Below are 72,089 nucleotides of genomic sequence, written 5' to 3' on the forward strand. Positions count from 1 at the left end.
CCAAGCATAGATCGTATCAAAAGGTACCTTCACATAAGGAGCATTGATAGCAAAGGTAGGTATAACATGTGGCTTTCAAGGTAATAACCTTATAAGGTAAGTCAGTGACAATAGTAGGTATAACATGTAACAAGAAAAGGTAATAATAGACAATAGATTCAGAGGTTACATTATAAAAGATATCGTCATTGTCAAAGATTTCCATTACCTTGTGCCATAAAGATAAGATCTAAGGCAGCGTGCACTAAGATGCTGGGGGGGTGTAGCAGCCGCAGGTGGAGCTTCCCTCCATTCACTACTGTTAGAAGCAGATGACAGCTGAATAACACAGCCGTCATCTGCCAGCTCAGTTCCCAAGTCCACATCAAAGAACAGGGATGTATGTTATTTTTTTTATAAACATTTTATTTTATTGTTTTACTTTTTTATTTTAGTCCCTATACAGAACGTGAACCTGGTTGCTTCATTGCGCGATGCTGCGAGGCATGATTTAACATTGCAGCTGTGGGGGCCATTGTGTAGGTTTATTGACTAAGAAAGCCCCCTAACTTTATTTAGCAACCTAGATGCCACTGTTACTATAGGTTGTGGCATCAAAGAGGTAAATTAAAGATAACAGCTAGGATCAAAGACATCGACTGCTCAGTTCCTGCAGGAGCCCCTCAGTGATCCAGCTGGAATGGCGCCACCACCAGAGGTGAGTATAGCTGCTATTACTTTACTTCGTGGAAACAGTAATTGAGAAGGGTTGGTCCTAGTAGTGGACAACCCTTATATAGACTAAGGGCTTGATTCATTAAGGGGTTTATGTTGGAATTGTGTAAAACTCCTTAACAGTGATGAGCGAGCGTGCTCACCACTGCTCAGTACTCGCCTGAGCATCACCCTGCTCGACATGCTCGGCGAGTATTTTCGGGGTTGCTCGGGCGGGAGCTCTGTTCCCCGCCCTGCATGTTTGGCTCTCTTTAGAGAGCCAATGACCATGCAGGGATTGTTTGCCACACACTGTAATGTCGTAGCCATGTTGGTTGTGGCATTACAGTGATTGGCTGGCCGAATAGCGTCATCGAGTCTATATAAGACCGGGCGCCGCTATGCTCATCAAAGCCTATCCCGGAAACAGGCAGAGTAAGGAGAGGTCCTGCTGTGTGAGGGAGAGAATTGGCGGTGTAATAGTTACATATAGGTAGTGGTACTCCAGGAGTATGTATATATATATATCCATCTGAACTAACAGTTCTTCTGAGGACTAATCCAGCTGCATATATTAATCCTGATAGCACGAGTTAGGCAGGCAGGCAGGGTTTGTGGCAGTGTACACAGCACAAGAGGGTCCACTGCACGTTCTGTCTGCTCCTGCTGTTACAGATATCCGTAGACATAGCCCCAGATATCAGGGGCCAGAGCTATTTTTTTTTATGTTAATCCTGATCATTTGCTTAAAAAAGCAATCCAGAGTACACCATTTTACTTCTCCATTTGCTTGTTAGCACTGCAGAATACAGCCAGATCTTTTCCATCATCAGACGTGATCCCATATTACAGCGATAAAAATTCAGAAATTTGTAGTGAACGTGGAAAATATTATCCTTCATTTACAGTTTGTAGCAGTTTGTCAGTGAAGCTATTCACACGTGGTCGCTGTGAATAATAGGAAACTACAAGCCCGCTATTTAAAACAGTAGGCGTCCATCATACATATCACATATAACTGCGGTACAAATCCAGCATTTGTAGCGAGCGTGTAAAATATTGTCTTCCATTTACAGTTTGTAGCAGTGTGTCAGTGAAGCTCTTCACAAGGGCGCATTGAGGAGCATTTTTGTTTTTGGTTATTTATTTTGCTTTATATACAAGTCATTACCTTGGAAAGGATGTTCCTTGACATTTTTCCCACGAAAATCCATTTTGGTTTAGTTTTTGTATGTTTCATTGTGAATCCGTAAAAGTGGGGTAATACTCTGACAATATTGTTCACAGCAGTGACCTGGGAGTCAGAGATGCTTCCAGGGGTCTTCCCCATGCTGTTCCCATGGCATTTGAGCACTGTTCCTATTGATTTGGACAGTTTTTGGCCCCCTGCAGACCTCCGGGGTGGGGGGGTGCCGCCGAAAAAATGCTCGAGTTTCCCATAGACTTAAATTAGGCTCGTTGCTGGGGTCGAGCACTCGAGCATTCCAATTTGCTTGATTCGAGCAACTAGTACCCGAGCATTTTAGTGCTCGCTCATCACTACTCCTTAATAAGTTGCAATGTTTAGCATAAACGCCAGCTCCACTATTATGAGATAGAATGTGCAGGATATGGACGGGGCGCGGCTACTCAAATCATGATACATTATGCCACTCTAGTGGTGTAACTTACTCCAGAAGTGTACTCCAGTCACTAATTGGAGGACACGTTTGGCTACAGCGCATGCTGGTTATCAGATACACCTAGTCCATGAAGAGTCATACTCTACTTAATGAATAAGGCACATTGTACTCCAGCAAGCCCCTTCATTAAAACTTATGTGCGTAACGCCAATCTAAATGAATGTGCTTCTAAATGTACACAGAGAAGCCTCAACTGAATAAAACTTAAGGCACCAACAAAAAAGTATAACCAAATTTTAGTTTACAAGCAACTTATTACTTATATACACTATTAAAGGGAATCTGACAGCAGGTTTTTGCTATGTAATCTGAAAGCAGCATAATATAGAGCAAGAAAGCCTGATTCAAGCAATGTATCACTGACTGGACTGCTTGGTACAGTTTTGATATAATCCATGCTTTATCTGCTGTTGATATAGCAGCGCTATAAATGCTGAGCTCGATGTAACCCCTCCCCCACCGCTGATTGGCAGCTTCCTATGTACACTGTACAGTTTCAGAAAACTGCCAATCAGTGGTAGGGGCGGGGTTACACAGATTAACCTGACTGGCCTGCACATGAGACCTAGTCAGGCTGTGATAATCTCCTGCTGATAAATTAATAAAATTCAGTGAAACACATGTGGTGTCAACATGTGCACTATACCTCTAAATTCATTGAAGGGTACAGTTTTTTTTAAAATGTGGTCACTTTGGGGGTTTCTGCTTTTCTGGTACATCAGGCGTTCTGCTGATGTGACATGGCACCCCAAAACATTCTGGCCACATACTGGAGATTTGCATTTTCAGGAGAAAATTGTATTATGATTTATAGGGTCCAATTTTTCTTGTCATCCTTGCAAAACGTTGGGGCTAAACCAACATTTTGGTTGAAAAAATGTCATCCTTCAATTTCACCTCCAAGTGTTTAGTGACTTGTCACCCGGTTTAAGATGCTCACTACGCCCAGAAATGAATTCCTTGAGGGATACTGTTAGAACCTTGCTGTTAGGTTTTTTTTCCTTTGCTGGTCACATGACCTTGTTGGCCTATTTAATCCTGCTCCGCCCTTCTGGCTTTGCTGGACTTCATTGTATATCTACTTTCTAGCTAGCCTGTGCTCTGTATCTATCTCTGTTAGTTTGCTTGGTCTACGGACCTCTAGGTTCTATCTATTTTGTTTGTTCGTCTGTCTGCTACTATTTCTGTTAGGAGGTGTCCCATATTCCTCCCAGTCCTTAGTACTTCTAGGGATTCCCTCCCCAAATCTATAGGTCTCCGTACAGACTAGATTAGGACTTTAGCAGGTCTGATCGCAGGATCAGGTTCCCTGTTACATCGTAGGGATTCAGCTGAGTCTTATAGTAGGGACAGATCTCCTCTCTTTCCTTAGCTTTGGTAGCAGAACATAACAGTAAGTCCAGCCTGTAAATTCTCTAAGGAAAGATTTTTTTTTTGTTCCATCATGGTGTCGGTTCAGGATTTGGCTAAACACCTGCAGGGACTCTCTCTGGAAGTGGCCGAGCTCCGTCAGCACGTGAGTAACTGTCCTGGAGCATATTTCTTGGAGCCTAAGGTATGTTTGCCGGATTTATTTTTTGGTGAACATCGAGAATTTTTTTCATTTAAAAATGCTTGCTTATTGTATTTTCGTTTGAGACCCAAGTCCTCTGGGGATGAATCCCAGCGCGTAGGGTTCATAATGTCACTTTTGCGCAAAGAGCCTCAGGAGTGGGCCTTTTCTTTGCAACCTAGTGATACATGCTTCAGATCAGTGGATAGTTTTTTTTCTGCTTTAGGACTATTATATGATGATCCTGACCGTGTGGCATCAGCTGAGACTGAGTTGAGACGTTTAAAACAAGGATCTGGTAATATGGAAAAATATTGTACACATTTTCGTCGTTGGTCCACTCAAACAGGGTGGAACGATTCTGCTCTGAAAAGTCTATTTCTTGCTGGGCTCAGTGAAAAGGTTAAAGACCTGCTAATTGCTTATCCTACACCTGAGGATTTGCAACAGGCTATGCAATTAGCTATACGGGTGGACAGAAGACTGCGTGCTAGGGTTAATGAGAGCAAATCCTCTGCTATGTCAGTTTCTGGTTATGATAATGTGTGTACTAACAGTGGTGAACCGATGGAGATTGGATCGGTGGCACCTCGCTCTCAAGAAAAACACCGTCGTTTTTCAGAAGGCTTGTGTTTCTATTGCGGGAAATCTGGTCATTTGATTAAAGGCTGTGAGCTTCGTATGAAGAAAGAAAAAAAAATGGTCAGTCACGCCCGTATTGCCTGTTTAAATTCCAAGGGTATATTTTTAGCTGCTTCCACGATTGCTCAGGAAAAATTAATGGAATTTCGGGTGTTTGTTGATTGCGGGTCTACACTGAATGTTATTGATGGGGGATTCGTGGAAAAACTCAATTTAAAACCTGAACCTTTATCATCCCCCATTGCTGTGGTTTCTGTGGATGGCTCCCCTTTGAAGAATATTACTCTCAAGGTCAGTGAATTTCCTCTCACTATTAATGGTGTTCACCATGAGAAATTGGATTTGGTAGTGTTGAATAACTTGCCTTCTCCAGTAATATTGGGTTTGCCCTGGTTAAAATTTCACAATCCTGTACTGGATTGGTCTACCAGTGAAATTAAATCCTGGAGCCATAAATGTTATGACAAGTGTTGTAACGGGCGTATTGCAGCTTTGGATAGGGGAGAATTGCCTGTTCCTATTCAGGATTTTTGGAGAGTTTTTTCTGAGAAAGAATCGCAGGTTTTGCCTCCCCATAGAGACTATGATTGTTCTATTGAATTTGTCCCTGGAGCGACTCTTCCTAAAAGTCGTTTATTTAACCTTACTATTCCTGAGAGGAAGGCTTTGGAGGAATACATACAGACAAGTTTGGCCGCCGGTCACATTAGGCCCTCTAAGTCTCCTGTGGCGGTTGGATTTTTTTTTGTAAAAAAAAAGGACGGCGGTTTACGTCCTTGTCTGGATTTTCGTGAGATTAACAAAATTACGGTACGCAATCCTTACCCACTGCCATTGATTCCTGATCTGTTTAACCAGTTATTGGGGGCCAAGTGGTTCTCTAAAATTGACCTTAAGGGGGCATACAATCTGTTGCGCATGAAGGAGGGTGATGAATGGAAGACTGCTTTTAACACTCCTGTGGGTCATTTTGAGAATCTGGTTATGCCTTTTGGTCTTACTAATGCTCCTGCATTTTTTCAGAATCTGATTAATGACATCCTTAGACCTTTGATCGGTAAAAATGTGGTTGTGTATTTGGATGACATTTTGATTTATTCGCCAGATCTGGAGTCTCATTGGCGGAGCGTGCGTGAGGTATTACAGTTATTAATGGACAATTCGCTTTTTGCTAAGCTGGAGAAATGTGAGTTCGCTGTACAGAGAATTAGTTTTTTGGGCTACATTATCTCCAGCAAAGGTTTTGAGATGGATCCGGTTAAGGTTCAGGCTGTGCAGGAATGGCCTAGGCCTATTGGTTTGAAATCAATACAGAGGTTTTTGGGTTTCGCCAATTACTATAGAAAATTCATAAAAAATTTTTCTAGTATTGTCAAACCTCTGACTGATCTCACCAGGAAAGGTGCTGATGCGGTTCAGTGGTCTTCTGAGGCCATTGAAGCTTTTGTGTATCTCAAGGAGAGGTTCACCTCTGCTCCCATCCTTATGCAGCCTGATGTTACTAGGCCGTTTTTGGTTGAGGTTGATGCTTCCTCTGTGGGGGTTGGCGCAGTATTGTCTCAGGATAACGGGGATGGATTACATCCCTGTGCATTTTTTTCAAAAAAATTTTCGGAGACTGAATTGAATTACGATATTGGTAATCGGGAATTATTGGCTATTAAACTCGCATTTGAACACTGGCGCCACTTCTTGGAAGGTGCGGAATTTCCCGTTCAGGTTCTTACGGATCATAAAAATCTGATATATCTTGACGCTGCCAAGCGCCTGAATGCCCGTCAGGCTAGGTGGGCACTGTTTTTCTCGCGGTTTAATTTCTCCGTTACTTACATCCCTGGTACTAAGAATGTTAAGGCGGATGCCTTGTCTCGCAGTTTTTCTCCCATAGTCGGTGCTGAGAAAGAGGAAAACATTTTACAAGAAGGTGTTGTGATAGCTGCTTTAGACTCCGTTTTGGAAGATGAGATTCTTAAAGCTCAGGAGAATGCCCCATCTAACACTCCTCATGGGAGGTTGTTTGTGCCTGGGACCTTTAGGAGAGATTTGTTTGTTGAGTGTCACGAATCTCGGTTGGCAGGTCATCCCGGAATCTCTGAGACCAAGAGACTGGTGGGTCGCAGTTTTTGGTGGCCTGGATGGCAGAAGGAAGTCATTAAGTGGGTGCGCCAATGTACTATATGTGCTAGATCTAAGTCCTCACATACTCCTGCTGCGGGGTTGCTTTGTCCTTTGGAGGTCCCCAGTGCTCCTTGGACACATTTGGCTATGGACTTTATAACTGACCTTCCCCCCTCTGAGGGTTTTACTGTCATCTGGGTGGTCGTGGACCGTTTTAGCAAGATGTGTCACTTGGTTCCCTTCGTCAAACTGCCCTGCGCTAAAACTCTCGCTAAGGCCTTTGTCAAGGAAATTGTCAGACTTCATGGCGTTCCTACTGACATTGTTTCTGATAGGGGTCCTCAGTTCGTGGCTCGTTTTTGGCGTGCCTTTTGTGACAGGTTGGGAATTCATTTGTCGTTTTCGTCCGGATATCATCCTGAATCTAATGGCCAGACAGAAAGGAAAAACCAGGATGTTGAGCAGTTCTTGCGTTGTTTTGTGGCAGACAATCAAGAGGGGTGGTCTGAGTTTCTGCCACTTGCCGAATTTGCTCTGAACAATCATACATCTTCTTCTGCTGGTTGTTCGCCTTTTTTTTGTTGTTCTGGGAGACATCCGTCGTTTGGGTCGTTCTCCAAGTTGGGATCTGCCGTGCCTGAGGAGGAGAATTTTTCCGGTGATTTGGAGAGAGTTTGGACGGATGTGCGTGGTAATCTTCAGGAGGCCAACAGAAAATCTAAAGACTACTTTGATAGGAAACGACAGGAGGTTTTGTTCGCTGTTGGTGACATGGTTTGTGTTAGAACCTTGCTGTTAGGTTTTTTTTCCTTTGCTGGTCACATGACCTTGTTGGCCTATTTAATCCTGCTCCGCCCTTCTGGCTTTGCTGGACTTCATTGTATATCTACTTTCTAGCTAGCCTGTGCTCTGTATCTAACTCTGTTAGTTTGCTTGGTCTACGGACCTCTAGGTTCTATCTATTTTGTTTGTTCGTCTGTCTGCTGCTATTTCTGTTAGGAGGTGTCCCATATTCCTCCCAGTCCTTAGTACTTGTAGGGACCCCCTCCCCAAATCTATAGGTCTCCGTACAGACTAGATTAGGACTTTAGCAGGTCTGATCGCAGGATCAGGTTCCCTGTTACATCGTAGGGATTCAGCTGAGTCTTATAGTAGGGACAGATCTCCTCTCTTTCCTTAGCTTTGGTAGCAGAACATAACAGTAAGTCCAGCCTGTAAATTCTCTAAGGAAAGATTTTTTTTTTTGTTCCATCATGGTGTCGGTTCAGGATTTGGCTAAACACCTGCAGGGACTCTCTCTGGAAGTGGCCGAGCTCCGTCAGCACGTGAGTAACTGTCCTGGAGCATATTTCTTGGAGCCTAAGGTATGTTTGCCGGATTTATTTTTTGGTGAACATCGAGAATTTTTTTCATTTAAAAATGCTTGCTTATTGTATTTTCGTTTGAGACCCAAGTCCTCTGGGGATGAATCCCAGCGCGTAGGGTTCATAATGTCACTTTTGCGCAAAGAGCCTCAGGAGTGGGCCTTTTCTTTGCAACCTAGTGATACATGCTTCAGATCAGTGGATAGTTTTTTTTCTGCTTTAGGACTATTATATGATGATCCTGACCGTGTGGCATCAGCTGAGACTGAGTTGAGACGTTTAAAACAAGGATCAGGTAATATGGAAAAATATTGTACACATTTTCGTCGTTGGTCCACTCAAACAGGGTGGAACGATTCTGCTCTGAAAAGTCTATTTCTTGCTGGGCTCAGTGAAAAGGTTAAAGACCTGCTAATTGCTTATCCTACACCTGAGGATTTGCAACAGGCTATGCAATTAGCTATACGGGTGGACAGAAGACTGCTTTTAACACTCCTGTGGGTCATTTTGAGAATCTGGTTATGCCTTTTGGTCTTACTAATGCTCCTGCATTTTTTCAGAATCTGATTAATGACATCCTTAGACCTTTGATCGGTAAAAATGTGGTTGTGTATTTGGATGACATTTTGATTTATTCGCCAGATCTGGAGTCTCATTGGCGGAGCGTGCGTGAGGTATTACAGTTATTAATGGACAATTCGCTTTTTGCTAAGCTGGAGAAATGTGAGTTCGCTGTACAGAGAATTAGTTTTTTGGGCTACATTATCTCCAGCAAAGGTTTTGAGATGGATCCGGTTAAGGTTCAGGCTGTGCAGGAATGGCCTAGGCCTATTGGTTTGAAATCAATACAGAGGTTTTTGGGTTTCGCCAATTACTATAGAAAATTCATAAAAAATTTTTCTAGTATTGTCAAACCTCTGACTGATCTCACCAGGAAAGGTGCTGATGCGGTTCAGTGGTCTTCTGAGGCCATTGAAGCTTTTGTGTATCTCAAGGAGAGGTTCACCTCTGCTCCCATCCTTATGCAGCCTGATGTTACTAGGCCGTTTTTGGTTGAGGTTGATGCTTCCTCTGTGGGGGTTGGCGCAGTATTGTCTCAGGATAACGGGGATGGATTACATCCCTGTGCATTTTTTTCAAAAAAATTTTCGGAGACTGAATTGAATTACGATATTGGTAATCGGGAATTATTGGCTATTAAACTCGCATTTGAACACTGGCGCCACTTCTTGGAAGGTGCGGAATTTCCCGTTCAGGTTCTTACGGATCATAAAAATCTGATATATCTTGACGCTGCCAAGCGCCTGAATGCCCGTCAGGCTAGGTGGGCACTGTTTTTCTCGCGGTTTAATTTCTCCGTTACTTACATCCCTGGTACTAAGAATGTTAAGGCGGATGCCTTGTCTCGCAGTTTTTCTCCCATAGTCGGTGCTGAGAAAGAGGAAAACATTTTACAAGAAGGTGTTGTGATAGCTGCTTTAGACTCCGTTTTGGAAGATGAGATTCTTAAAGCTCAGGAGAATGCCCCATCTAACACTCCTCATGGGAGGTTGTTTGTGCCTGGGACCTTTAGGAGAGATTTGTTTGTTGAGTGTCACGAATCTCGGTTGGCAGGTCATCCCGGAATCTCTGAGACCAAGAGACTGGTGGGTCGCAGTTTTTGGTGGCCTGGATGGCAGAAGGAAGTCATTAAGTGGGTGCGCCAATGTACTATATGTGCTAGATCTAAGTCCTCACATACTCCTGCTGCGGGGTTGCTTTGTCCTTTGGAGGTCCCCAGTGCTCCTTGGACACATTTGGCTATGGACTTTATAACTGACCTTCCCCCCTCTGAGGGTTTTACTGTCATCTGGGTGGTCGTGGACCGTTTTAGCAAGATGTGTCACTTGGTTCCCTTCGTCAAACTGCCCTGCGCTAAAACTCTCGCTAAGGCCTTTGTCAAGGAAATTGTCAGACTTCATGGCGTTCCTACTGACATTGTTTCTGATAGGGGTCCTCAGTTCGTGGCTCGTTTTTGGCGTGCCTTTTGTGACAGGTTGGGAATTCATTTGTCGTTTTCGTCCGGATATCATCCTGAATCTAATGGCCAGACAGAAAGGAAAAACCAGGATGTTGAGCAGTTCTTGCGTTGTTTTGTGGCAGACAATCAAGAGGGGTGGTCTGAGTTTCTGCCACTTGCCGAATTTGCTCTGAACAATCATACATCTTCTTCTGCTGGTTGTTCGCCTTTTTTTTGTTGTTCTGGGAGACATCCGTCGTTTGGGTCGTTCTCCAAGTTGGGATCTGCCGTGCCTGAGGAGGAGAATTTTTCCGGTGATTTGGAAAGAGTTTGGACGGATGTGCGTGGTAATCTTCAGGAGGCCAACAGAAAATCTAAAGACTACTTTGATAGGAAACGACAGGAGGTTTTGTTCGCTGTTGGTGACATGGTTTGGTTGTCCTCTAGGAATCTGCGGTTGAGGATTCCTTCTAAGAAATTGGGTCCCAAGTTTGTAGGGCCCTTTAAGGTGCTTCAGGTTGTCAACCAATCTGCTGTTAGGTTGGAGGTTCCTACCTCCTGGAGAATTAATCCGGTCTTTCATGTCTCTCTGTTAAAAAAAGCTGTTGTGTCGGATGGTGACGCCTCTGCCTCTGTTCCTCCGGTGGTGGAGGACGGGGAATATGAAATTTCTCGCATCCTTGACTCTAGACGGTATAGAGGTAGTTTGCAGTATCTTGTGGCCTGGAAAGGTTTCGGACCCGAGGATAACTCTTGGGTGAGGTCAGATGATGTTTCCGCGTCCAGACTTATCAGAGCGTTTCACAGGAGATTTCCTGATAAGCCTGGTCCTAGGGGATCCGGAGGATCCTCTTAGAAGGGGGGGTACTGTTAGAACCTTGCTGTTAGGTTTTTTTTCCTTTGCTGGTCACATGACCTTGTTGGCCTATTTAATCCTGCTCCGCCCTTCTGGCTTTGCTGGACTTCATTGTATATCTACTTTCTAGCTAGCCTGTGCTCTGTATCTAACTCTGTTAGTTTGCTTGGTCTACGGACCTCTAGGTTCTATCTATTTTGTTTGTTCGTCTGTCTGCTGCTATTTCTGTTAGGAGGTGTCCCATATTCCTCCCAGTCCTTAGTACTTGTAGGGACCCCCTCCCCAAATCTATAGGTCTCCGTACAGACTAGATTAGGACTTTAGCAGGTCTGATCGCAGGATCAGGTTCCCTGTTACATCGTAGGGATTCAGCTGAGTCTTATAGTAGGGACAGATCTCCTCTCTTTCCTTAGCTTTGGTAGCAGAACATAACAGTTTGGTTGTCCTCTAGGAATCTGCGGTTGAGGATTCCTTCTAAGAAATTGGGTCCCAAGTTTGTAGGGCCCTTTAAGGTGCTTCAGGTTGTCAACCAATCTGCTGTTAGGTTGGAGGTTCCTACCTCCTGGAGAATTAATCCGGTCTTTCATGTCTCTCTGTTAAAAAAAGCTGTTGTGTCGGATGGTGACGCCTCTGCCTCTGTTCCTCCGGTGGTGGAGGACGGGGAATATGAAATTTCTCGCATCCTTGACTCTAGACGGTATAGAGGTAGTTTGCAGTATCTTGTGGCCTGGAAAGGTTTCGGACCCGAGGATAACTCTTGGGTGAGGTCAGATGATGTTTCCGCGTCCAGACTTATCAGAGCGTTTCACAGGAGATTTCCTGATAAGCCTGGTCCTAGGGGATCCGGAGGATCCTCTTAGAAGGGGGGGTACTGTTAGAACCTTGCTGTTAGGTTTTTTTTCCTTTGCTGGTCACATGACCTTGTTGGCCTATTTAATCCTGCTCCGCCCTTCTGGCTTTGCTGGACTTCATTGTATATCTACTTTCTAGCTAGCCTGTGCTCTGTATCTATCTCTGTTAGTTTGCTTGGTCTACGGACCTCTAGGTTCTATCTATTTTGTTTGTTCGTCTGTCTGCTACTATTTCTGTTAGGAGGTGTCCCATATTCCTCCCAGTCCTTAGTACTTCTAGGGATTCCCTCCCCAAATCTATAGGTCTCCGTACAGACTAGATTAGGACTTTAGCAGGTCTGATCGCAGGATCAGGTTCCCTGTTACATCGTAGGGATTCAGCTGAGTCTTATAGTAGGGACAGATCTCCTCTCTTTCCTTAGCTTTGGTAGCAGAACATAACAGATACAGTTTCCAAAATGGGTTCAATTATGGGAGTTTTTGTGGGTTTCTCACCTTATGGGCTCTTGAAATGTGACATGTCATCTGCAATCTATTCCAGGTAAAATTGTGAGCCAAAAGTTTTATAGCGCTTCTTCCCTTCTGAGCCCAAAGAGTAGTCTCCGACCACATATGGAGTATTGATGTACTCAACGTTACCCTTGTAAAAATGAAAATTTATGGCTTCTTCAACATCTTAGTGGAAAAAAACTTTTTTTTTCTTTTTCACGGCCTAGTGTTATAAAATTCTCTGAAATGCCTGTGGGTTCAAGATGCTCACCCCACCCCTAAATGAATTCATAGTGGGTGTAGTTTTTATAATTTGGGTAATTGTGGGAGGTTTTGGATTTTAGCACTTCAGGAGCTCCGCAAATGTAACATGATGTTTATAGTCTATCTCTTCCAAAATAGCTTAACAAAGGCCAAATAGCGCTCCTTTCCTTCTGAACCCAGCTATGGGCCCCAAAAATAGGTTTCAGCCTCTTATGGGATTTCAGTGTACTGAGACATTTGGGGCTAAAGTAACATTTTCATAGAAAACATTTTTCTTGTTCCAATGTTATAAACTTTTGTGAAGCATCTTTGGATCTAAAATGGCCAGCATACCCTTAGTTGAATTCCTTGAGGAATGCAGTAACTAACATGGGGCCTTTTCTAGGGGCTTTCCGTTCTTTGGGCACCTCAGGAGCTCTGCAAATGTGACATGGCATATGGAATCTATTCCAGCCAAAATTGTGCTCCAATGTAAAATTTTGCTCCTTGCCTTTCAAGCCCTGCCGTTTATCCAAAAAGTATCTTCCAGCCACATGTGGGGTGTTGGCCCAAAATTAATTGTCTATTTTCTTCTGCTCCGTTACTGAAATGACAAAATTGGGAGCTAAAGTAACATTTTTGTGCATAAAAAGTAATTTTTCATTTAACAGCATGAAGCCCTGTGGGGTATACAAAATTTCTCAATACAGTTTTGAATATCTTGAGGGGTACACGTGACATAGGCCCCTCAAAATCACTTCAAATGTGTAAAGGGCCCCTAAAAAAAGAGAGTTTGGAAATCTCATTGAGAAAAAGAAAAATTACTGCTAAACTTTTAACCCTTATAAAAAATCCTAACAAAAAAATATCAATTAAAAATAGAGCGTATTTAATGTAGACATATGGTAAATGTTATTTATTTAAAAAAATTCTGCAGTATGGCACAAAAATAAAGTTTTTAGGGACATAAAAATTTCAAAGTTCAAAAATGGAGATTTTTTCAAAATATATGCATCAAATTTCTATTTCTTTAATATAAATGCCAATCATATTAACCTAAATCTACCACTAACATAAAATACAACGTGTCAAAAAAAAAATTATTACCACATAAAATAGCACATTGGTTTAAAAAATTTGGCCTGGTCAGGAAGGTGAAAACTACCTTAGACGGGAAAGGGTTATTCCCAATATATGTGATAACTCTGAAGTGGAGCAGACTCCACAATACAAGCTGTTCACATTATTACATAGATTTCTTAGACCCGATGAGGCTTGTTTAGTTACGTTGAAAATCCACTTGCTTTTGAGCTGAAGCATTTCCACCTGTTCACACGGGCCAATAAATACACCATTTTTGATGTAATTTTCTATAAAGTGCTACCCTCTTTTTCGCTGACTTATGTGCCATAGCTTGGTGGGTTGCAGTCTGTGTGCTGGAGCCTTTCTTTATGCTTTTCCAGCTCCTTTTTTTGTTAATCTATCTATCATCTACATTTTGCATTAGTAACCATCCTCCAAATCCCCTTGTCTGGCCACTTTCTGAATAGTTTGGATATTCTATTTGGACACATCACGGCTCATGGAAAAAATAAATCACACAATGACAGCACATCCATATAAAAACATTCTGTTTCATTATGAAGCTTACAACAGAGTGGCAGGTGACAAGACATAAATACCAGAGATATTATCAAAATCCAAGTTAAAAACAGCATCACTAAATATGCAGGGAATCGATTGTACGAGCCAAGAGACTGTATTTTTATTTGCTCAAAATAGGAGAAGGGGAGCAAAAAATGTAAAACATAATTCACACTTAGTTTTGGGTGATGAGTATAAATTCCAGTGAAGTGGTAACTTATAATAAGGAACATACACTGGTAACACAATGACGTTCCTGTAAGTATAACATGTTGTAATGATGGGACATTCATTCCATGCTATGACAAACTAGCGTAACTCTCTCAGCAGTAATGTCATCTTCCACCTCTTCACATCGTCTGCACTGACTTGTGGTATTTGCCAATTACGGAAACAGCGAGTGACGGCAAAAACCAGTGCGTCGTTATACCATGATATACAAAATGGGTTACATCTATATAAATGTCACCAATTCCTTATAACCCCATGCACTGCTCTCACTGAGATCACTTGGTTGCACATTAACTTTACATACAAATGATGAAATATATACATACAACAAAATCCCTTTAATCGGGCATCCGATAGTCCAGAAGTTCTGATTATCTGGCATCTGACCTGTACATTGGACTTTCTTCCTAGAGATTCTCTAGGTAGAGTTCATCCACAACATATACATGGCAGTCCAATAATCCAGTGTATTAGTTCATCTGTCACCTCTCAGGTCCCATCAAAGCTGAATTAAAGACATTTTATTGTATATATACATACAACACTCAAGCACCCAGATTTCTAGGGGTTTGTCCTGATTCTTAGACCCCATGTGGGGTGCAGCTTGAGAAAGGGCAACGTCACATATAAATATGGGAGGGACATGTCACATTAGATTTGTCTTCTATACTTTCCCATCTGCGTTCACTCGAGGATGACAGAAAATGAGACACATTCAGCATCTTCTTCATTCTTGCAACCTAAAGAGGCAAGTCTAATAATACAAGTGCAGCAACCGACCTCATGGCAACACCGATAATCCACACAATTGTCGCCTCCAACACAAGAAGCTATTTTGAGTAGAATCTTAACCAGTTTGTCTACGAATATGATTATTAATGCTTATTTTTGGGTTTTGTTATACATTTTTTCTATAACATGTTGGACATCAATACAGTATATACTTATATTGCTGTTTTTGATTTAAACATTTGCGCACTATGCAATTAAAAATATAGTCATTCGTATAACATGTCTTTTACAATTTGTACCACTAGAGGTCTCTGTTGTACTCTATCCAGTGGCTTCAAATACGCTGCACGCAGTACCAAACGTCACCACTAGAGTGAAATTCAGAAATCTCAGCTGCTTGTAAACAAGGGACGCCTTGGCTTTCACAATCATTGTCTTTCTTCATTGCTTCTTATTATTTCATTACTTGGAAAGATAATGTAAACTAATCCAAAGCCCTATCCTAAAATACATTTACGATCCCTTGTAATGCATACTTAACTATTGTAAAGTATTGTCCAATTAGAATTCCATTACTACTGAATCTAAAGAAATATTCAATGTGGTCACTTATTTCTCACCAACCATTTGCATCTTTATTTTACTTTCAGCATAAATCTATAATTCTTCCTCCATTACTAGAATGATAATCGTTTTTTTTTGTATTTTTAATTTGCATCCTGTCTCTTTAAAATAAATGTAACCGTACTTCCTAAATGATAAAGTTTATTTTTAAGTTATTTTATTGCATTTTCTATTATTATAATAGTCCTATTAACCTCCTGTCTCAGGTGACGTCCGGAGAAGGGCGTTCTTACCCTACAAGCTTCGTCTGGCCGGTCCGATCACCAATATAGTTAGGGCCAACTTGTAACTACTATGTTTCTGCAGGAATCAAGAATTAAAAAAGGCACAAATTATCTGTAAACGCCATACTTTTCTCTCTTAGGGAACACATTCGTAAAGTACAGTGAAAAGCAAAGCGTTTCATCAAATTGTATGAACAGTACTTTGCACATGAACGTTTCCAGTCAGAGATCCAAACCCATATAGTATGTCTCAGAAGGTAACAGAAAGGACAGGAAAGGGTTACTCAGCTGCACAGAGATTTCAGAAAATCCAAGATAAAAGACGTAATAAAAAAGGAAAGAAAAAACAACCATAAAATTATAAAGCTTGTAAACAGACAATTGGAAATACTCTTTATTCATGGAAAAATATCATAAAAAAGTACCACTCTGAAGTAAAACTGCCGGAGTTTCCTTCATGCGCAGTTTCGAGGAGGAACACTTGAGCACAACGTGGAGTCCACCGATATTCACGTGGGTGAGAGCTAGAAAAGTCACCAGGGCGTCCTTGGTAGGTGAACGGCTGTTGTGCTTGTCGCGTTTGAGGCAAATTTTAGATCGTTTGGCACCAAACGTATTTTGGCCTTGGAGGGAAGAAAAGTTCATGATTGTAGGACTTCTGATGTGGGCTGTGACATGTCCATTGTTCTCATTTGGATTGTAGAGATTTCTTAATTTCATTGACATCCATCTGGAATAAAAATGGATAGAGAATGTTTACAGCAACAACTGTTTCTTGTACAAAGAAAAGAAGAATCCCCTGGACCTTCAAGATAGTCCTGGACCCACCTCTGAGGCCCACCATCAAGATCCAATGGGACCACTACCTCCACCTGAGGTAAAAAGAAAGGAACTCACCGTGGGAAGCAAAAGCCCAGCGCTGACAGGAATCACTGAAGAGCAGCAGTGAGTAAACTCCCTCTACCCCGGAGCAGCACCGCACGCCTCACTAATGACACGGAGCGCCGTGCCAGCAACAGAGCGGGCAGCGCCAATGTCATTCAGAAGCCGGGCTACTTACCAGCTCAGGAGAAGTCCCTGCACTTGGAGAATCCCCTCTTGACAGACACTAGCAACGCGCCGCAATCACGCTGTTTAATAGCAGAGCTTCTGGATACTGAGCATACAGCGCAGCTCCAAGATAAATGATGACAGGCAAAGATGAGGAACTGTCTGATAATATTATTACATATACTTCCCGTACTGCCCCTATTAATATGGACACATCGTTCACATTAGGTGGATCTCATACAAGGAATAAAAGAAAGAAGCAGGCAAGTGGCATAAAGGGTAACAATGATAATAAAAAGGACTTACACTCATCTGAAACAGATGATGGTTCAGAGGACATATCTCCCAATTTGACCCCCTCTAAACATAGAGCTAAAAGGGACCATACAACTTCTCCTGATATGTCTCCTATTCTGATACCCATTAATAGATATAGTGACAACACAAACACAATTTTAATAAAAGAGAAACCTGTTAATCTTTCTCCATGAGAAAAATACTTGCTAGACCTCCATTCATCTTTCATTCAACAACTGAACATAATTATGGTCAATGGATTCCAAAGCCTAAATACAATACTGAAAAGATATTAATCAGAAAATCAACGACACAAATAAAAAAGTAAAATCCCCATATCTGGCACACAATACGCTTTGGAAAAGGATCATTGTTTACTTAAAAGCGAAGTTAAAACATTAAAATTAAAACTTACAGATTTAGAGGACCGCAACAGGCGGAACAATCTAAAATTTAGGGGAATACTTGAGAATGTTTCCCCGTCACAAATGGCTCCATATATTAAAGACTTAATATATAAAACACTACCATCGATTCCTAATGCAGAACTGACAACAGACAGAGCCCATAGGCTACCAAAACCTAGTTTTCTGTCAGGAGACACTTCAAGAGAAGCGATTGCGAGAATACATTTCTTCCAGACTAAGGACCGGTCGCCTTCTGGACTATCTAAAGAAAAATTAATATCTACCTCCTCCTTACCAGTCAATAAAAATATTTCTGGACTTCTCAAAAGAGATATGCTAGGAAAATCCTTTGCTGGCATAACTAGCATCTTAAGAGCGAATAACATTTCGTATAGTGGTGTTTTTCTGCTAGACTCATAGTCTTCTTCAATGGAAAAGCCAACCTTATTCAAGACCCAAAGGACGGACGGAATATGTCTGAGAATGGTCACAATCCAGAACAAGGAAGAAAAGTAGACCCTCAGAGTAAATTCATTTTAAAGGTCTAACCGTAAGTGGCTACATCATTATTTTATTGCGCAAATACTAGTATTTGAGATGTCCATAAGGCAGTACTTAGAGGGATCCTTATCCAACTCAATGCACAACACAAAAGGAAAACAAAAGAAAATATATAAAAAAAATCACCCAAAAGATTAGCAAGGCAGTGGCAAAACAACAACAAAATCCGACGGAAAAAAACTCACTTTGCCATAATAAGTCTTAGAGCTGAACTTAAATCCAAGATGGAATCAACTACATACACCCGCAAGCTATAGTGGAACAATTTGCTACATTTGATTCTTCCCTATACAATCTGAAAGACGATAAAGAAACTACCCAATTAAATATTAAATGAATAAATAATTTCCTTTCAGAAGAACTCCCGCAATTAAACTCAGAGCAAATTAAATGATTAAATTCCCCTTTCTCTACTAACAAAACTGTTATTGCCATCAAGAAATTGCAGGAAAATAAATCCTCCGGACTCCGGACTTGATGAATACCCACCGAATATTATAAATTATTTAGACATCATCTCTCTAACCCCCTAACTTCTGTTATATCAAGCGACCAACAATGGCCTATTCTCAAATGAATCCCTAATAGCCACCATTGTTGTTATACCTAAACAAAATAGTAATTCTGAGGAGATGTCGAACCAAAGGCCGATATCTCTTCTAAATACAGACACTGAAAATATACGCTAAGCTAATATCTGAAAGATTAATCAAAATTATGCCTATACTAATTCATTCTGATAAAGTAGGGTTTTATTAAGGGAAGACAAGCCTCAGATGACACAAGAAGACTTTTAAATTTACTTATATATGTGGAAAAACAAAAATTGTCTTCCATACTACTATCTTTAGAAGCCGAAAAGGCATTTGTTCGCATCAACTGGGATTTCACGGTCGCCACTTTAAACGAATTTGGATTTCAAGAACAAATTCTTAAAACTATTACTGCTCTTTATTCATGCCCTTCAGCAAAGATCCAAATTAACAATTTACTCTCTAAAACCTTTACTATTACTAATGGTAAACGTCAGGGAAGTCCATTATCTCCACCCTTATTTGATCTCATAATGGAACCCTTTGCTGAAATTACCAGAACCAACGACCTCATAAAGGGAATCCCACTTAATTTTAGACAACATAAAATTAGTTTATTTGCGGTTGACACGTTCATTTCCATTACTGACCCTATCAACTCTCTAAGAGTTATTACCCAAAATATCAAAGAAATTTCAGCGGCTTCCAATTATAAAATAAATGCCAAAAAAATCAAAAATGTTAATTTTTTTCTTAGATTATCAATTTACAAAATTAATGGAAAAATCCCATAATCGCTATTTTGGAATCAAATTCACTAACCTTTTACATAAAATCCTAGATGAGAACTTAAAAATATTGCAAAAGCAAATCCAAATAAGCATTGGCAACTATGATAAATCTAACACTTCGTGGATGAGTAGAATTACTATCTACAAAATGATTATACTACCAAAATTACAATATATTTTCAGAACAATTCCTATCCTAGTCCCAGAAATATGGATTAAATCTCTTCATAAACAACTGTCAAATTATAGATGGCAAAAAAAGTTTCAGAGAATTGCAAAAATGTTACTATTCAAAAATAAAAGGGGGAATTGCCCTACCAAATATCCAGGCTTCTTCTGAAGCGAATATTATTATTCAAAGCAGAAAATAGCAGAAAACGAATCAATGATAGACTTCCTCTCCCTAAAAACTTTTCATAATCTTCCAGAAGAGGAATTGTACAGCCAGACTAAAGAAAGCCTTTGTGGACTACTCTGATTCATGTTGGAGATACTGTGGACAAAAAGCCAACTTACCGTATTTTTCGGACTATAAGAAGCCCTTTTTTCCTCCAAACTTTTGGAGGAAAATGGGGGGGTGCGTCTTATAGTCCGAATGTTGGAGGAGGGGGGTTGTATATATATGTGGGGTGTGGGGGGAGCAGTAGCGGTGGATGAGCAGGGAACAGGAGGCAGCAGCCGCCCGCTGCAGCCTACATTGTCCCGGCTGCTAAAGAAAATGAATATTCAGTGCTCCCCACGCTCCTTAATAGCAGCACACAGTGTAGACGCAGCGCTGCTCCTGCTGTTGCCGGAATCGCCTGTGCCCGCTGTTAAAGGGCATGAATATTCAACCTCTCTCCACGCCCATGGGCATGGAGAGGGGGTGAATATTCATGCCCTTTAATAAGCAGGATCACGCGGTAGCCCGGCAGCAGCAGGAGCCGCAGCGCGGCAACGCTGTGTGTCGGCTATGAAGGAGTATGAAGTCACTGCTCCCCGTGCACACAGTACCGGCATTGGGAGCAGTGACTTCCGGCAGCTGATCTCTCCTTGCGCATGGTAGTGACGCCATGCGCGGCTCACATGGAGAGATCAGTGTGGGCAGGCAGGACGAAGCGCTGGAGGAGAGAAGAAAGGTGAGTAGGAGTGTTTTTTTTTTAATGTGCAGCATGATAGGGATTAGGGGTACCATGCATACTAGGATAAGGACGAGGGGGCCATACATACCAGGGTAAGGATGAGGGGGCCATACATACCAGGGTAAGGATGAGGGGGCCATACATACCAGGGTAAGGATGAGGGGGGCATACATAACAGGATAAATATGAGGGGGCCATACATAACAAGATAAATATGATGGGGCCATACATACCAGGATAACGCTGAGGGCGGCATACATAACAGGATAAAGATGAGGGGGCCATACATACCAGGATTAGAATGAGGGGCCATACATACCACAATAAGGATGAGGGGTGCCATGCATACCAGGATAGGGATTAGTGGTGCCATGCATATCAGGATGGGGATTGCTGTGCCATTCATACCAGGATAGGGATTAGGGGTGCCATGCATACCAGGATAGGGATTAGGGGTGCCATGCATACCAGGACAGGGATGAGGGGTGCCATGCATACCAGGACAGGGATGAGGGGTGCCATGCATACCAGGATAGGGATGAGGGGTGCCATGCATACCAGGATGGAGGGATGCCAGGCATACCAGGATGGGGATGGGGACCACGTATAAAAGGAAGGGGAGAGACATATATACCAGGATGGGGGATATTGTCAGAATTGGGGAACATTACCCCTATACCAGTGTCAGCAGAAGACCCCCTCCCCCTTAAAAGTGCATCATGAACACATTTTTTGCTTAATTTTTTTTTTTTCCTCCTCTAAAACCTAGGTGCATCTTATGGTCCGGTGCGTCTTATAGTCCGAAAAATACGGTATTTCATATCTTTTGGACATGTTCTAAAGCTGCATTAATATGGAAAGAGATCTTTAAATTGTTGAATAAAATCAACAACTCTACAGTTAATATTTCACCACAACTAGCCCTTCTATCTCTTGACTCAAATTTACTCCCACAGAAGATAAAACATATTTCCATTCATATATTGGCTATAACAAAGCTACTTATTGAATCTAAATGGAAGTCAGTTAATGTTCCTACTATCTCAGAAATTATAGATAAAATGTTAGTTCACAATTCTTTAGAACATTCCTATGCGTTAAGAAACAGCTCTCTTAAGAAATACTATTCTATATGGTCTTTCTGGATCTGGATACTGGATACTTTTCCCTGAATAAGAATACCTCTCCAAACAAATAACATCTTTTAGCCAGAAAGTATACAAATCATTTATTATTTTAACATAATTAAACTGAAATCCTGTGATGCCATAACAAGGATTTATACTATAGATGATCTATTTTCACCTCCCTTTCCCCTGTTTTCCTCATTCATCCTTCCCTTTTTTCCCCATCCCATTCCTCTCTCCCTTTCCTTCCTTTCTTTCCTTTCTTCCTCTCTGGCTATCCTTTTCCAGATTTTTCCTCCAAGTTAAAAGTTTTGTTAGGATGATGTAACTGTTGTAATACTACTATACTGTCTTTATCATATTTTATTTTCCCTTTCCCTTCTTTTGTAAAACATCCCTTAATAAAAAGTATATTATTGAAAAAAGACAACTGGATTTTCTTTACACCGTTTTAATGAGTAAGCCTATGATTGATGATGTACTAACAGGACTCTGAGAATTTCAGACTTTTATCATATCACTGGAACCTGTGGTCAGAGCACAACTACAGCATACATTTCCAAACTACTATTTCGGAAGGGCTTCAAGTCAAATATTGTGTACCTGTAATCGAAGACGAATCTTCTTTTCTTCATCCAGCTCGGACAGTAATTGTTTTATTTCTTTTCTAAAATAAAAATACAAGAACGATGGAATTAATTTTCTGGGGTAACCTCGAGTATACTAAACTATACTTTAAAAGGCAGCAAAGTGAAGAACAAGGACAATGAAACATGTGGAGAATCCGAATAACCAAATAGTTTGAGTAGGAATCTGACTCCTGAAATACTGCTTGGGGTAAGCTGTGCTGAGATCTGAGATGATATGTGCTCCACAGATTATCTATTTCACAGTCTTCTTTGCATATACTGAATAATACATAGGGAGAAGCATCTTATTTTCAGATAATTTTCATCTAATATATCACCCTGTGCTTATATTGGATACAGACAAATGTTCACCAGAAAAGCAACAAATGTTCAGATGACAAATGCTCATTTGCAAAAAAAAACAAATATATATAAAAAAAACCAGTCAGCTGATGTGGACACATCATCCAGGGTTCCACATCGAGCCTCTTAATAATCCTAGGCCTACATATGTTTAAGCATAGAGCCCATGAATTTACTGCTTACGCATGGACCAATGTTTCAAGCCTAGTCTGGACAGGATCTGAATAATTCTGATGCTGAAGCCTCAAATTCATAGTTGAGCTCTCACCCCATTGCAAGATACCAGTGGTACAACCTACACCTACCACCTAAAAAACCCTTCATCTTTGGGTTGGAGTTTGGTTTGTTTGGCTTGCGAGACCTCTGAGGCTGGAAATACCCAAGGGGGCAGGTTCTGAGGAGACATGGCAGTGACAGTCCACAAAAGGATTACCCACTATGATGATTGTACTGGATCCCTAGGAGGAGATGCGACACAGTATTCATCTCCAGGAGAGACTCAGGCAACCAAGTGAGAATCAACTGAACCAATCAGTTATGTATTTATGTGCGTCCACTATAATCACACCTAGGTCAATCCCTGCTGTGCCATAGTTACATGTGCTACCCTATCATCTCCTCTACTCTGCTGCCAGATACACCAGGCTCCTTATTGCTGCTCTGGTGATATGCTCAGTGACTATACGACCTGCTTCAGACACTACATCACATTAGCCAAGAGACTCCACTGTCTTATATTTCAATTTACTCCATCCTTCTCGCATTTTTAATATGGCACTAAATATAAAGACGTTTTTGTTCCACTGACCATCCATTTAAATTATTGAAATTAATTACTTTGGTGCTACCTATCGTTGGCAAATAGAACTCACAGATTGCATAGATTATAATATATCATGCATCCCAGAATTTCACTACCAAGAAAGAACTAGTCTGCCCCAAATGCTCCACCATAGGGACGTCTACAGTCACTACCATCAAGAAATCTACCCCCCCTTTGCACTCAGGCCTGAGTTATTCTAGATCAGTGATCCCCAACATTTCTTACCTTGGGAATCGCATTCAGCTCTGAGAGAGGGTCATGAGCAACATCCAGAGCCCCCCGACTAGTGACATCCAGATCCCGCTCCCTATCCCACAGTAGTTACACCCAGAGCCCCATTACTGGTATAATAACAGCCAGAACTTCCCCATAGAAATAAAACCAAGGCAGTGTGCTTACATACAGGGGTTCTCACCGCACTCATATTCGGTATTCTCGCAGCAGGCACTCCCACCACATTATTGCATCCAACTTCAAGCAACCCTTTAACTAGCAGTATCATCTTATCTCCAGTCTCATCTCCAGACTTCATTTATCTCTCCAACTCTTAAAGGGGTTGTCCACTACTAGGACTAGGACACCAGTATTGATATGGTGCAGGGCTCACGTGACATAACCGCACGAGAGCCCCAGAACGTGAGTGCCGACACCACTGGAACTGCGCCAGCACGGGAGGTGAGGACAGGGGTTTTTATTTTAACGAGGGCAAACATTCAGAGTGATAAAGGGTTGTCCTAGTAGTGGACAACCTCTTATATATGTGCATCTAGACCTGCTCTTCTGTATGGGGTTATTCACAAACGTCAGGAACTAGAGACCTGCTCTTCATATCTGTTTGTTAGACATGGTGCTAAGGCAACAAGCTGACACACAGCCGCGAGCCACACATTATAGGTCTGCGAGCCACAGGTTGGGGAGCCCTTTTCTACACCTTGTACTGTACAAGATGTAATTTTTCTTTTTCTCCTCTTAGAGCACTGTCCCAATGTTTTAGATTCCCAGTGGATTTCACTATATAGGAGCAGAAGAAAGATAGGTACATTCACGGAACTTGCAAACTGTGATGTACTAAATGTAAAAAAGTATGAAAAACTATAGCAAAAATATAGTCATATAGTCACACAGTCTGAGGCTTTATTCTGCCCTGTCATAAACAGCATCTCAACTCATTTCTTTTAATGCTGGAAGCTAATAGTAAATGGACCTAAGTATATGGCTGTACATTTGCTCACTGCACCTTTAGATCCATCTAGAGAAAAGGTCCATTTTCTGAACGTATAGCAAAATTGTCTGCTTCCAATGTGCTGAATGAAGTCTTATAACATCCATTACAGGCTGTTATTAGATGAGTGTGAATAGATTGTGTTAATTACTTCCTATTCTCTGCTAAATTGATATTTTGGACATAATTGCAGATTTGTTTTTCGTCTTTTGCACATTCTTCTTTTAGCCAGATGGAAATCACTGACTGTGACAATTATAGTGTCTCTTAGCACCGATCTGATGAAAATAAGCTCCGACTGAATTCACGCTGAGGGAAAAAATGGTATGGATTAATTATTAATAAACAAATACTCCATAAATAATACAATGTATCATGACATTTTAAGAGTTTCTTTCATCAGGAAAACCTGTTAGAGAGGACAACCTCCAGGGAACCTCTTTTTTGAGCCCTGACAAGCAGTGGCTCTCCATCTTGTGGACTCGGGCTATCTATGTATGACATGATAGCCATTCATTTGGTTTGCACATTATAAAAAAGTCATCCATGACATTTTTGAAACTTTACACAAAAATATTAAATCAGAACAAGTCCTTTAATTCCCGACTGCCGGCATCTGGTATAATAAAGCTTACTTTTGCTGGTCCTTCATTGTCTCAATGATGCTTCGAAGCTCCTTGACTTGTGCCTGCAGCTCTTCTAGTGATGACTGGCCATGCTCAACTGTGTGTCTTGCATCGGAGCTACCAAAGGACGGAGAGTTTGACCTGTGACTACTTGAGGTGACAATGTGAAATGCTGATGGGGCTCCAGGAGCGCCGTGTGAGAAACTGACACTTGAAATCAAGCCTCCTGGTTTGGGGGGCAATGCAGCTCTGTTCTCTGGTACCTACAAGACAGGAATAAACTGAATATGTACAGAACACTATTATTATTAAAAGAACACATGTAGCAATCATAAATGAATATTTCCCATATGCTGGTAAATCATTGCCTAAATACAGCGGTATTATATGTGCTATTAGGTGGTCTTCATTATTGAAAGATATTAAGAAAATGTAGGCACAACTGCAGCCACAATTACAGCTCAGTCATAGGCAATGCTCTGATTAAAGAGAAAAAAAACACAAAAAAAACACTTTCATTTAATATTCTAATGTATACAGTGACCCCCATAGATGGTACAGAGCTGACTTGGCTAATGCAGCATAAGCTATCTATTAGATAGGGGATAAATGTAAGATTACTGGGGGTCTGTTCGCTGGGACCTCCACCAGTCATGAGAACAGGGGTCTTATTTCTGCAATATGGAGCAGCAGTGCACCACAGTGTGTGACCACAGCTCCATTCACTTCTATGGTTTTGTGGAACAGCAGTATGTGTGACCACCTGTGCCATAGGCAGTCAACAGAGCGGCGGTCATGCATATGCCCTAATGCTCCATTCACATGTGAAATACAGTCCTCAGGATTGGTGGGACTCCCAGCAGTTGGACCCTGCATCATTGTAGCACCCTGAGGATTCGGCTGCTACAGGGGTATTGCACCTCAACCCAGAGGTGTGATATTCCACTCCCGGGTAAGGATGGAGTGTGGAACTGAGCTCGGTAGGCTGCATGTGTGGCACCCCAGGGGTCTGGTTTTCCACAGTAATGTAATGTTATGTCTGAGAGCAGGTGGGAGGTCCTTTGGTCAGGGATCCTGTGCATGCCACACCTCCTGCCCAGTCTTGGGAGGGGAAGAACTTCCCCTGTATAAACCCGGGGCTGAGGCAGGGTGAGTCAGACAAGGAGAGTGGAGACAAGAAGCAGCATAGGAAACAGCAGAGTTACAAGGAGTCAGGGGCTGGCAGCTGCAGAGCTCGCCCTGACTAAGAAGATTCTTTACCGGACCCGGAGTCCGAGGCTGTGGGGACTAACTCCTACCCAGCAGCAGAATCCGTCAGGCAGGGGATTTCAGGTCCTCTGGCCCAGAAGCCCGAAGGCACGGTCACACGCGTGGGACCAGCACCGCCATCGTGGAGCGGAAGCCATTAGAAGGCCCCGAGTCACCGGCCATACGGGTGAGCACCACACGGTACACTCAGGGACGTGGGCTACTTACATCAGCTTCTAGCAAGGTAGCCAGAAGAGTACAGTCAGTTTGGGAGGCCTACAACTACGCCTGGCCAGGGGAGATCCCATCTGCTCAAAGACTGACCAGGCCCCGTTTGCTAGCAAGTACTCCGGGAGGGTCTGTCGTTGTTACCAGTAAAGACCCTGAACTACACCGTACCGTCTCTGAGTGGTTCCTGCTACCCCCATCATCCACGTCGGCTGCCCTGAGGCCATACCCCTCCCGTTGGGGGTTATACTATCACGCTGCACAATCCTACCACCGGCCTCAGCGGTCTGCCCTGCAGCAGCAGCTTCCTGGCTGCACTCAACGGGTGGCGTAGTCATCAACTATTTACTACTAATAGACTGCCGTCTAGTTTGACTCCCTGGGCACGGACCGGGTCACCGCCACGAGACTACAACCCTCCACTGATCCGGCTCCGGGTAGGCTCCCGCGTGCGCAACGCAGCGCGACACAGGCCCAGGGGCGCGTCAACTTTGGCGTAGTCGGCAGGATTTCGTGCCCGCAACCACCGGGTACTGCGTGCCTGAAAAGCAAAGACTGTTCAAACTTACCAGTGGTGAAGGTTTCCCGCCATCCGGCGCCATCTTCGACCTTCTTCCCGCCATCCGTGGAGTTTTCCCGCCATTGGACGCCATCTTGAGGACGCCGCGCGGGAAGAAGAGGGGCGTGGACTCCGAAAGCGCGCGAGAACTGAAGCCCCGCCTCACGTCCGGACGTTGCGTAAGGTCCTGGAAGGAGCCCAGCAGACGCCGACGTCACAGGAGCGCGACGGAAGGTCCTCAACCCTGACGATCCACTGCGGAGCCGCGGCCTACGGAAGAGGATCATCGCAAGGTAGGCCACGGTCCACTAGGGGGGAGGAAGATGTCGGATACGGAGGAGAGCTTCACTGCCTCAACCCCCGCCAGCGCTACCGCTGCTGCAGTTATGCCCTTCACCATGCCCTATATCCCGGGAGCAGCTTGGCTACCCCAGTACTCAGGGGAGTCACATACCCTGCATGACTTTAGAGAAAAGCTGGATAGCCTCTTCCAGGTGTACCCCCTCACAGAAGAGCAAAAAGTGAGCATCCTGGTGGCCCAACTAACCGGGGCAGCCAAAAGGGAAGTAAAATCCTGGCCACCTGGGAGGAAGACTGTCGCAGGGATACTAACCCGGCTGAAGGACACCTTTGATACCCGCACCTCAGCCGAGATTAAGCTTAGATTCTACGGGTGCAAGCAGCGAGCGCATGAGAGTATAAGGGACTATGCACTAAACCTACAAGAGGCCCTGAGGGCCATAAAGCAGACCGACCCTGATGGGGTGGGAAACGAGGACAGGCTATTGACTGAACAATTTATAGAGGGTTTATATTGCAATGCCCACCGAACCCAGTTGCGGGCAATGGCCTTACAGGATCCCCATCTGGACTTTGCACAGTTCAAGGATAGAGCTATCCGGGTGCTCCGAGAACCAGCAGCGGGTGGCGTTGTTACCCACAGGCGCCCAGCTATCACTTACCACCAGGAGGTGGCGCCCTTGTCGGCAGGGCCTGTGGGAGCTGATGCGCAGGCATTGGACAATGACCCGGCTCCAGACCTACACCATCAGGTCCAAGAGCTAGCTAAGAGCGTTGCTGCGCTAACCCGAACTGTGCAGTCTTTACAGGTTTCCACCCCAGGGAAGATCCAGCTGGCATCCGGACCGGAGGACATCCCGTGGCGTCGACCAAGGAGGACCCCACCGGCCAGAGGAAGACCCAGTGACCGATACAGCGAGGACGGACGACCCATCTGCCGCCGCTGCAATCAACCCGGACATATGGAAAGGTACTGTTCTTTAAACGGGCACAACCTGGGGTAGAGGGCCAACCCCCAGGAAAAAGATCACCAGGCCCATCGAACTGGCGCGACAGATATGTGGGAGGACGTCCAGTCTTGCCTGTGGTACTGGATGGCATTCCCATGAGTGCCCTACTGGATACCGGGTCACAGGTCACCACCATCCCGTACGTGCTCTTCAAGCAGTACTGGAATGACTCGGATATTACCCGCTACCCTGACGACGACTTGAGTATCATCGCCAGCAATGGCCAGCCCGTGCCACAGATCGGATTTAAAGAGGTGACCCTCAAAATCGGTAGAGTCGAACTGGCCGCACAGGGACTGATCATTGTAGATATTGATAAACATGAGAGTCACCCAAAAATAACTCTAGGAACTAACGTAATTGAAAATTGTCTTGCAGAGGTGATTTTCCTTTTACAGCAGGTTGCCAAGAACGCCAGCTCCGGCGAGCAGCGGGTGCTCCAGAAAGAGATCCGGGCACTGATGCAACGGCAACAAGTGGAACTCTCCGGCGGTGAGATTGGTAGCGTAAGAATGTGTGACCCTTTTCCTATTGCCATGCCCCCAAAAAGTGAAATGATGATTTGGTGCCGGGCAGCTATTGGTCTGAGAGGTAGAGATTACCAGGCAATGGTAGAACCAGTTTACTCAGACAGTAGGCCCACCATTTTGACAGCACGGGGGGTGGTCAATGTACGCCATGGGAGGGTGCCCATTCGCATAATAAATATCGGGGAGAGGGAAGTGTACCTGCCCCGGTATGCCACGCTAGCCAAATTATATACCACTGATCAAAATTCTATACAATCTGTGGAACCCTTGCCTCCATCTCACCCGGAGGAAGGTAACGGCTCTAAGAAAGACATGGAGGACTGGTGTCAGCAACTACATTTGGGTACTGATTCCACTCCCTCACATCAGAAACAAGGAGTCTATCGGGTGGTTCAAGAGTATGAGAGAGTGTTTAGTAAACACCCGTTAGACTTCGGGCGAGTCAAGGGGGTAGAACACCGCATCCCCACGGGAGATCATCCTCCCATAAAAGAGAGGTATCGACCCGTACCCCCTGCACATTACCAACACGCCAAGGGGATGCTTAGAGACATGAAGGAGGCTGGGGTAATCCGGGATAGCTGTAGCCCCTGGGCAGCCCCACTAGTTTTAGTCAAAAAGAAAGACAACACCATGAGGATGTGTGTAGATTACCGGAAAATCAACCGTATCACACACAAGGATGCGTACCCCTTACCAAGGATAGAGGAGTCATTGGCTGCTTTAAGATCTGCTAACTTCTTCTCTACCTTGGATCTCACTAGCGGGTACTGGCAGGTTCCTGTAGCAGAGGCGGACCGGGAGAAGACCGCATTCACCACCCCGATGGGACTTAGCGAGTTCACCTGCATGCCGTTCGGACTCTGCAACGCCCCAGGAACCTTCCAACGATTAATGGAGTGCTGTCTGGGCCACAGAAACTTCGAGACGGTCCTGTTGTACCTGGACGATGTCATCGTATACTCCAAAACTTATGAGGACCACCTGAAACACCTGGCGGAGGTGTTCGAAGCTCTGGCGAGTTACGGCCTAAAGGTGAAACCCTCCAAGTGTCACCTCCTGAAACCAAAGGTGCAATACCTGGGACACGTGGTGAGCGCTGATGGAGTGGCTCCCGACCCCGATAAGATCACCGCAATTAAGGGATGGCCAAGCCCCTCCAGCGTAAAAGAAGTGCGGCAGTTCCTAGGGTTGGTAGGCTACTACCGAAGGTTTATTCCCGGTTTCACCAAAAAGGCAGCGCCTATGCAGGACCTCCTGATAGGCCAGTCCCGAAAGGCCAAGAACCAGAAGCCGCCCTTCAAATGGGAAGAGCTAGAAGAAGAGTCCTTCCGCCAGCTGAAGATGGCCCTCACGGGGGATGAAATCTTGGCGTACCCGGACTATAGCCAGCCCTTCATCCTCTACACCGACGCCAGTAACATCGGGCTAGGAGCCGTACTGTCCCAGATTCAGCAGGGGAGAGAACGAGTAATCTCCTATGCCAGCCGAAAACTGCGACCCACCGAAAGGAACCCCGAGAATTACAGCTCATTTAAGCTAGAGTTCCTGGCCGTGGTATGGGCAGTCACCGAGCGCTTTAGGCATTACCTCGCTTCTTCCCGGTTCACCGTATACACGGATAACAACCCGTTGACACACCTGGACACGGCAAGACTCGGTGCCCTGGAGCAGAGGTGGATGGCCCGTCTGTCCAACTACGAGTTCACAATCAAATACCGGGCAGGACGCTCCAATACTAACGCGGATGCCCTGTCCAGGATGCCCAACCTGCCGGACGAAGGAGAAGATCCGGAGGGACTGGAAGAAGTTGAACTCCCTGCGTTCCACCGTCATGGGACTATCCAGTATTCCCACCGGGTAAGGGGTAAGCAGGCTGCTACGTTGAACCCCTTACCCCACTACAACTGGGCGGAAACGCAAGACAGCGACCCTGCCGTCCGACTGGTGAAGGAGATGCTGACTCGGCCGGAGGCTCGCCTTGAACCAGACGCTCCGGAGGAAGCCAAACAACTATGGGCGGAGAAGAGTCGACTATTCCTTTACAAGGGGAAGTTGTGCCGCAGAATGGTCAACTCCCGGACGCATGAACTACTCTGGCAAGTAGTGGTGCCACGAAGAGACGCAGCCATGGTGATGGAGGCATACCACGACGGAGCTGGACACTTCGGGTGGAAAAAGCTGGAGTTCCTGCTGCGCGAGCGGTTCCACTGGGTAGGCATGAGGGGAACCATCGAGAAGTGGTGCAGAGACTGTGGCCCGTGCAATCTGAGAAGGAAGGACCGGGCCAGCCAGAAGACTCCCCTGCAGTCCATCGTCACCCGGCAACCGTTGGAACTGGTAGCCTTGGATCATGTAAAACTGACCCCAAGCAGAAGTGGCTACGTCTACGCGTTAACCATCGTGGATCATTACTCCCGGTTCTTGGTTGTCGTCCCCGTCAAGGACTTAACGGCTCAAACAGCAGCTAGAGCCTTCCAGCAGCACTTCTGCCGTCCACACGGGTACCCGGACCAAGTGCTGACGGACCAGGGACCTGCCTTTGAAGCGGAGGTCTTCCAGGAATTCTGCAATCTGTATGGCTGCCGGAAGATAAGGACGACACCCTACCATCCGCAAACTAATGGACTTTGTGAAAAAATGAACCAGGTGGTAATGGATCTTCTAAAAACATTGCCCCTGGAAGAACGCAGTCTGTGGCCTGAGAAGTTGCCCGATCTGGTGGACCTATACAACCACATCCCGGTAGGTTCCACCAACTGTACCCCGGCTTACCTAATGAGGGCGAGACCTGGTAAGTTACCTGTTGACCTGGAAATGGGAGTCCTGACACCTGAGGACACTTCACCAGAAACAGACTGGGACACAGAGAGGCAGCAGCAGTACCGGAGAGTACAAGAGAGCGTGGAGCGAAGTCTCTGTCAGGCTAGGGAAAGACAAGAGAAGACTTACAACCAGTATGCTCCCGCTGTTCCCCTGGTACCCGGAGAGCAGGTCTTGAAGAGGAAAAGACGGCTCCACAAGTTGGATGACCAGTGGGAGAAGGACCCGTACACCGTACTGCCCTCAAGCCACGAGAACCCGAAGGTCTGTACCATCAGTAAAGACGGAGGGGAAACCACAGCCATTGTATCCCGGGACCACCTGAAGAAGTGTCCCGAACAACTGAGGAACCCTGAAGAGGAACAAGAAGACCATCGACCCGTGGGAGAAAGGGAAGATATGGTTAGTACCGTGCTCGGGGACTTCCCTCGGTCTTGGACTCAAGTCAATGGTGCAGTTGTGGTACCCGTACTCACCTTCCTCCAACCATCATCCCAAGAACCTACGGAGCAACGGGTAGAGCTGGAAGAACAGCCGGTCCAGGAGGCAGAAGACTCCACACGAGTAGAACAGGAGAATCAACCCTCTGCTTATAGTGAGCCTGCCGTACCCCTAGTGAGACAAAGAGCCGGTAGACAGCTGCCCAGTTTACCCTTGACAGCTCCTACACCCTGTAGTTCAGGGCCAGACAGTCAGCTCCGTAGGTCCACTAGAGCCACTAGAGGCCAGTTACCCGCACGCTGGAGAATTTGAAGTGTAAAAATAGTTTTATTTATGTTTATCTGTGTATTGTTGCTTGTGTATAATTTTGTGTTTCCAGTTGTTTTTAGGAAACCTTGGTGGATTTACCGGGAATCCTTGTATATAGTTGGAGCGTAACCCAGGATGGACTAGAGACTGTTAAGGACTCGGGGTAGGACAGACCCCTACCTGGTTACGTCTCCCTGTGTTGGTGAAATGGACACCTTTGCTTTTCTTCAAAGACTGCATCCGGTTGCGGACACGCCGTAACCATCTTATGTGTTTTTCTTATAGTATTGTTATTGTTATACTTTGTTATGTTTTTCTAAATGTGTTTAGTCCCGGAGTACTAAATTTCACTAGGGGGGAATGTGGCACCCCAGGGGTCTGGTTTTCCACAGTAATGTAATGTTATGTCTGAGAGCAGGTGGGAGGTCCTTTGGTCAGGGATCCTGTGCATGCCACACCTCCTGCCCAGTCTTGGGAGGGGAAGAACTTCCCCTGTATAAACCCGGGGCTGAGGCAGGGTGAGTCAGACAAGGAGAGTGGAGACAAGAAGCAGCATAGGAAACAGCAGAGTTACAAGGAGTCAGGGGCTGGCAGCTGCAGAGCTCGCCCTGACTAAGAAGATTCTTTACCGGACCCGGAGTCCGAGGCTGTGGGGACTAACTCCTACCCAGCAGCAGAATCCGTCAGGCAGGGGATTTCAGGTCCTCTGGCCCAGAAGCCCGAAGGCACGGTCACACGCGTGGGACCAGCACCGCCATCGTGGAGCGGAAGCCATTAGAAGGCCCCGAGTCACCGGCCATACGGGTGAGCACCACACGGTACACTCAGGGACGTGGGCTACTTACATCAGCTTCTAGCAAGGTAGCCAGAAGAGTACAGTCAGTTTGGGAGGCCTACAACTACGCCTGGCCAGGGGAGATCCCATCTGCTCAAAGACTGACCAGGCCCCGTTTGCTAGCAAGTACTCCGGGAGGGTCTGTCGTTGTTACCAGTAAAGACCCTGAACTACACCGTACCGTCTCTGAGTGGTTCCTGCTACCCCCATCATCCACGTCGGCTGCCCTGAGGCCATACCCCTCCCGTTGGGGGTTATACTATCACGCTGCACAATCCTACCACCGGCCTCAGCGGTCTGCCCTGCAGCAGCAGCTTCCTGGCTGCACTCAACGGGTGGCGTAGTCATCAACTATTTACTACTAATAGACTGCCGTCTAGTTTGACTCCCTGGGCACGGACCGGGTCACCGCCACGAGACTACAACCCTCCACTGATCCGGCTCCGGGTAGGCTCCCGCGTGCGCAACGCAGCGCGACACAGGCCCAGGGGCGCGTCACATGCACTACATACATCCCATTTCCGAGGAACAGGCCGACGGTACTCCCACTTGGAAATGTGCAGGTACGACCGAGTCTGTTCCTGGCTGGAGTGGGAGGGGGGTGGTACATCCCAAGTAGTGTAGGGGCAGATAGGGGGAGCAGCCTGGGTAAAGATAGGAGCTCATTGGGTGCTGGTCACCTGAGCTCACACATAGAGGGAGTATATAAGGTGGGCACCATCTAAGATCAGGGTCAGTCTGTGAGAGGTCAGTCAGTCTGTCAGCCTTTGCAGAGAAGTAAGAAGCAGAGGAGCAGAGCAGCCCCAGAGAGAGAGAGAGGAGAAAGCAAGAGAGACCCAGAGGGGGAAACAGAAGAGAGGACTCTGAGACCCCAAATCCAATCCACGGGTGAAGAGTCGGCATCAGGGTACCGGAACCCAAGCTGGTGGGGGCAAAAACACACCCCAGCCAGAGACCGGAGGCCGTGGGCAGCGTCTGCCACGGCCACCCACCACATCCACCCCGAAAGCATACCACGTGGAGGGTCAGGGAACCCAAGGCCAAGGGTCTCCCAACAGAAGGCCCGAGGGAGCTGGACCTGGGTGGATCACTAGTGGGGACGGCCAGAGAAAGGACAGAAGGAGAGCTCAGGGTCACGCTCCGGACTCGCTTGGGGGTTGGCTGGATCCAGGACCTGGTGGATGCAGCACGGCTCGGGAGGTCACTTGAAGCTGGAGTGACCGGAACATCAGCAGTGAGTAAATACCCTTAACTGCATAACCCGACTCTGTCTTCCTTTAACATCTATGCTGCACCACCACAACCCCCATCCTCCGCACCTGACCCCCTGAGGCTATACCCCACCCGTTGGGGGTTATACCATCAAAAGCTGCACCTACACCATCAGCCTCAGCGGACCCTGCTGCAGCGGCGGCCATATTGACCGCAATACAACGGGTGGCGTAGTCGACATTAAGAACTTATTAACATCTGTAGGACTGCCACATACAACTGAGTTTGACACCCTGGGCACGGACCGGGTCACAGCCACTCGGAAGACTACAACTCCCATCTGATCCGGCTCCGGATATTCCCCCTAAAGAATATGGCCCAGGGGGCGCGTCAACTTTGGCGTAGTCGGCAGGATTACGTGCTCGCAACAACCGGGTACTGCGTGCCTGAAGAAAAGTTCATCGTTACCTTAAAAAGAAGTCTCCTGCCGGTTCCGGAGGGTCCCCGCCATCGGACCCCATCACCAGTCGATTCCAGCCGGTTGTCCGCCATTGGCCGCGTTTTCCCGCCATCTGCAGAGTTTCCCGCCACTGGGAGGCGATTCCCGCCATTTCTGGGGGTTTCCCGCCTTGGAAGAGCGGACGCCATTATGGGCGTGCCAGAGGGTGGCGAGAGGCCACCTCCCATCGTGGGCCAGGACCGAAAATGGCGCCAAAAGTGGAAACCGCCCCCACCAACAGAGACTGTGATGCTAGAGGTGTCTGTCAGCGTGAAAGAACAGCCCCTGGAGCTGACAGTCACCAAGTGGCCCCGGGACCGCCCTCGAGGTGGGAGGAGACGAAAGGAGAGAGAAAAGATGGGTGCCGCCTGGAGCAGTCTAGAGCGAGCGCACCCGGAGGCAAGAAGCCTGGAGAAGAGTATCGGAGGAGCTTACCCGGAGATGGCGAGAAAGCAGAGCAGCACCGGCCCGCTGGCCAGGAGCCTGCTGGAGACGACTGTAGGAGAGCAGAGCAGCACCGACCCGTTGGTCAGGAGCCTGCTGGAAACAACGACCCCACTAGGCCTAGTGGAGGTCCTAGCACAGCTCCCCCGAGACCGGGAGTGTGCACAGACCGCTCTGGAGGGCCTCGCAAGGAGGATGGCCCGGGTGCAGCGAGAGACGTTGGCGGAGTGGAGCCGTGAGATGGCCCAGCAGACCGAGACCTGTGAGCGGAGCACGCCACCCGAGACGAGGAGACAGACCGCCTCTGAGGATGGCGCGGGAGGACTGAAGGCCGGAGACGGCGCCGAGAAGGGAGCCGAACGAGTGGAGGCAGGTAAAGGGGACGTCTATACCCCAGACCGGGAAACCGCGTACCTGTCCCAGCTCCCCGTCGCAGAGCCCGAAGTCTATCCTGCCGTGCCCGTCGCTGCAACGTCACCGCCGCAGACTAGGCCTCAAACGGGAGCCGCGACCCCTGTGACGTCACACGCCTCGACCCCGAGCGTGACCAAGCAGGAAGTACCACCAGCCTGGTCGCAAGGCCTAGTACCCCCGGGCGCCGCAATACCAACAGCGCCCCCTACCTCCGCGGAGCCCCCGGCCTGGTCGCAGGGCCAAGTAGCCCAGGGCGCCGCCGTCCTTACGGTGCCCTTTACCTTCCAGATACCCCAGGCCTGGCCGCAAGGCCCGGGCAACCCGGGCGCTAACACCACCGCGCCCATAAGACCAAGAGTGCCGCATCAGGGAGAGGACCTGTACGCCCAGCATACGTGCCCGGATGGGCAGCCATTTATATGGCCACCGGAGTTCCACCATCCCTGACTCCGGAGAGAGAGACCCCTGGATGAACCCCTGATCCCGGCTCCAAAGCCCGTAAAGAGGATCTCGCCCCCGCTAGCGGAAGCACAGTTTGAGTGGGACCCCACCGGAGAAGATCTTATGGGATTCACTCAAGAGACTCGGGCAGCTGCAGCGGAGCGTGCTGAGTGCTGCCGCCAACAGCTCGAGGACTTCGAGAGGGAGCGGAGAGAGAGGCGGGTCCGGGAACAGCAAGCTCAAGTAAAGAGCGCGGAGCAGAAGAGCCGGGCCAGGAGAGACCCCCGTGCAGCGCATAGTCCCCGCACCACCGGGACTGTGATAAAGTTTAACCTGCAGCATGGGTGGGGCTTCATCCGAGACCACCACACCCTAGGCGACGTCTTCGTAACCAGGAGAGACGTTGAGTCCCACCTACCGGAGGGACACAGAGGTCGTGACCTTTACATCGGGGACGAGGTCACCTTCACCCGGCACAAGTGTGCCAAAGGTCCCTACGCCCTCCATGTGCATCGCCTGACGGAGGAAGAGCTGCGGTGTGAGGAGGAAGAGCAAGAGGACCCGGACGGGTCTGAAGCCAAAGGTAACCATAAAGCAAGAGCAGGAGGACGCCGTCGCTAAGGACAGCGAAGCAGAAGCTGTATATAGTTGCCCGTCGGGGCACCGTAAACTGAAACCGTGAACTGAAACTGAAACTGAAACTGTTGCTGTTGCTAATATAGTCCCCGTTGGGACCAGCATGTGTGAACTGTTACCCGTATTTCCCTAAATCCCACTGACCGAGGACTGAGAGCGGTCATTCCTCCCTAATACCTGGCCGAGGACTGAGAGCGGCCATATCCCTGTATATAGTTGCGCGTCCTAAAGCGCCCCCTACCGGTTTTATAGGAAAACCAGTTTTCCAGAGAGACTGTCGCACTTTACCCGGTCACACGTTGCACAGTGACCGGAGGAGGAGCCAGAGGCGACGAGAATGTTTTATATTGATATATATATATATAATGTTTTATATGTTTTATATGTTTATGCAAAAATTTGTATGTTAAAGGTGTTATGTCTTACAGCCCGAGGACGTGCTGTGATTTACCAGGGGGGAATGTAGCACTCTGAGGATTCGGCTGCTACAGGGGTATTGCACCTCAACCCAGAGGTGTGATATTCCACTCCCGGGTAAGGATGGAGTGTGGAACTGAGCTCGGTAGGCTGCATGCACTACATACATCCCATTTCCGAGGAACAGGCCGACGGTACTCCCACTTGGAAATGTGCAGGTACGACCGAGTCTGTTCCTGGCTGGAGTGGGAGGGGGGTGGTACATCCCAAGTAGTGTAGGGGCAGATAGGGGGAGCAGCCTGGGTAAAGATAGGAGCTCATTGGGTGCTGGTCACCTGAGCTCACACATAGAGGGAGTATATAAGGTGGGCACCATCTAAGATCAGGGTCAGTCTGTGAGAGGTCAGTCAGTCTGTCAGCCTTTGCAGAGAAGTAAGAAGCAGAGGAGCAGAGCAGCCCCAGAGAGAGAGAGAGGAGAAAGCAAGAGAGACCCAGAGGGGGAAACAGAAGAGAGGACTCTGAGACCCCAAATCCAATCCACGGGTGAAGAGTCGGCATCAGGGTACCGGAACCCAAGCTGGTGGGGGCAAAAACACACCCCAGCCAGAGACCGGAGGCCGTGGGCAGCGTCTGCCACGGCCACCCACCACATCCACCCCGAAAGCATACCACGTGGAGGGTCAGGGAACCCAAGGCCAAGGGTCTCCCAACAGAAGGCCCGAGGGAGCTGGACCTGGGTGGATCACTAGTGGGGACGGCCAGAGAAAGGACAGAAGGAGAGCTCAGGGTCACGCTCCGGACTCGCTTGGGGGTTGGCTGGATCCAGGACCTGGTGGATGCAGCACGGCTCGGGAGGTCACTTGAAGCTGGAGTGAACGGAACATCAGCAGTGAGTAAATACCCTTAACTGCATAACCCGACTCTGTCTTCCTTTAACATCTATGCTGCACCACCACAACCCCCATCCTCCGCACCTGACCCCCTGAGGCTATACCCCACCCGTTGGGGGTTATACCATCAAAAGCTGCACCTACACCATCAGCCTCAGCGGACCCTGCTGCAGCGGCGGCCATAGTGACCGCAATACAACGGGTGGCGTAGTCGACATTAAGAACTTATTAACATCTGTAGGACTGCCACATACAACTGAGTTTGACACCCTGGGCACGGACCGGGTCACAGCCACTCGGAAGACTACAACTCCCATCTGATCCGGCTCCGGATATTCCCCCTAAAGAATATGGCCCAGGGGGCGCGTCATCATCATATAATCACCTGTTGTTTGTAGCACTGGTGTATACAGACAGAAAAGGGCCCGGGTACAAGAACAATATATGGGCCCTTTGCAGTCCAAGAGCTCCTAAGAATGCAAAATTGCACCTGCTTTGGAGGTAGAAATGGGCCCCCTTATCTCTTGGGCCCCTGTGCGGCCCCATAGGTTGCACCAATGATATGTCCGCACCTCGTTTGTAGGATAATTCCTTTGAAGGAGTTGTCCCAAGTAGCAAGTTACCACCTATGTACAGGATTTGAGTGATGGCTGTGCATGTGCACTGCTGCTCCATTCAATTTCTATGGCCTCACAGAGTTCCACAGACAATGAATGGAGTGGTGTTGTGCTCATATCTTGAGAGTGTGGTAATCACAGCAGTGGGACCTCAAGCAATCTGCAATAGAGATGATCAAAAAGATTTGCGGGATCCTTGTTCAACGACTACTTCAGTAGTCAATGGCCGCCGGAGCAGAGCTCTGTGAACCTCCTTTTAACGGCCAGGATCCCTGGTGCTTGTTCTGATCGGCAGGCCTGGCTAAGCGTCATGTGTGAGTTGTACCAGAACAATGACAGTGAGCCAGGTCTACGGATCAGAAGAGACACTGGGAACACCAGCAGGTAGGAGGAGGTTCACAGGGCTCTGCTCTGGCAGCCATGGACTACCAATATGGCAGCTGGACTAGGGTCCTACAAATCTTTTTGATAATTTCTAATCAACAAATTATCACCATTCTATGTATGGGTAATAACTTAGTCAAGTTGGACAATGCCTTAAAGCATGCAATCTATGATAAACTGGTAAAAATCTACTTCTAGAAAAAGGTTTTCCCACAATTACTTATAAGGGAAGAGAGTACACCCGTGACATTAGGGACCATCAGCGCAGCAGGAAATAGAGCAGCTACAGTAGGCAGCTATATTGCTATACTCCCCGATAAGCATGGATCATCTACACCTTTCCTCCATGGTAAGATTACACATTGACTTTTAACCCTCCCAGTCCTAATTGTATTGATCCACAACAGAGAGCACGCTCCCCTTACTTACCTGTGATGTAAGACTACGTGGGGCTTTCTTGGATGAGTCTATAAGTCTCTGTGACAGGTGATTGATATCATCCTTGTCATCTTCTGGACTTGGAGAGTCAAAGAAATCAGGACTGGAAAGGGAGGACTACAAAAGATCGTAGTGAATAAAAGTATACTGAATGTAACAATATTTCCTACATGACAAGAAGATGCGTAATAAGCCAGCCATCTCCATTCTTACCAGCACAGCTATAAAGAGACTCTTGACCGTGTACGGCCAACCCGGGTTCCATTGTTCACATTCCCCCTCCCCTTTTCACCCATACCAAATAAAACACTGCACCTGTAATTTTCTCTTTGGATAAATTTGGCCACAGCGGCCGTTTTATTAACAAACAACAATATTAAACATATAAACATTATAATAACAAGGGTAAGGGTTCTTGGAGTTAAAAAATTGATCTGGCATAAACCAAACTGTACTTGAACCACCATGTTACCCTCAGCCGTACCACGCCAGCTCAAGGGCACCAAAAGCTCCCAGGGTAAAACCCCGTCCAGAGCCCCCAAAACCAAAATGCCAGATCACCCCCCTTAATCAAGCCAATGCCTGTAACTTGATAATCTCCTTTTTTACCGACACTTCCGTGCCAACTCCAAGAACCCCAACCCCCCCCCACCAGCCACTGCGATAAAGACATCTTAACACATCACTAAAATTTTTTTTTTTTATATATATATATATATATATATATATATGTATAAAACCCCTCCTAATACACCCTAATTATTAGACCTCCCTGTTCTTCTTCCTACAAAACCCGCCCTTTTCCAATGCAATTTAAAAGAAACTAACAAACAACCGAAAAAAGGGGTGGGTGGGACTTTTCCAATGCTTTCTTCTCTGAACTGACCGTTTCTCACCCCACCCTTTCTGCTTTATCTACGCCCCCCTCAAATGCCCGCCCCTCAACCTATATCCAATCCTTATTCTTTTAAGTTCAAATTACACCCTCCTGTCCCCTCCCGGTCATGTGGGGCTTCCATCTAGGTTCCTTGCCTCCAGCCCCCTTCTTGACCATGTACGGCCAACCCGGGTTCCATGGTTCACATTCCCCCTCCCCTTTTCACCCATACCAAATAAAACACTGCACCTGTAATTTTCTCTTTGGATGAATTTGGCCACAACCCCCCCCCCCCGCCACAAACGAACAGCCCTGACCACCTCAGGCTCGTGAGCGCCCCAACACCGCCAAAGCCCTTTCAATCCCGCCTTGTATGGCCAATGCCCATAAATCGATGCGTATATCATTCAAATGCACGCCATCCTTTGCCCAAAATTCTCCAACTCCCGCTTCCAGATCAAGATGCCGTACGCTTACTCCCCCATTCCTGTTAACAAAAGCTGATATGGCTCTGTTCAACTTTATACGTGCCCTATTAATTCCCTTCAATGATCTGGCCTCCCTCCATGTTTTTCTGGGCACCACCTCAGACCAAACAGTCAACACCTCAGGAAACGATCTCCATAGCCTTAAAAGATCAATTTTAATGTCCCTCATCAATTCCCTGACCGGTCGAGCCCCCAAATCATTCCCTCCCATGTGCAGCACTAAAATATCCGGTGCCCGATCCAAATGAGCTGCTTTATGGAACTCTGGCAGTACTCTTCTCCACACCATCCCTCGGAAACCCAACCACCGAACCACGGCTTGCTCTCGGCTGAAGCCCAATTGCCTACCGTCGGGCCTCACGTCCGCCCGCAGTGCCCCCCAGTGGACAAAAGAGTGCCCCATAATCCACACTAACAACGGGACTCCACCTGCAACAAGACAACCAAAAATATTTAAAACCAAAAGATAATTACATTAGACCGAATGCCTAATTCGTTACATAAGACAGGTATCGATCGGAACTCCATCTCCCAATGCGTTTTATCACTTCCTTGCCTAACCCCAAACCATCCGCTTCCGATGACGCGCCAATTCTGAAGGAATGTGACCCATATACCTCAGGGCTAAGGCCCAACTCAGCAATACCCTTCTTAAACACTGCTATAAACTGGAAACGCGATAAAAATTCACCATTTTCATGACACAATAATAGGCCCTTCCTCCCTGACCAAACCTGCCAGTAAGCCATTAAACATGTCCTAGGACAAACCAAAGATCTCTTAACCTCACCTAAGACCACACGTTTTCCTCTGCCTAATTGATCTGTCATCCCCCGTCTTATCCAAAATTCAATGCCCCCATCTCGACCGCTCATATCCTCAGCAAACAAACCCCCAACCTTATTCTTGCTTGGTGCCACCAATTCACCTACCCTTAGTGCACCAAAAAATGCCAAAGCAAAAGCCAATCTAAACAATGTGGCCTCGAAAAATGAACAACAAATCCTATCCATTACCAAACCCAAACGTTCCAAGATACTAAAGGTTACCGGCCTACGTTTATCCAACACTTTACCTCCTTTCCTAAAGCCCTTCAAAGCTTGCTTCACCAAAAAGGCCTTCGTAACATCCTTCGTACCCAGCAATTTAAAACCAAATGCTAATCCTGCCACAAACTTGCCAACTTTTGAAATCGACTATCCGCTCTTTGCCGCCTTTTCCCAGCAGAAACAACACAGCCGTCTCTCTATCTACCTCACTCTCCACTCCACCCCACTCCCGAATCCAACTTTGCCATACTCGCAACGATGCCTCGTATGATGCCCAGGTCTGCCTTGTGATAGACTCTTGTATTAACCGTCCCACTCCTCCATAACCATCTGCCACAACCGCGAAGGGCATTCTTGACCCACGTCCTCTGCCTCTGGTGCTAGTGCCCGAAAACGATCCCACTGAAAACGAGACAAGGCATCTGCTATGGAATTTTTTACACCTGGCACATGGACTGCTGTAATCCAAGCATTCAACTTAAGACAACAAAGTACAAGTTCCCTCAGCAACCTAATCACAGGCGGCGACAAGGCCGACAAACTGTTGATGACCGATACAACTCCCATGTTATCGCAGTGAAACCGAATTCTCCTGTTGGCAAAACACTCCCCCCAAATATTCACCGCCACAACAATAGGAAACAACTCCAAAAATGCCAAGTTCCTCGTAAGACCCCTCTCTTTCCACAAATTCGGCCACTCACCTACACTGCACCGCCCTTTCCAGTATTCCCCATAACCAGCACCTCCTGCAGCATCCGTAAATATCTCACAATCATAACTGTTCAAAAACTCCTCCTGTATTAACGATCTTCCGTTATAATTTTGCAGAAACAACTTCCAAACTTTCAGCTCCTCCTTGTGTTCTTTATTTAAGCGAATAAAATGATGCGGAGCCTGCACTCCTGCTGTTGCTCCAGCCAACCTGCGACAAAATATTCTACCCATTGGCAAAATCCTGCCCGCAAAATTCAAACGCCCTAACAGTGACTGTAACTCCTTCAGTGTCACCTTGCGCAATCTCCCGATCCTATCGACCTCCTGTTTAAGCAAAATCAATTTATCATCTGGTAACCGACACTCCATCCTTTCAGTATCAATTACAATGTCCAGGAAACTTAGGGTTGTGCAAGGGCCTTCCGTCTTTTCTACTGCCAAAGGTACGCCAAAATGCTCTGCCTCCCACTCCATAGTACCTAACAAATTCCTACACAACAATGATTGCGGGGGACCTATAAACAAGAAGTCGTCCAAATAATGAATGACCGACTTCACAGAAGCCAGGTCCTTCACTACCCATTCCAAAAAACTACTGAAAGTTTCAAACAAAGAACACGAAATTGAACAACCCATTGGCAAACATCTATCAACATAATACTCCCCTTCCCAAAAACATCCCAACAACGGGATGCTATCCGGGTGAACTGGCAACAACCTAAAAGCAGACTCAATATCAGTCTTAGCTAGCAACGAGCCTGGCCCATACCTCCGTACCCATTGTGCCGCCGCATCAAAAGATGTATATTGGACCGAACACAACTCCTGCGCAATGCCATCATTCACTGAAAGCCCTTTAGGGTATGACAAATGCTGAATCAAGCGAAACTTATTCACCTCTTTCTTGGGCACAACTCCTAACGATGAAATAATCACCTTGTTGCTAGGCAATTCCTGAAACGGTCCCGCCATCCTGCCCAATTCAACCTCTTTAGCTAACTTCGTCTTAACCACCTCTGGATAACGGTGAGCCGACATTAAATTTTTAACCGAAAAAGGGACTACATGATCAGGAGCTGGTATTCTAAAACCATCCAAAAACCCATCCTCAATAACTTTAGCCTTCAACTGATCCGGATACCTATTTAGAAAGGGGGCCATCGCGTGAACCCTCACCGGAGTAACCCCCTTGACCGGTAACCACCGACGGCTTTCCTTTTCCTCTCTTAAAGCATTTTGATGCTCTATGTGAGCTTCCATTACCATGGGAGCACACATGCTTGAATTTACAGGAGTTCCCGTACTTGCATTGGCCATCATTAAATTGCCAGCAAGTTCCCGCTTCCTTTTTAATGTTTTGCGCCCCCTTACTACCTCCCCCATGTCCCGCTGATTGATTCCCGCAACTGTTGTTCCCGTGAAAGGACTGCCCATACCTCACTGGAGCCATAACCCTCAACCACAACCCAATGTCTTTCTGATCCCATTTGATCTCCGGTCGGACTGCTTTTCTCTGTCGAAATTGCTCATCATATCTTAACCACGCCTGACCCCCGTAAGTCCTCTGGGCCTCCCCGATAGCATCAAGCTAGCAGAATAAGCCTGAGCAATTATCAGGAGCTTTCTCCCCAATAACACTAGCCAATATTGCGAAAGCCTGTAACCAATTTACAAACGTCTGAGGAATCAACCTCCACCTACGCTTCTCCTCCTCCTCTTTTCTACTCTCATCCCTTTTTCCCTTATCCAGGTTAAACTTTTCCAATGGAAGAAGGGAAAAAATCTCTACGTACTCATCCCGCCAAATTTTTTCCTTTACCTCTTTTTTTAGGTGTGCCCCCAACGGCCCCTCAAAGCACACATAAACTTCCCCTTTTGCCCTATCGCCCAGTCTTACATTATCCGCCTTGTCCTTTTCTGTCTGCACACAAACCGATACCCCAGAAGGTATAATGTCTGCACTGACCCCCGACCTGCCCATCTCGCTTCCCACCTGCAAAGACACCGGTTGACTAGGCACCCACGTCGCTGCCGCGGATGCCAATCCACCCTGATTAACTCCCCCCACTATCTATTCTAGCCAAAATTTGCGACATATTAAACAAAATGTCTCTAAGACCCATTATATCAGACCCGCAACCTCCCCTAATATTTTGCCCGCTGGGCCCCGCCGACTGCCTATCAACTCCCTCATACGGTAATGACCCAGCGGGCGACAAACAAGACATAGAAGCAAACTCACCCAGCTGCGCAGGTGCTGTGTCCCTGCCAGCCGAAATTCCTGTGTCCTGCCGACGCCTGGATTCACCTGTATCCTCCCCACTCTCCGATCCGTCCGACTCTTGCTGCAGCGCAAGGCCCGCGCCCCTGGCCTCCTCGTCACCAGGGGGGACCTGAGCACTCGCCGCCGTCTCCGCTGCTCATCCTCAGTCAATCCTGGCTCTGGTCCTTCCTGCCGTCCGTGACCTTCCTTGATTTCCAGACCCCGACTCTCGTGTCCGGCCTGTCGTGTTCCAAGTTTGACTGCCAGGCATCCCAGTGCTAATGCCCGCCGCTCCACCACCTTGAATGTGTTGCATCGAGCCAGGCAGCAGATCTTCAAATTGCCGCTGCCTGCCCGTGAAATTCTGCTGCTGCATCCCTGTCCCATTGTTTCTAGCAGGCACCCCGACTGGAGCATCGCCACTTGTACCTGCCGTGCAAATGATCCTTCTGCTGCTCCCCCCGCTACGCGTCCTCTGTGGTCACGGCGCTTTGAATTGGTGCCTTTTCTTGAACTGGGGGGCGTGTGCATATCTCCGTCGAAGACTTCCTGAGTAGCCCCGTCACGTGATGCCGGTTCCGGAAGTGACGTTGCTAGCACTTCCGGTGATGTCCCGCCCACCGGAAGCTGACGTGGCTGTATCGTGGGCATTGCTTTTGGCGCGGCCCGGGCCCTGGTATTGCGGCGTGACACCGGAGCAGGCCGCAGCACAGCCGACCGGGTTCTTTCAGTTGAGGACTGCGATACACTGCAGATGGAGCCCGCAGGGCGGCTAGGCGGATTCCTGCCGCGGCGGGCACGCTGACGGGGAGTTCCAACAACACGCTCACCGGACGCAGGGTCCCCTGAGGGGCTCCGCGGCCTGCGCCTGCTGCCCGCACTAACCGTGTCCGGAGAAATCCTAACGGGGGGCCTCGTCCTCCTGCTGGCCCTTCCAGATCTTGATGGAGGTGCTTCTGCCCCATCACTCCCCAGCAATCCAGACAGCTGGGACTCCAGCCACCCTCCACTTCTGGATCTTGCAGCCTCCCTCAGTCTTGCGCTCAAGGAATCTACAGTTTCCATATTCTTGGTAAGTGTCTTCACACAAAAGGACTTTCTCCAATGTTCTTGTCTCTGGGACTTTTCCAATGCTTTCTTCTCTGAACTGACCGTTTCTCACCCCACCCTTTCTGCTTTATCTATCCCCCCCCCCCTCAAATGCCCGCCCTTCAACCTATATCCAATCCCTATCCTTTTAAGTTCAAATTACACCCTCCTGTCCCCTCCCGGTCATGTGGGGCTTCCATCTAGGTTCCTTGCCTCCAGCCCCCTTCTTTAGTGAAAATGAATTGACTAGAGAACAACACTAATATGTTAGCTAAGTGCTGTGTTGCGCTTTTTATTATAGTCTACCCTTTGGGACCATTTGAGTTTCCTCCATCCCCAGCTTCCTTCTTATTTTCACAGCATTAAAGTGAAGATTGCTGCAGTTGGTTTTTTTTTTGTATTCATTTTTTGTTTCATCTGGTCTTATCCTTCAGTCACCTCCAGAACTGCACTCACTATTCTGCTGTTACATCTTGTCTTATCCTCCAGAGCTGCGGTCACTATTCTGCTGTTACATCTGGTCTTATTCTCCAGTCACCTCCAGAGCTGCGGTCACTATTCTGCTGTTACATCTGGTTTTATCTGCCAGAGCTGCGGTCACTATTCTGCTGTTACATCTGGTTTTACATCTGGTTTTATCCTCCAGAGCTGCACTCCCTATTCTGCTGTTACATCTGGTCTTATCCTCCAGTCACCTCCAGAGCTGCGCTCACTATTCTGTGTCATCATGTAACAGAATAGTGAATTCTGATCTGGAGGTGACTGAAGAATAAGACAGCACGTCTTATCCTCCAGTCACCTCCAGAGCTGCAGTCACTATTCTACTGTTACTTGTCACTGGTACCTAATCCATAATGTGGCACCCCAGGGGTCTGGTCTCCACAGTAATAGCAATGTTATGTCTGAGAGCAGGTGGGAGGTCTCTTGGTCAGGAATCCTATGCATGCCACACCTCCTGCCCGGTCCTGGGAGGGGAAGGACTTCCCCTATATAAAACTGGGGCTGAGGCAGGGTTAGGGAGAAGAAGAGTAGAGAGAAGAGGAGCAGCTTAGGAAATAAAGATCAGGAGCTCAGTGGGAGCAGTGCTAAAAGGAATCAGGGGCTGGCAGCTGAAGAGCTCGCCCTGATTGAAGAGTTACCACCGGACCCGGAGTCCGAGGCTGTGGGGATTAACCTTGACCCAGCAGCAGAAACCGACCGGCAGGGGATTTCAGGTCCTCTGGCCAAGAAACCCGAAGGCACGGTCACACGCGTGGGACCAGCACCGCCGTCGTGGAGCGGAAGCCACTAGAAGGCCCCGAGTCACCGGCCATACGGGTGAGCACCACACGGTACACTCAGGGACGTGGGCTACCTTTACCCACTTCTAGCAAGGAAGCCAGAAGAGTATAATTAGTTGGGGAGGCCTACAACTCCGCCTGGCCAAGGGGGATCCCATCTGCTCAAGGACTGACCAGGCCCCGACCGCTAGCCAGTACTCCGGGAGGGTCTATCTTTGTCACCAGTAAAGACCCTGAACTACACCGCATCGTCTCTGAGTGGTTCCTGCTACCCCCATCATCCACGTCGGCTGCCCTGAGGCCATACCCCTCCCGTTGGGGGTTACACCATCCACGCTGCACCATCCTTCCACCGGCCTCAGCGGTCTGCCCTGCAGCGGCAGCTCCATAGCTGCATTCAACGGGTGGCGTAGTCGTCCTACATCTACTGCTAATATACCGCCACTTAGTCTGACTCCCTGGGCACGGACCGGGTCATCGCCACGAGACTACTACCCCTATCCGATCCGGCTCCGGGTAAGCTCCCGCGTGCGCAACGCTGCGCGACTCAGGCCCAGGGGCGCGTCAATAACATGAGAGGTCACATGACCGGCGACCCTTTATATTTGCATTAATAATGAAAATGCAAATTACTAAATAAAACTGAAACATTTAAATACATTATATACAAAATAAATAGTAAGAACACAAGGACAATATTCAGTCCAGGCCTGGGCCGCAGAGCTGACGCTCTAATATCAGACCTCAGTGACCGCTCTGTACTATATACTCCTGTATATCCAGGCCTGGGCCGCAGAGCTGACACTCTAATATCAGACCTCAGTGACCACTCTGTACTATATACTCCTGTATATCCAGGCCTGGGCCGCAGAGCTGACGCTCTAATATCAGACCTCAGTGACCGCTCTGTACTATATACTCCTGTATATCCAGGCCTGGGCCGCAGAGCTGACGCTCTAATATCAGACCTTGCTGCATAAGGATCTGCATGTAGTTGTGTGTTGGTATCACTTTGTGTCTACAACAAAATGGCTCCTCACTGTGAGAGATCCTAATTCCTAAACTTCATTGTCTCTTATCCATTTGTAAACACCCAGAAAGGGAGGGGGGAGGAGGAGACATCAGACATGGAGCAAATCCAGCCCAGATTTTCAGCAGTCGTAATGCATGCCAGCTCTACACAAGGATTTCATGCCAAATTTCAGTAGCGGCTCCCCCTAGTGTTTCAAAGTGGAACATGTCAAACTTTTTAAATTATTTTTCATATTTTACTCCATTAAAAAATAAGATAATATTGGAGAAACGAATCAAAACCATAATACTTTACGTTTTCGCAAATGTTGAAAACATTTTTTTTGATGGCACCTTCCCTTTAAGGCATCTGTACTCATGAGAAGTCTTTACACTCCTTGAAAATTGCACGTGTCTATACATTTACCAGCTGGGTTCAGGAGAGTGACGACTTATAACCAGGACAAACAGAATAATGAGAAGAATGTATCAGGCTGGGTCTGTCAGTAGTGTAAAGTGATCCCTGCCGCTCAGGTCTCCTATTCTGTAGGACACTTCTGTAGATTGCATTATAGGCCGTCCCTTAGTCATGAGCAGCATTTAGTTGTGTGGAGCATGAATTGCGGCACATACATACGACGTCAGAGACTGGGAAGGTGGACGTCTCCCGCTGGATTTAGGCCTTGAAGCAGTAGGAGGACTAAGTTTCTCTCCAGTTGACACAAGGGAATCAAAGCCTTCAACATCTAACAGATAAAATACAGATATGGCAACAAATCTATCAACTAAGTGACATCTCTTTCTCTTCAAGTTGGATACGGTCAAACAGCTTCTCTGTCTTATACACGGCCATTTATTCTTTTCATCAGTATTATAAGTACTCAGTCGACTTCCCCAGAAATATAAAGAACCAGGAGGAACTTCTGTTCTATGATGAGATCGGCCTCGTGTTATAGATTTACTCCATTCAGGAGCAGAGGTTTCCCACAACGTAGTGATCTACTGCCATGAAGCTTCTACACTATTCTAATCATTGTATCCTGGGTTTTTATATGTATTGCTTGTATAAATAGGATTTCTAGTTGTAATGATGTACGTTAATCTATAACTGCTGGGCTACCGATGACCAACACAGACTAAAATACATCACATGCCGAAATTTCAACTTATTATCTGTCCCATCTACCCAGTTCTTTGCACAAAAGAACACAGCCAATAAATGGCCAAGGATGGTAAAAAAAGGCAGAATTTTACATTTGGCCAACAGTTTCTGATGCCAATTTCAGTGGGCTAAAAAACACAAAGCGCTTTTATAAGACGTGATTTACTGTCATTCATAAGAATTTGCAAATAAAATGGTGAGCAAAAACAGATTGAAACTGAATGAGAGCGGCACTCACCACTAGTACATGAAAGTACAGCACTTTATTGTGGTTGTCACATGAGGAGACATAAAGACATAAATAAGCGACAGCTGTTTCACGTAAACTACGCTTTTTCCGGCTGAGCCTGAAGAAGTGTAGTTTATGCGAAACAGCTGTCGCTTACATTCCTCTTTATTCAGGCTCGGACTGGCCCATAGGGCAGCAGGGAAATCCTCTGGTGGGCCCCAACTCCACTATATGGGCAGTACTAGGCATAATTCACTTGGAACAGAAAAAAAAGCAGCATACCATCATTCATTCACCAAAATACCCAGTTTATTATTATATAGAGGTATAGGTAAATTTGTGAACAAGGGTAGTGTAATATTTGCATGCAGTTGAAAAGTGGGTCCCCCAAAGTCAATGTTACTGGTGGGCCTTTGGCACCCCAGTCCAACACTGTCTTTATGTCTCCTCATATGACGACCACAATACTGTGCTGTATTTTCACGTATCAATTGTGAGTGCCGCTCTCATTCAGTTTTTCATGCTGTTTTTGCTCATAATTTTGTACTGTTTTATCTCAAGATGAGCACCACTATATCTGGCAATCCGCTAGTTATGCTTGCCCTAATGCATTCCTGGAGGGTGTGTTAGCAGTACCCGAAATTCTGCTAATCTGTTATTTATTGGTCAAATAAAATGGTGCACAACATAAATTGAATTAAAGGGCTTGTCCCGTGATTTATTTTCAGGAGCGCACCGCTCTCCAGGCTCACAGCTACCTACTTGCTAAGAAGCAGTGAGCTCCTGCTTGATTGACAGTTCAGGCCAGATGTGAATCTAGCGCTCCCTGATGTTATATGAGGCAGCATTAAAGAAGTGCAGTGGTACTGAAGCTGGCCAGAATCGGAACTAATAGCAAGTTCCAAAGATCCAGTTTCAGTGCAGTGCTTGCAAGCTCACTATGTAAGAGCTTGTAAATGCATCTTTAGCCACTGCTACTGTCTAGGCTATGAACAGTAAACAATAAAAAAATGCAATTTTAATTATCAGGGGGCAGGTATTAAAGGGAATCTGTCAGCCCAATCTGACATTATAAAACAAAACCCTGTAGGGGATATAGTCACTCGAAAAATTACACCTATAGTTCCAAATCCTGCCTCTATTCTGCAGTAATTGAAGCTTAATCAAATAAGCAAATTAGGAAGCTTGATGCATCCTTAGTGTGACCAAGAGGCTCTGCAAACCGATCTCCCACTGATTTTGCACCCTCACTGGTGACTGTCAGCCTGAGCTTTTTCTGCAGACAGTTCTAGCTCCAGGCAAGGCAGCGCTGTCGATCACCAATGAGGGAGGCGGGGCATGCAAAACCAGTGTACGGAACGGTGCACTGAGCCTCTAGACCACTCTAAGGGTGCACAGTGAACTATAATAAGCATATATGATTACAGAGAATCTATCAGCAGGTTTTTGCTACGTAATGTGACAGCCGCATGATGTAGGAACAGAGACCCTGATTCCAGCAATGTATAACTTAGTTACTGGGTCCAGCACTTATGATAGAGTCACAATTTTCTCTGCTGAAGGTCTAGCAGACCTTGAAATGTTGAGCCCTATGTAATCCAGCCCATACCACTGATTGTACACAGAAAGCTGCCAATGTATATTGACAAAAAGCTGCCATTCAATGTTGGGGTGTGTGGATGGCCTAGGAGGCATGCGGGCAGCTTGTCCTATAGTGATAATCTCCTGCTGATAAAACTCTGTACTGAAACAGCAAAACACAGTCCAGTAAGTGACACATCGTTGGAATCAGGCTCTCAGCCCCTACATCATACTGCTCTCAAATTACAGAGCAAAAACAGGTGACAGATTCCCTTTAAACTTCAGTTTCTCAAGAAAAGAGGCAGTGATTTGTACCACTAAATATATCTACCCGTCTATGTGCTAAGTTTATATTGTCAGTTTGAGCCGCATTAAATAAATAGTAAATTAGAAAGTTGCTTGTTTTTACAAGCGCTTTCCAATTATACCTGACTTTGAAGATGGGAATAACCCTTAAAATAGATAGAAGTTAATACTTGTGGTTGATGCTATATTTTAAAACATTTTTAAAGGGTTCATTATTGCATGAATGTAGGATTTTGTATGTTCTCCCTGTGACGCCTCTTCTCGGAAGCCCTTTTCTTTACCCTGGGAGATGGGGGACTCGGAGTCGGGTCCTAAGATGGAGAGATGGGGTGCAGCCGTGGCCCGGACCCGCTCCGTGCTCAGGGCCGTCACAATTTAAAAGGGATGGTATGGGCTCATCCGGGTTGAGTGGCTGATTACAACTACGCCACCTGTGGCACCTGGTGAAGGCCACCAGCGCTACCGCAGTCCGCTGAGGCCTGGTGTTAGGGCAGCTGGCGTTGTTACTACTCCCCACAGGCGGAGCAAGGCCTCAGGGCAGAGAGACAGGACGGAGGCGGGGTAGTAGTCTAGAAAGTCTGTGTCGTGCGGTGTAGCGCCGATTAAAGAAAGTCCGGAGGCCATAGGGGTGAACTTCCAAGGCTTTACTCACATAAGAGATGGCAGAAGGAAGGCGACTCCCTGCTCCTCGCGGAGTTCTGCGGCCACCAGGGACGGGGGTCCGACAACCTCCGAGCAAGTCCAGTGTTAAATCAGGATTCTGCACCAGAGTTTTCCTAGACTTCAGACCGGGTCCTTTCCCGTCTGTGTGTGTGTGGATAGGCCGGGTCTCCCTCTGAGCTCCTCTCAGAAAAAGGGTACGGGTGGCAGCTCCGCTCCTTCCGATACCCGGTGGGATCCTCAGGGCCTATCGGGCTTACCGACCAGGACGTGGAGTAGCAAGGTCGGGTGTCGGGGGCCGGTACCCCTCTTGCAGCCGGAATCCCTCTGAAAATATCAGGTGGGCGAGGACAGGTGGCGTCTACCGCTCCGTCTGCATCCTCCCTAGGATCCATTTGCTATGGAGCTACACTCTTAAGCTCCGGGCCTTCTTGGTCATGGTCCTTGACCGGGCTGAGACGTTCATCATCTCCAGCCAGCCCCTCGTCCCAAGGCCAAGGTACGAGGGCTGTGTCTCCATCCGCTGCAGGTCCACACAGGATCCACACTCAGGGTGGGAGATCACAGTGTTCACAGTTCCAAGACTGATCAAAGACCAAAGGACCTCCCAAAAGACCATGAACCAAGATGGCTTTTTATTAAATATGAAATTTAAAGTGTCACTAAAATGTGAGTCCTCCACCCTCACCCACTAAATGGTTCCCCTAACTCTTGGTTCCCCAATCTCCCTGTAACCAGGAGGGCAGCACATAGTGCATTCTAGCCCCCTCTGGTGGGAGAAGTGTGGTGTTGGATGTGAAGGAAGGGTCCTGACCATCACACTGTTCTTACCTCAGAGGAGGAACACTACACTCCATTAGAGAAGTGCAGCATTCCTGTGGCGGTCGAACCCTCAGGGGCGCCACATCCCCGTGTTCGCATGGGTTTCCTCCCACACCCCAAAGACATATTGATAGGGGATCTAGATTGCTAGCCCCCAATGTGGATAGTGTTGATAATGTCTGTAAAGAGCTGTGGAATTAATGATGCTCTATAAGTAAAATAAAAAAAAAGTTCACATGTTGCAGCTGCATTGCATTTTTTTGCCATTTCTATCTCGATTGCAGCAACAAAAAAATGAAGAAAACCCTGCAAAAGCAAAGTGTGAATGCAGCCTTAAATTCAAAATCAATGTCAGCTTTCACATATCTACAACAATCTTGCATTCAAAAACTCATATCCCAAGATAAACTTCTCCTGTTTCACAGAATATACCCATATCTTGTAAAATGCTACAGGCAATAAGAAAGCAAACCAAAAACTATCAGCAAGGAGGGGGCTGGAGACAGCACAGCTAGGGGGAAGCCACCCATGACCGGGATTGGTCTAGAGGTTTCACCCCCCCTCCTTTTGAATGAGGCAGCCTTGGGGATTGGATAATGGGAAGTTGGGGGGTGGGTAGTGGGAGAGGCGCATATATAGGGAAAAGTGTGGGAAAACCGCCATTCCCTGAGGAGCAGCAGAGTGATTTACCCAGAAATGGCGTCCGTCGAATCCCTGGTGGGCCAGCTCAGAGACGTCGCCATGACACCAGGGAGGCAAGCATCTGCGGGCAGGCAGCAGTCCAGGGAACTAAATATACAAATTCAGATACACGTCACTCCGGAAAAAATGGTGCTCGGAAAGGATACCACTCCTGACTAAATATAAAAATTTATAATCCGGCACTCGTATAATGATATGAAAATGAATTCTTTAATGAAATGTTCATTGTTCTTAAAGGTAATTTTTTCACAAATAGCAATCCATACAATGTGTAGGTAATTTTTTCACAAATAGCAATCCATACAATGTGTAACGTTTCGGTCGTCAAACTACGACCTTCATCAGACACTGATGTATAAATAGAAAAAAGAACAATAAAAGAAAAAAATTAATATTTTAACATACTCATAAATATAGATCAAGTATTATGATTTTTACAAAAAAAGGACATATAAAGACATATAATAAATTGATAAATCAATTCCATTAGGGTGGCACAATATAATGTGTATAACAAACAATCCAACAAAAATGACCAAGTCTCAAAAAAGAAAAGAAAAATTAATGATCAGAAATAAACATGAGTAAAAAAAAAAAAGAAAAAAAGAAAAAGAAAAAAAGAAAAAAAGAGCCAGAGAGTATATCTGAAAAGAAAAAAGGGGGGAAGTAAAAAAGAAATTATGATAAAACAAAATAACACAAATATCTAGGACTCAGAAAATGGTGCAAACAGAAAGTGTCTACAGAGATTAGAAGCATATAAAACAAAAAAGAAGTGACCAAGCAGAAAAAATAATATATAGGTACAGACTGTAGGGAACAAAGCTTACCGAATTGCTGGTGTATTGTGTTATGCAAAGAACGCCCAGTGTAACGGTCGCCCAGACCTCATGCAGTAAGAGCGCTATGAAAGGCAATGTGCCCGAGGGATATATAAGGAGAAAAAAACCGGAAGTGCAATAGAAGAAAAAGCTGTGTCCGCTAGAACAAAAGCGGAAGTGCGTCACTGGAACGCACTGGTGGAACGCAAACCGAGAAATCCAGGAAGTGACGACGGTGGAACGCACTGGTGGAACGCAGACAACAAACTCCAGGAAGTGACGTCAGTGGAACGCACATTGGAATGCAAATACCAGGAAGTAACATCGGTACATCACAGTGGTGGAACACAAACTGAAGAAAGATAACCGATATAGCCTAAAAAGGTGCAGAACTCCAAAAAGGTGAACTGTAATGAAAGAAAACAAAAAGTAAAATTAGTTTAATAAAATAAATGAAAGAAACAAAGAGAATGGGATAAGCATAAAAAAATTTTTAAATGGAAAAAATTCAAAAAGAAGAGTAAAGAAAGAAAGAGGAGGGGGGAGAAAGGGGAAGGGGGAGCAGGTAAAAAAGAAGAAAGGAAATAAAACTATAATAGCTCTCTATATATCCATACCCTAAATTGGGATGCGTTCAAGATCGTTGCTAAAAAAGAAAAATATATGATGTGATTAGATATTTCACAAAAAACTCATGACATCATAATCTCTATTGAGTCCATTAGGTTCAAGGCTCTGTAAATAATGTATCCAGAAAGCCTCCCTGATTTTTAACTGTCTAATTCTGTTTCCTCCTCTTCTATAGGGTGATACATGTTCTAAAACAAGGAATCTCAACTGTGCTATTGTGTGACCAGATGTATGAAAATGATAAGGTATAGGTAAATTAAGTCTACCACAACGGATATCCGACTTGTGGTGGGATATACGATCTTTAATAGATTGAGTCGTTTCACCAACATATACCTTGCCGCACGGGCATTTTATCGCATAGACTACAAATTTTGAGTCGCAGGTAAAAAAATCACGAATGGGAATATCAGCTCCTGTATAAGGGTGTGAAATTTTGTCACCTTTTAGAACGTTTGTGCATTGTGCACACTGTAGGCACGGAAAAGTACCTTTCTTTTGTGTGTCTAAAAAAGTTTGTTTGGGTTTCTTAAGGGCTGTTCCCTCATCGGCTCGAACTAGTTTATTCCTAAGATTAGTGGGTCTCCTAAAACAGGGTAAGAATAAGTTCTTAAACTCTGGAATGTCAGGATAGCTTCTTTGTAACATAGGCCAGTGTTTGCGAATTTTTTGATGTAACCTATAAATAAACGGATGAAAGGTGTGGACAAAGGGAATTCTACTCGGTGTATCTTTATTAGGTGATGGATCATCAACATTGCGGCATTGATTGAGGAGATTTTGAGGATAACCCCTCTGTTTAAATTTGATTTCCATCTCACCTAAACGTTTCGTACAAACTTCCGAATCTGAGACAATTCTTTTCACCCTTTGGAATTGTGATATGGGGATAGATCTTTTTACTGCCCTAGGATGACAGCTTTGATATAGAAGTAAATTGTTCCTATCCGTTTGTTTTACATAGAGATCAATGGATAAATCCCCCTCTGTATTCCGTTTAATCATAGTGTCTAAGAAATTAATCTCTTGTTGATCATATGTAATAGTAAAGGTGAGTTCTGGCCATATGGCATTCAGTTGTGTATGAAACAATATTAACGTCTCAACGGTGCCATTCCATAGACAAAATATGTCGTCTATGTATCTACGCCAAAATAGGCAGTGGGTCTGATAGAGATCATTAGTATAAACATACCGGTCTTCAAAGTCCGACATGAAACAATTAGCATAAGGGGGCGCAACATGTGAGCCCATAGCGGTCCCTTGAATTTGTAAATAGTATGTATCTTCAAAAAGAAAAAAATTTTCCGTCAAGACTAGCTCGAGCAGGTCCAACAGGAACTTAATGGTCCGTGGATCCTTATCAGATTGCTCAAGTAATACTCTGGTTGCTGCAATGCCCTTGGAATGTTGTATGGAAGTATATAAACTGTTAACATCAAAGGTTACTAGTATAGTTCGTTCAGGTAATCTGTCTAGATGCTTTATTGTATTAATGAATGCCCCAGTATCCAGAATAAATGATAATGTCTTTTTCACTAAGGGTGTTAAGACCTTTTCAAGCAAAATGGATAAGGGTGACAGAACAGAGTCAGTTGATGCCACTATAGGTCTACCAGGTGGTTTATCTAGTCTTTTATGAACTTTAGGCAAAATATAAAAAACCGGAATAATAGGATCTATCTTAGTTAGAAAATCTCTGGTTTTTTGATCAATGATATGTGACTCTGTCGCTTCTGTAAGAAGTTTGTGAATTTTATCTTGAATTCTTAATGTTGGATTATTTAGTAAGGGTAAATAGATATTCTTATTATTCAATTGTGAATAAATCTCTTCTAGATACATAGAACGGTCCATAATGACCGTTGCACCCCCCTTATCTGCAGGTTTAATTGTAATGCTTTTATCGGCCTTTAGTGTCTTTAATGCTAGACGTTCAGATGAATCTAAGTTGGGTTGAAAATATAAATCACCCATTTTAATTTGTCTGTTGAAAATTGCAACCTCTTTTTCAACTAGTGAAATGAATGTTTCAACTGGTGGACTATTTTTTGGAGGAGTAAAAGTACTTTTTAGTCTAAGGCCCAGATCAGAAATACTGATGGGAATTGAAGTAGTACCCATGGTGTGTCTATACGGTACTGTTTGATTATGAAAAAATGTCTTAAGTCTAAGATTTCTATAAAACTTTTGTAAATCAAGATCCAGTTGGAAATTATTAAATCTATAAGTAGGACAAAAGGATAATCCTTTTTGTAATAAACGTATTTGGGTATTATCCAATGTTTTAGAAGAAATGTTGATCACTAGGTTAGTGTTGCTACCTGTGATCTCGTGTTCATCATATGGCGTGTTGTGTCTGTGGCATTGGCCACCCCTCCTCGTCCTCTTCTTGGGTGAAATCTTCTGGCCTGTCCTAAAAAAGAGGAAGATCGATAGATATCTTGTCGTTCGTTGTCTGAACTGGTGGCTGAAGAACCCCCTGAGAATCTGCGGGATCTGTAATTTGGTCTGTAGGATTGAGAGGAGCCTTGCCATCTATATACTCTGTTCTGTAAATAATCCTGAGTGTCTCTGATAAACTTTTGACGTTTCCTTTTTTCTGTTTCTAGACGGAAGAAATCAATATTCTCTTTGGTACGTGATTTCAAGTTTTCAAATTCTTCTTTGGTTAGACTGTCACTGAGTTGAGTTTCGATGTTTAGAACTTTCTCTTTAGAGGACGATATCTCTTTATGTAGATGTTCTAGAGTTAAAGTCATCAAGTCCAATGAACATTTATTGAGAACTTGTTCAAATCGTTGACAAAATTCAGTATTCTCCTGGAAAAGAGTGGGACGTAAAGAAACTCGTAAACCTCTAGGGATGCGTTGGGTTTTGATATACTCGGCAATGGTTACGCTATGTAGTTCAAGACCCGTAAGGTATCGAGATTCCTTCTCAAGGTCCCGTGACCTAAATTCACTTGTTGGTACTTGAAGAAAATCGCTGCTGGTAGTGACCTTCGCGACTATATTAGCCACCTCTGATGCATCATAAGAAAAACTGGTAGTAGACATGTCCTGTAAAATCCGGGTGCTCGTATAAAGGTAACTAAATATACAAATTCAGATACACGTCACTCCGGAAAAAATGGTGCTCGGAAAGGATACCACTCCTGACTAAATATAAAAATTTATAATCCGGCACTCGTATAATGATATGAAAATGAATTCTTTAATGAAATGTTCATTGTTCTTAAAGGTAATTTTTTCACAAATAGCAATCCATACAATGTGTAGGTAATTTTTTCACAAATAGCAATCCATACAATGTGTAACGTTTCGGTCGTCAAAGTCCAGGGAACCACTGCTGCCTGGCTCACATGGACGACGCGGAAGGGAAGGAGCGGCGGGTAGCGACACCGCTCTGCCTGGCAGCGTCCAGGCCTGTGCGTCTGGGTCTGGTTGCCGGAGGAGGCCCAGAGCTGCATCCAGGAGTGCAAGACGGTCTGGTGGGAGGCGATCGTCAGGGAGAAGCCAGTCTGCAGCATCCGTGACCATTCAGGTCCCCCTGGTGACGCGGAGGCCAGGGGCGCGGGCCTTGAGTGGCGAATGGACACAGAAGGATCCGATTCCAGGAGTGATCGTGACGGAAGAGGTGATCGTCAGGACTCAGGAATTCCGGCTGGCGGGGACACAGCACCTGCGCAACTGCGTGAGTATGATTCTATGTCTTGTTTGTCGCCCGCAGGGGCTGTTTTGCTAAGGGGAGGTAGCGGTCAGTTTGTAGGGCCAGGGGGGAGGAGTTTAGGTGGTCCCGGGGGTGCAGAGGTATCGGGGATTAGGGATATCTTGCATAGCATGTCACAGATTTTGCTTAGAATGGAGAGCGGTGCAGCGGGTGGGGCAAGTCCATCCCCCGTAGGAGCTTGGTTACCAGGCCAGGAGGTGTTGCTGCAACCCAGTTGCGTTACGGTAGGGTCTGCGGCGGGCACAGAGGTAGCATCTACGGGCGTTTCAGTATCGGTTCAGACGGAAAAGGACAAGGGCGATACGGTGAAGCTGGATGATAGGGCAAAGGGTGAGGTGTATGTGTGCTTCGAGGGGCCACTGGGGGCACATTTAAAAAAAGAGGTGAAGGAGAAAATTTGGCGTGATGAATATGTCGAAATTTTCTCCCTCCTTCCCTTGGAGAAGTTTAATTTAGACAAGGGGAGGAAGGATAATAGCAAAAAGGAAGAGGAGGAGAAGCGCAGGTGGCGCTTGATCCCTCAGACTTTTGCAAATTGGCTTCAAGCATTCGCTATATTGGCTGGTGTCATTGGGGAAAAGTTTCCTGAAAATTGTCTATTCTGTTACTTAGAAGCGATTGGGGAAGCGCATCGTACTTACGGGGGACAAACATGGCTGAGGTACGACGAGCAATTCAGGCACAGGAAGGCGGTGCGGCCTGAGATTAAGTGGGACTAGAAAGATATTGGCCTTTGGTTAAAAGTGATGGCCCCTGCTAGATACGGGCAGTCCTTTCACCGGAGCGGGGGAAGCGGGAGTCAATCGTCGGGACAGGGGGGAGGTAGTCAGGGAGCACAGGGAGGAAAAGAAAAGTCGGGAACGTTCTGGCAATTTAATGATGGCTAGTGCAAATAAGAGAACGGCTGTAAGTTCAAGCACGTTTGTTCCCATTGCAACTGGAGCTCCCATGGGGCTGCAAAATGCTTCAAAAAAGGAAAAGGAAGGATGTCGTGGGTACCGGTCAAGGGGGTGACTCCAGTGAATCTGCTAGGGATGGCCCCCTTTCTAAGTAGATATCCCGATCAATCGAAGGCCAGGATTATTAATGATGGTTTTTTGGAGGGTTTCAGGATCCCGCCTCCTGACCATACGGTTCCTTTTTCTGTTAAGAATTTGAGGTCTGCTTTGTTGCATTCAGAGGTTGTCGGTGTTAAGTTAGTAAAGGAAGTTGAGTTAGGTCGTATGGCAGGGCCTTTTGATAGTCTACCGGTTGAAGGCGTGATCATTTCTCCTTTGGGGGTAGTGCCTTAGAAGGAGCCAAATAAATTTCGCCTGATCCGGCATTTGTCGTACCCAAAAGGTTGTTCGGTCAATGACGGTATAGCGCCGGAATTATGTTCAGTTGAATACACATCATTTGATGCGGCTGTGTCATGGGTTCGTAGGTACGGGCCTGGGTCACTGTTAGTGAAAACTGACATTGAATCAGCTTTTAGGCTACTTCCGGTTCACCCGGCTAGCATTCCGCTATTGGGTTGTTTTTGGAACAAAGGTTATTACCTAGATAGGTGTTTGCCTATGGGTTGTTCTATTTCATGTTCATTGTTTGAAACTTTCAGTACTTTTCTGGAATGGGTGGTCAGGGATGTTGCAGGTGTGCAGTCCGTTATTCATTACCTGGATGATTTTTTGTTCATAGGTCCCCCAGATTCGTTTGTCTGTGGTAACTTGGGTGTCGCATTGGGGGGCGATAGAGAGTGACGAGGATAGGACGTTGGCAGTCTTGTTTTTGGTTGGTAAGGCTGCGGACTTAGGGTGGTCGGCATCTAGAATTAGTAAATTTGTTGCTGGGCTCGCATTCAATTTCAAGTTACAGGGTTTGACTGATGTTACTAAATCCTTTTTGGTCAATCAGGCACTTAGAGGTTTTCGAAAAGGTAGCAAGAGTTTGGATAAGCGTAGGCCAGTCACGTTTAGTATGTTGGAAAGGTTAGGTCTGGTTTTGGAAAGGATTTGTTGTTCTACTTTTGAGGCGGCTCTGTTTACGTTAGCCTTTTCCTTAGCTTTTTTTGGGGCGATGAGAGTAGGCGAGTTGGTCGCCCCCAGCAGGAATAGGGCGGGAGGTTTATTAGCCGAAGACACGAGTTGCTGGGCCTGGGGTATCGATTTTTGGATTAGACGAGCAAAAACTGATCAGTTGGGTAGAGGTAAGCGCGTCGTTTGAGGTAGAGTGGACGGGGCTCTGATGTGTCCAAGAAGGTGCTTGGAGGTTTATTGGCAAGTGTGGTCGTGTAGATCCGGCCTACTGTTACGTCATTGCAACGGGTCATTTCTTTCCCGTTTCCAGTGTATAGTGGTCCTAAAAAAGGGGGTGCAGGAGTTGGGCCTTAGCCCGGGTGTTTATGGTTCACATTCCTTTAGGATTGGCGCAGTGTATGAGGCTGATAGGCGCGGTTTGGGGGCGGAGGTGATAAAGCGGATTGGAAGGTGGAGTTCGGACCGTTATTTGACGTATGTTCGCCGTTAAATAACGCAGGACTTTGTTCATTTGTGAGTTGTTGAATATGCTTGTTTATTATTCTTTTAGGTGGCTTCCCCGTGTTAGCTTGGATTTTCGGACATTCGTACGTGCATTGGGGGGCGCTGCATGCTGACGTAAGGCGTGACGGTAGGCAGTTGGGCTTTCCGAGGGTACAAGTGGTTATAAGGGGGCTAGGTTTTAGAGGGATGGTATGGAGCCGTTTTTTGTCGGAGTTTCATAAAGCGGCCAGATTGGACAGAACACCGGATATTCTGGTTGTGCAGTTGTGAGGGAACGATTTGGGGGCAAGGCCCGTGAGAGAGTTAATTCGGGATATCCGTTTTGATTTTTTGAGATTGTGGACTTCGTTCCCGGGGGTTCTGACGGTTTGGTCAGATATAGAGCCCAGGAAGAAATGGCGGGTGGTCAGATCAGAAAAAGGTATAAATAGAGCAAGAGTGAAATTAAATAGGGCCGTGTCTAGCTTTGTGTCAAGGAATGGTGGGATAAGTTTTAGGCACTTTGAGTTGGAATCGGGGGTTGGTAATTTTTGGTTGAAGGACGGTGTTCATCTCAATGATATCGGTATTGATCTTTGGGCCCTTGCAATACAGGAGGGGATTGAAGGGTGTTGGTAGCTTTGGGGCACTCACGAGCCTAAGGTTTCAGGGCTGTTTGTGGTTGGCGGGGGGTGGGGTTCTTGGAGTTGGTACCGAATTGTCGGTGGAAGGAATTGGGAAAATTCCAGGTCGTTTAAATTGAGTGGGGGGTGATCTGGCAGTCGGTTCTGGGCTCTGGACGGGGCTTTACCTCGAGAGCATTTAGTTGGTTGGTCTTTCACGGAATGTGGAAGTTTTTGGTGCCCTTGAGCTGGTGCTGAACGGCTGAGGGTAACATGGCGGTTGATTTTTTAAGTTAATTTAAAGCCAGATCTATTAGCTCCAAGAACCCTCCCTCCATATATATATATATATATATATATATATATATTCCATTGTTATTTTGTTTGTTATTTGTTGTTTGTTAATAAACGGCCGCTGTGGCCAAATTTATTCAACGAATAACAGGTTGTAGAGTCTTTATTTCAGGGACGGGATCATGGGATCCCTTGGTATGTTGGGAAGAGGGAAGCCATCAGGTAGGAAACCACATTGGGCGTAACAGGTCATGCGTAGTTATAGTTGTTCATTAAAGTCAGATGCTTCCTAATGAGTCACGATCACACATGGGTCAACAGGTCAATAGCAACAATGCCAGAGTGTTAAATGATTGCACACAGTCCTTATAAAACAGCATGGAGCCGGCCCCCCGAATCATCACCGAGGTATTATACACTTTACAAGTCACAAAATATAAGTCCAGCCGTAAGTGGCACAGTATAATGTGTTGGCAAGTAAAGTGACAGGCAAAGTAAGATCAAAGCTGGTGGAGATTATCCTGCAAAACATTATTGGAATTTGGAATTTAGAAGTTACATTAAAGGGATTCTATCAATTCTGACATCCAAATCAAAGTCATCACAGGTCCTTGTTGGGGTTCTTGCACTTAGGCCATTAATGACATCAGTGTGCAATCAGTGTGTGATCAGTGTGCGATCAGTGTGTCATCAGTGTGTGATCAGTGTACCATAGTGTGATCAGTGTGCCATCAGTGTGCGATCAGTGTGCCATCAGTGTGTCATCAGTGTGCAATCAGTGTGTGATCAGTGTGCGATCAGTGTGCCATCAGTGTGCGATCAGTGTGCCATAGTGTGTGATCAGTGTGTCATCAGTGTGTGATCAGTGTGTCATCCGTGTGTGATCAGTGTGCCATCCGTGTGTCATCAGTGGGTGATCAGTGTGTCATCAGGGTGTGATCAGTGTGTGATCAATGTGTCATCAGTGTGTGATCAGTGTGCCATAGTGTGATCAGCGTGCCATCAGTGTGCCATCAGTGTGTCATCAGTGTGTCATCAGTGTGTCATCCGTGTGTGATCAGTGTGCCATCACTGTGCCATTAATGTCATTGGTGTGTGATCAGTGTGTGATCAGTGTGTCATCAGTGTGTAATCAGTGTGTCATCCATGTGTGATCAGTGTGCCATCAGTGTGCCATTAATGTCATTGGTGTGTGATCAGTGTGCCATCGGTATGTGATCAGTGTGCCATTAATGTCATCAGTGAGCCATCAGTGTGTGATCAGTTTGCAATCAGTGTGCGATCAGTGTGTCACCAGTGTCATTATTGTGTCATAGTGTATGATCAGTGTGCCATCAGTGTGCGATCAGTGTGTCACCAGTGTCATTAGTGTGTCATAGGGTATGATCAGTGTGCGATCAGTGTGCCATCAGTGTGTGATCAGTGTGTGATCAGTGTGCCATTAAAGTCATCAGTGTGTGATCAGTGTGCCATCAGTGTGTGATCAGTGTGTCATCCGTGTGTGATCAGTGTGTCATCCGTGTGTGATCAGTGTGCCATCAGTGTGCCATTAATATCATTGGTGTGTGATCAGTGTGCCATCAGTGTGTGATCAGTGTGCCATTAATGTCATCAGTGTGCCATCACTGTGCGATCAGTGTGCCATCAGTGTGTGATCAGTGTGTGATCAGTGTGCCATTAAAGTCATCAGTGTGTGATCAGTGTGCCATCAGTGTGTGATCAGTGTGTCATCCGTGTGTGATCAGTGTGTCATCCGTGTGTGATCAGTGTGCCATCAGTGTGCCATTAATATCATTGGTGTGTGATCAGTCTGCCATCAGTATGTGATCAGTGTGCCATTAATGTCATCAGTGAGCCATCAGTGTGTGATCAGTTTGCAATCAGTGTGCGATCAGTGTGTCACCAGTGTCATTATTGTGTCATAGTGTATGATCAGTGTGCCATCAGTGTGCGATCAGTGTGTCACCAGTGTCATTAGTGTGTCATAGGGTATGATCAGTGTGCGATCAGTGTGCCATCAGTGTGTGATCAGTGTGTGATCAGTGTGCCATTAAAGTCATCAGTGTGTGATCAGTGTGCCATCAGTGTGTGATCAGTGTGTCATCCGTGTGTGATCAGTGTGTCATCCGTGTGTGATCAGTGTGCCATCAGTGTGCCATTAATATCATTGGTGTGTGATCAGTGTGCCATCAGTGTGTGATCAGTGTGCCATTAATGTCATCAGTGTGCCATCAGTGTGCGATCAGTGTGTCATAGTGTATGATCAGTGTGCCATCAGTGTACGATCAATGTGTCATCAGTGTGTGATCAGTGTGCCATTAATGTCATCAGTGTGTCATAGTGCGTGATCAGTGTGCCATCAGTGTGTGATCAGTGTGCCATCAGTGTGTCATCAGTATCATTAGTGTGTGATCAGTGAGCCATTAATGTCATCAGTGTGCCATCAGTGTGTCATCAGTGTGTGATCAGTGTGCCATCAGTGTGTCATCAGTATCATTAGTGTGTAATCAGTGTGACATTAATGTCATCAGTGTGTCATCAGTGTGTGATCAGTGTGCCATCAGTGTGTCATCAGTATCATTAGTGTGTGATCAGTGAGCCATTAATGTCATCAGTGTGCCATCAGTGTGTCATCAGTGTGTGATCAGTGTGCCATCAGTGTGTCATCAGTATCATTAGTGTGTAATCAGTGTGCAATTAATGTCATCAGTGTGTCATCAGTGTGCGATCAGTGTGATATTACTGTCATCAGTGTACCATAGTGTGTGATCAGTGTGCCATCAGTGTGTGATCAGTGTGCGACCAGAGTGTCATCGGTGTGTGATCAGTGTGCCATTAATGTCATCAGTGTGTCATCAGTGTGTGATCAGTGTGCCATCAGTGTGTCATCAGTGTGTAATCAGTGTGTGATCAGTGTGTCATCCGTGTGTGATCAGTGTGCCATCAGTGTGCCATTAATGTCATTGGTATGTGATCAGTGTGCCATCAGTGTGTGATCAGTGTGTCATCAGTGTGTGATCAGTGTGCCATCAGTGTGTAATCAGTGTGTGATCAGTGTGTCATCCGTGTGTGATCAGTGTGCCATTAATGTCATTGGTGTGTGATCAGTGTGCCATCAGTGTGTGATCAGTGTGCCATTAATGTCATCAGTGTGCCATCAGTGTGTGATCAGTGTGCCATCAGTGTGCGATCAATGTGTCATCAGTGTGTCACCAGTGTCATTAGTGTGTCATAGTGTAGGATCAGTGTGCCATCAGTGTACGATCAATGTGTCATCAGTGTGTGATCAGTGTGCCATTAATGTCATCAGTGTGTGATCAGTGTGTTATCAGTGTGTGATGAGTGTGCTATCAGTATGTCATCAGTGTGTCATCAGTGTGTGATCAGTGTGTGATCAGTGTGTGATCAGTGTGCCATTAATGTCATCAGTGTGTTATCAGTGTGTGATCAATGTGCTATCAGTATGTCATCAGTGTGTGATCAGTGTGTGATCAGTGTGTCATCCGTGTGTGATCAGTGTGCCATCAGTGTGCCATTAATGTCATTGGTGTGTGATCAGTGTGCCATCAGTGTGTGATCAGTGTGCCATCAGTGTGCCATTAATGTCATTGGTGTGTGATCAGTGTGCCATCACTGTGCCATTAATGTCATTGGTGTGTCATCAGTGTGTGATCAGTGTGTCATCAGTGTGTGATCAGTGTGTCATCCGTGTGTGATCAGTGTGCCATCAGTGTGCCATTAATGTCATTGGTGTGTGATCAGTGTGCCATCAGTGAGTGATCAGTGTGCCATTAATGTCATCAGTGTGCCATCAGTGTGTGATCAGTTTGCAATCAGTGTACGATCAGTGTGTCACCAGTGTCATTAGTGTGTCATAGTGTATGATCAGTGTGCCATCAGTGTGCGATCAGTGTGTCATCAGTGTGTGATCAGTGTGTGATCAGTGTGCCATTAATGTCATCAGTTTGTGATCAGTGTGCCATCAGTGTGTGATCAGTGTACTATCAGTATGTCATCAGTGTGTCATCAGTGTGTGATCAGTGTGTGATCAGTGTGTCATCCGTGTGTGATCAGTGTGCCATCAGTGTGCCATTAATATCATTGGTGTGTGATCAGTGTGCCATCAGTGTGTGATCAGTGTGCCATCAGTGTGCGATCAGTGTGCCATCACTGTGCGATCAGTGTGTCATCAGTGTCATTAGTGTGTCATAGTGTATGATCAGTGTGCCATCAGTTTATGATCAGTGTGTCATCAGTGTGCGATCAGTGTGTCATCAGTGTGTGATCAGTGTGCCATCAGTGTGTGATCAGTGTGTCATCAGTGTGTGATCAGTGTGCCATTAATGTCATCAGTGTGTCATAGTGTGTGATCAGTGTGCCATCAGTGTGTGATCAGTGTGTCATCAGTATCATTAGAGTGTGATCAGTGTGCCATTAATGTCATCAGTGTGCCATCAGTGTGCGATCAGTGTGTGATCAGTGTGTCATCAGTGTGTCATCAGTGTGTCATCAGTATCATTAGAGTGTGATCAGTGTGCCATTAATGTCATCAGTGTGCCATCAGTGTGTGATCAGTGTGCGATCAGTGTGTGATCAGTGTGTCATCAGTGTGTCATCAGTGTGTCATCAGTATCATTAGAGTGTGATCAGTGTGCCATTAATGTCATCAGTGTGTCATCAGTGTGCCATAGTGTGTGATCAGTGTGTCATCAGTATCATTAGTGTGTAATCAGTGTGCCATTAATGTTATCAGTGTGTTATCAGTGTGCCATTACTGTCATCAGTGTGCCATAGTGTGTGATCAGTGTGCCATCAGTGTGCGATCAGTGTGTCATCAGTGTGTGATCAGTGTGTCATCAATATCATTAGAGTGTGATCAGTGTACCATTAATGTCATCAGTGTGCCATAGTGTGTGATCAGTGTGCCATCAGTGTGCGATCAGTGTGTGATCAGTGTGTCATCAGTATCATTAGAGTGTGATCAGTGTGCCATTAATGTCATCAGTGTGCCATAGTGTGTGATCAGTGTGTCATCAGTATCATTAGTGTGTAATCAGTGTGCCATTAATGTTATCAGTGTGTTATCAGTGTGCCATTACTGTCATCAGTGTGCCATAGTGTGTGATCAGTGTGCCATCAGTGTGTGATCACATGACTAGCGGTGGTGCATGCATGATGATTCCATATGAATTGCACTGAGTGACAGTTGGAAGAGACAGTTGGAATTGCCCAGCGACAGTGGAGGAGATGTCGTCTGACCCAAAGCAAAGCAATAATATGGATGCAAAAGAGGACGAGATTGTGGTGAGGAGAGAAGGAGTGAAGACTGGAAGACCTTCCCATGACACATCTGATGATGAGAGGAAGTCTTCAGTCAAACAACCAGTCCAGAAGAAAGAGGAAGTGGAAGAAAAGGAGGAGGTAGAAAGTCAGATGATGGGAGCCAAGAAGAGAGGAGCCATCTTCATCTCATCGGGGGACAAAAAGGAGAAGAAAAGAAGAAGGATTACATCAGGACAGAAAGCCATGGATCTAAACCAGAAAGCTGAAGAAGCTGAAGGAAGCAGCGGTGTTCGGCCAACCGGCTCCAAAAGCACAGTCTCTGATACTGATACCATCAAGAGGAGATTATTATTCCATCATGTGCTTGGCCAGGGAAGTTTTGGGACGGTCCTGCTGGCGGAAGATTCATCTACCCGCAAACATTTTGCTGTTAAGATCATCGGCAAAAGAGCCCTGCTTGCTGAAGGTGATGAGCGTGTGATGGTGGAGCGACGGGTTTTACAGCTGGCATCTGGGAGCCCCTTCCTTGTCCACGCAGACTTTGCATTCCAGACCAAGGTACAGTATCGATTGCTGGATATTAGGAAATGTCACATGTACCACACACTGCTCTGCCTCATGGACCCCACTGATATCATCTTCTTACATCTCAATGTAGCATGTCCCAAGGTAACCACAGAATATAAGGTTAATGTGACACTTATACACATGGGATATTGTGGCCCCTACTGTTATTAATATAATTCATTGTGGAGCGCGGTACATTGGGAATCATTTATTAAAAGCTTTTACTTTTCCAGGTCAGTTAAAACAATCTTAGCTGATCTCTAATTGGTTAGTATGGGTAACTAGTTTTCTAGTAGGCAGATTTATTAATGAGGCCCAATGTCCCCCACACTTTAAATTATTGAAAATATCAGATGTTATCACAGAGGTCAATGATCTGTAAAATTCACTTCCCCCGGACCTCATGATTCTAATTGGGTGACTGGTAATATTTGTATCATTTACAGTATTAGCTGGGCATTATCTCGTTCGTAGGCATCAATGCCATGTAGTAGTCTATGGACATTTATATCCACTCTGTGATCAGGGCTGTTACAAAAGAGGCTCGATATTCTTTGTAATATTCAACCTGCTGCTGCAGAACCTCTTCCTGCCGTCATCACCTTCTTGATATGACTTATACATTGCTCTGAAGGAAATTTTTTGTATAAAGTAAAATATGTTTATATGTTTTTTTTGGACTCTATGCCATTTCTTTGACACTATAATTTTGCATATTATTATCTTGTATAGACATGGGATTTCAGAATAGATTAAATGTATTTAATGTTTGTTATTTCCTGGATGACATTGTATTTTGTGTATACCATGTGGGGGACCCTGTGTACACTATATGTCAGGGCTATTGACTTTTGTGCACTTTATATACAATTTGAAAATGTGTTATTTTTGTATACAAGTATTATCTGTATCTTAATAAAGTTTTTTTAATTAATGGTGGGACAATGTTATGTACTTGGGGTCACTTTTTTTTCCGTCACCATGTTTTCTATGTATGAATATACTGTAATAAAGTACCAAATCCACTGTCTTTGAGTGAAACTTCTTCTAACTTAACCAACTAATGGAAAAAATGGTATTATATTGAGCAGGGGCGGGCTGGGCCAGGGGGCAGAGGGGCACATGCTCACCGGGCCGGCCACCAAGCAGCTGTTGAGGGCCGCCCAGCCATCTGCTGCTTTAGAGAACGCAGGGCGGCCCTGTATATGTAAATGTGTACATGTGCCGGCCGGGCGTCTGCAGCGCAGCACAGCAGGCACTGCTCACATTCTTCTGCCTGCCGGAGAGAAGCTTCAGCCGCTGAGCAGTACCGGAGAGCAGACATCTTTGATTCCTATAAGTCTGAGCTCCGGATAGCGCTGGGACAGGAGATTTATGCTTTTTGTAGAGTGTGGAAGTGGCAGGACGCTGTTCACCTCCTGACAAGTCCAGAGGCCGGATCCTGAATGTGATCTATGGACGTTCTGCTGATGATCAGAAAGATTTATTGTAGCAGATGGACCCTTCATGCAGGTTGGGGTCGCGCTGTCAGTGTGAGGTTATCGCCCCTCATCTGTATGAATGTTCAAATCACATCGGACCCGAGATAGAGACCCTGCAGACCTGACTATAAAGACCCCTGCCCAAGACTGATCCTGCACCGACTACAGGACAACACAGATTATATATATATATACTGCCATCTCTACAAAGTGATGTCTTGTAGTCGGTGCAGGATCAGTCCAGGGCCTATATGATCTAATGTCAGTGCACAATATAGAAATATGAATATCAAAAGACTGACCGTCACTTCCAAACAGAAAACAGGTGTGTACAGGCATACCTCCCAACTTTGGAAGAAGAGAAAGAAGGACAGATCGGCAAATTTGGCCGTGCCCCTGGCCACACCCATTTACCATTTCTTATTCCCAGGGCTGGCTCCAGGTTTTCGCAGGTCCCGGGCCAAAGAGTCTCAGTGGGCTCCTTTAACACATACCATGATACGTGACCCACAGATATGGCAGAGAAATCCCTGTGCAAGCCCCCAAATGACCCTTTTCCTGTGCAAGCCCCCAACATTACATCCTACCCTGTGCAAGTCTCTCAACATGACCCCCTTCCCTTTGAAAGCCCCCAACATGACCTCCTACCCTGTGCAAGCCCCCAAATGCTGAGACTTGTAATCCTTATTCCTCACTAAGACTATGTTAATACTAATGATGACAAAAAGTACAAAAAAGTAATAGTACTTGTAGTGCCATACCCTTTCCTACTTCCATTTGCCTGATGACAGAGCTGCTGGGACTTGTAGTGCCTGATCCTACCCGGTAAATAACAGCACATTATAGCCCCTCTCTATATACTAACCCCTTCCTACTGTACTTGCATGATGACAGAGCTGCCTGCATGCTGGGACTTGTAGCTCCGCTCTCCACCCTGTACACAATGCTAATCTTCACCACACCCCTATGTAATAACAATATTACACTTCTGTCTCCCACATCTCCCTGTCAAGTACGAAACTGTATTCCCCGGCAGCCACATAAAACCACATCTAGGGAAACAGGAAGTTCAAGGATGCAGTGTATGCTAGGAAACGTAGTCCTAGTCCAATCTATATACACCCACTATGCACTTAGCATGCGGTTAGAGTCAGCCATCTTCTCAGTGCACAGTGACAATGCGCTCTCTCACCAGCTGTGGTCAGAAGTAATGAGACGGTAACAGAGTGCACTGTCATTACACATTGTAAGTAAAAAATTAGACAAGTGTCGCCCCCACAAGTGATGTCAGATTAGAGATTCAGCAGCCAGGTATCAATTAACTGAATGCTGGACCAGAGTCCCACATATCGATCCGCTCACCTCTGGTTATGTCCTTTCTTTGTAGTAGACCTAGATACATTTAAAAATGTGGTGCAAATTTTGTTTAAGGTCATGTGCAAATGTTGCATGTTTGATGCATCTTTTTCAGCACAAATTTGGCACTGAAAATATGCAACGTTTTGTTGTCCCAGCAAAGTGAATGCAGACATCGCTTATTTTTTTCCTAGCAGATTTGCATCAGATTCAAACCTGAAGCATGTCAATTCTTGCAGCTTTTTTCACCCATGCTAATGAGTGAGGAAAAATACGCAACAAAAATGCAAGTAAAAAACGAGGCAAAAACAGGTGTATTTTATGAAGAGTTTTCCCTGCCAAGACATCAGGATTTGCAACAGAATTTTCTGCTGCAAATCCTGAATGTTTGCACAG

The 72,089-nt window shown here is 45.9% G+C and overlaps 1 protein-coding gene across 1 annotated transcript; it reads right to left on the bottom strand.

The window, feature by feature from the left end:
• Positions 1–16,237: 16,237 nt before the first annotated feature.
• Positions 16,238–49,796, bottom strand: LOC141219256 (SH3 domain-containing kinase-binding protein 1-like). The gene is made up of 6 exons (XM_073666024.1): positions 49,763–49,796; positions 49,577–49,689; positions 40,161–40,286; positions 25,504–25,757; positions 22,435–22,498; positions 16,238–16,674 (listed from the first exon to the last, which is right to left on the bottom strand). The coding sequence occupies exons 1-6, from the start codon at positions 49,794–49,796 to the stop codon at positions 16,633–16,635; spliced, it is 633 nt and encodes a 210-aa protein (XP_073522125.1). The 3' UTR covers positions 16,238–16,632.
• Positions 49,797–72,089: the final 22,293 nt, after the last annotated feature.

This window comes from Phyllobates terribilis, unplaced genomic scaffold, assembly GCF_046119375.1.
Source record: "Phyllobates terribilis strain yellow unplaced genomic scaffold, ASM4611937v1 Scaffold_258__1_contigs__length_2716348, whole genome shotgun sequence".
Taxonomy (NCBI): domain Eukaryota; kingdom Metazoa; phylum Chordata; class Amphibia; order Anura; family Dendrobatidae; genus Phyllobates; species Phyllobates terribilis.

Excerpts from the sequence above, each read along its gene's own strand:
- LOC141219256 (XM_073666024.1), bottom strand. The coding sequence starts at position 49,796 with ATGGCCGTGTATAAGACAGAGAAGCTGTTTGACC. Across the intron at positions 49,690-49,762 it reads GACAGAGAAGCTGTTTGACC|ATGTTGAAGGCTTTGATTCC; the intron begins GTATCCAACTTG and ends TTTATCTGTTAG. Across the intron at positions 40,287-49,576 it reads CCCAGTCTCTGACGTCGTAT|TCCTCCCTTTCCAGTCCTGA; the intron begins GTATGTGCCGCA and ends GATCTTTTGTAG.